This window comes from Pan troglodytes, chromosome 6 (genome assembly GCF_028858775.2).
Source record: "Pan troglodytes isolate AG18354 chromosome 6, NHGRI_mPanTro3-v2.0_pri, whole genome shotgun sequence".
NCBI classification, from domain to species: Eukaryota; Metazoa; Chordata; class Mammalia; order Primates; family Hominidae; genus Pan; species Pan troglodytes.
The window spans coordinates 54,639,110-54,711,198 of NC_072404.2; the positions used below are offsets into that span (position 1 = coordinate 54,639,110).

At 38.3% G+C, this 72,089-nt stretch overlaps 1 protein-coding gene and 1 long non-coding RNA gene across 3 annotated transcripts; both read right to left on the reverse strand.

The window, feature by feature from the left end:
- Window positions 1-26,703: 26,703 nt before the first annotated feature.
- LOC743528 (dual specificity protein phosphatase CDC14C-like) lies at window positions 26,704-32,307 on the reverse strand. The gene is given in 2 exon segments (XM_063815353.1): window positions 26,704-31,550; window positions 31,779-32,307. Coding segments are annotated over 2 exon segments (1,365 nt in total). The 5' UTR covers window positions 32,227-32,307; the 3' UTR covers window positions 26,704-30,633.
- Window positions 32,308-36,957: 4,650 nt separating this feature from the next.
- Window positions 36,958-55,214, reverse strand: LOC129144556 (uncharacterized). 2 transcript variants are annotated; one of them, XR_008548980.2, is made up of 4 exons: window positions 54,856-55,214; window positions 41,551-41,626; window positions 38,578-39,192; window positions 36,958-37,365 (listed from the first exon to the last, which is right to left on the reverse strand). It is a non-coding gene; the product is annotated as an uncharacterized LOC129144556 (long non-coding RNA). The 2 variants fall into 2 exon arrangements; XR_010158850.1 differs by having other exon boundaries at window positions 36,958-39,192.
- Window positions 55,215-72,089: the final 16,875 nt, after the last annotated feature.

A 72,089-nucleotide genomic window follows, 5' to 3' on the forward strand; every position in this document is an offset into this window, starting at 1 on the left:
CACAGGATTTCACTGCTTTCTCTGACCACAAACAAACAGTGGAACTGAATGGCCTGTGTCTACTGCCACCCTGCTTGTACTTCCCAGCTTTCTTTCATGGTTGTCTCTATACAGAAGACATGTAAGCATGGAAAATAATAAGATCATAAACATGTCACAGTAAGATCATATGGAGTAACCTTTTTCTCACTCTTAATTGCAAATTCAGTTTGTATAATTAAATGTTTGGAATTACAAATTAAAACCACCAGACATCATTTCACACTCTGTTTGTTTGGGAGAAAGTACTAGTCAATGTTAAAAAGATGTATGAACTCTTATTTAGAGTTTGTATAGGAGACACATTTGTTACAATCACTTTAGAAGTATTTTTGGCATTATCTTTTCAATTTTAAAATGTACGTAGCCAGAGATGCAACATCTCCAGTCATAGCACATTATATTACCTGAATGCTTACATATTTATGAGGCTAATAGTAGCAGCATTTACAATGGCAAGAAATAAGTAAATAAAGCAGATGAAAGGTACATAAACACACATATGGATAAATAAATTGTGGGGTATTTTCTCAATGGATTGCCCCACAGCAGCAGAAATGAATTCTGCCAAAAACAGGAAAGAAGATGAGTATCACACACCTTTGTTGAGTGGAAAAAGCCACACATGTATACGGATTCCTGGAAGGTTCATATAACTTGCCCCACATGAGTGGAACAAACAGGACTTGAATCCAAGGCCTCTAACAGAAGTGTGCAGCTGCTCAACGGTATACTAACCCAGCTTGCGCAGATGTGCATATTAACATACAAGGATCAGTGGGAAAACGCATCTTGAGAATGACAAAGGGAAAGGAGGGGATCCGTGGAGTGCAGTCCTGAGGGGGCAGGTGCATGATCAGAAAAAACAGCTGTGCCACTCAGGCAGCAGGAAGTCACGTGGGCATGGGTGCAGACCAAAGAAAGAGGTCGGAGTGGGGACAGAGGGATGAAGGTACTTTGTTAACTTAATTTGGTTGCAAGTTTTGTATTCAAATGCTAAAACAGAGTACCACCACGTTGTGATAAAATATTAACTGTAATTCATGCTCCATATTATCCCACTCTGGAGTTTCCTTCCCCAAACTAACTTTTGTAGCTCTCTCTTCTGATATTTATTTGCATAATTACTAAACATTCTGTATCACTATTTCTTATGAAAAATTTTATCTACGTACTTTCATAGAAGATAATGATCATACACTCATAAACCAACCTCACACCATCCCCTCCCATTACCTATCATAATTTTTAAAACATTATTTACCATTTAATTTATAGAAATGTAATTCTTACCACTGATGATCCTTAAAGTTAGTTTATAATTGAATTTCCTTTTCTGTATTTTCTCTTCTGTAAAATGGCGATGATAAAATAAAACCTTCTTCATAGGGCTGTTAAAAGTAAAAGTGTGTACGTATAAAGGGTATTAAACAGTGTTTGGCATATGATTCAATAAATCTTAGCTTCATTTACTATCGAAAACCCAGAGGAAGATATAGAAATTGACAGACTCAGGTTAAATTCAAAGTTTCTTGACCTCTCATTCAAACGCTATTCACAGTATGCCACATTCTTGCTTTTGTCACATATAAATTTAAATTTTTAAAAAAGTAATTGCTTTGAAATGTTAGAAACAACGTGGCCTTGCACATAAAGGTCAACAAGACATCCCAAGTGCGACTTGATGAGTACTTCCATATTCTCCTCAAATTTATTTTATTGCCTTGACCTTTTCTCCCAGCCTCAGCTGAGTGATTTTCCTGGTTTGTTGAATACATTTTGCAGTGATGTTATGCTTTTGTGAAGAATGAACCCTTTGGTATGTCAGTATAAATACCAATTTAACGTCAGAGTGATTCTGGAGGGAGTTGTGATTATGAGTTTATTTATGAAATAATGAATATTACTCATTAGTCTGGCACTGATTTATTTGAAGGGATAGGCTGGATTAGAACCATGGTGGTAATAGTGCTGTCATAGCATATTCTAACTGCAGGAACATTGAGAGAATAATTGCTGGATTAGAACTTTGGTGTTAATAGTGCTATCACAGCATATTCCAACTGCAGGAGCATTGAGAGAATAATTACAGCTACAGAATGGAACCTGCAGCTCTCTTAACTAAAGAAACCCAAACACTTTCTTAAATACTCAATGAATATTATGTCATTGAAACCATTCTCCCAGCAATAGCCCACAAATACTAAACAGGATAGAAAATTATGCCTACCCAGGCTGAGGAAGGTGGCTGACATCTGTAATCCCAGCACTTTGAAAGGTTGAGGTGGGTGGATCACTTGAGCCCAGGAGTTTGAGACCAGCCTGGGCAACATGACAAAACCCTGTCTCCACAAAAAATAGAAAAATTAGCCCGAATGGTGGTGTGCACCTGTAGTCCTAGCTACTAGGGAGGCTGAGGTTGAGGGATCAAATGAGCCCAGGAGGTAGAAGCTATAGTGAGCCATGAACAGGCCACGGCACCCCAATTTGGGTGACAGATAGAGTGAGACTCTGTCTCAAAAATAAGAGAAAAGAAAGAAAAAATGGCTACCAAATATGAATGCCCTGGATCTGCTAAGAGAAGTGATTCACAACCATTTGAAACTTTTGTTTCTGAGTCAACAAAGGATGCACTAAAATACCACTACTACTGCCACAAGGAACTCTCTGTTTTTGCAGTCATGAGCATATAATATCCCCAAACAATATAGACAATGTCACCTTCTCACAGGGTGTATCTCTGACCTTTCAGACTCAGAGGAAACTCTCAAACACTCTTGAACGTGTAGAGGATGGTTATTCTCTTCAAAGCCCATCTATCTAAAAGTACGTCATTTTGTTTGTTTGCCTATACATTATTTTCTTCTCACACTAGATTTTAATCTCCATAATATCAATAATTTTGTTTTTATCATGACTATTCCCAGTGCCTAAAAAATTTTTTAGCATAAAGCTGTGCCAATAAGTAGCTACTGAATTACACAGTTGCTAAATGATACGACACAGCTAGTTTGGTTTATAGACTCATGGGAGCCCTACATAAATTGCACACCTAGCTCAAAAGAATCCATTATTTTGAGAATCCACACACCAAAATGTGGAGCTGGGGGATTATTAGAGGACTGAAATAAGCAAGCTTAAAAATAAGTTCTTAGGTTTCAATTTTAAAAGTTTGTCTTCAGGAACCTCATCTTAATTAATTTATTTTTTGATGGGGTTTTGGAATTTTAAAATCTATATCATTAACAATTAGGTAGCAAAAATTTTACAAATAGCTGAGTTATTAGTATTTGAAACAACACATTTTTCATTGCAAAAATTCCTTTTCACTTATTCAGCATCTACCTGTAAAAAGCAATATTACACACATACGCTGTAATTTCAAGGGACACTCTAATATTTTCACCTACATACCAATCTAGCAAAAATGTCTTCAAGGCAAGGACTTACGAGGCTTTCCTTTAAGACCAAAAAATGTATGCAGATATAAGAAAAGGAATTACCCAGTGTAAACACTTTTGGCCAGGAGATTTATGAGGGGAACGATGTCTTTCTCTGAGGGCATATATCTCAATTTTGACCGAGCTGTGATTCCTCCATTAGTTTACATTGCTCTGTAAGCAAGCAAACTCTTCTGTTTCAAGAGGACACACAAGTGTCTGAAAGCACTAAGCTGCTATACAGTGACACCAATAATTTGCAGTAAATTTTAAAATCATACAGTATTACAGAAACCACAAAATCGTAAAGGATTGCAGAAGAGTCATTGCTGTTGGGTGTGGAGTGTAGTAGAACCAACAAAGAAATACTTGGGCCATCTTAGCATTCTATAATAGTGCCCCAAATCCTGGGAGGGACCCACAGCTCTAGGAAATGTAGTGGAAAAAATTAGAGTTGTGAAAGCATATGTGCTTGATATTGGGGAAGCAGTGATGCTAATTTTAACTCTACTCTATTTACCTGGGATATATTGGGCAACTTGAACAAACTCTCTGGTCCCTAGGGTCTTCATCATTAAAAAGCAGAAAATACAGTAGTAACTTCCTTAGAGATTACTGAAAGAATTTAACACCTCACAGATTCCTTAAACTGTGGCAGTGCACCTGCTACAAAACAGTTCTATGGTGTTGTCTCTATGTTAAAAATGCCATAGAGACACATGAAAAAAGAGGTTAAAATTAATAATGCTTTCTTACTAATTCTCATTTAATAAATTTTATATTAATTCCCATATGATATGAGGTAAAATATTTTATTCTTTTTCCATTAGATAAATTATGACTACGTGATTCCAATAAAGTCTAGAGAAACACTTTTATCCTGTTCTCTTGGCTTTGAAAGGTGTCAAGATATAAAATTTACCCTAGAGGGAAGAAATGTCAAATATGTAGATGCTTTCATTGTGATTTTTTTGTACCTCCTGTATTATTTACATATCTTGTCATTTATATTTTATACATAATATATTTTTAAATGAAATTTAAACTTGAAAAAATTTTGATTGCTACTGCTGTCTGTATTTAATCAACAACAAAGACACAAAATAAAATGAGAAGCTCGTTTAACATACATATGTTCTAGGTAGTTTTGAAGAGCTAACATCTGATCTGATGGCAGATTTCTGACTCAGAGATTAAAATATGATTGTGAGAAGTTCTACTAGTGTCAGTTTTGAGTTAGGGTATTCAGACAAATACTAACACTGAGATCAAATTGAAAGTTGGACAAAATAATAATAAAGTTAAAGGCATTGAGGAGTTTCGAGGCATTGAAAATTTGTGACCTAAAATCTGGGAGAATAGGGATACCAAAAGTTAAATAAGCCATTTGGAACTCTTTTAGCTTAGAGGTATTTGCTGTTTTCAAAAAGTTTGATAGAAATGCTGAGGAGCCAAAAAGAGCTATCAACAACATCATGGAAACAGGCCAAAAAAACTGGAGTTCAAGGACCACAAGGGAGGAAGGGCACGGATCAACCCCCAGCTTTTCTCTTGGGCTCTACAAAGCTACAAGCCAAGAGTAAGAGTGAACATTAAACAGACCATGCCTCACAAGACTGAAGCTCAGCTTAGAATCATTTTGATCTCCAATTGGATTAAGGTGATCAGGGATCCTAAGTACCCCTGCAGGAAGATAGCATCATGTAATGCTTCAAACCACTTGGATAGTATTTCATATACAATATCTAGCACTAAAAAATGATCAGTGATTTGAAAAGACAAGACCATGTTGCAGAAAATAAAAGAAAGTACAGACAATATAAATAATAGAGAGATGGATAGATAAAGGAAATAGAAGGTGCAGATTATAAGTAGCTGACCAAAAAAAAAAAATAGTGAACTAGAAGATGAGTCAGAACAAATTATCCAGACTGATGTATGAAAAGACAAAAGGATGAGACACCCAGAAAAAAATGACGTATGTCAGATACAGTGCAAATGATTACATATATTTGGGATCCCAGGAGGACAATGATAGTGACAAAGAAATAGTAATCGAAGGGATAATGGTTGATAATTTTCTAAGATTGTTTAAAGTTATCAAGCCACAGATTTAAAAAGCACTAGAGGTTTAGGAAGAATACATTCCAAAAAATACGCCTAATAACACCATGTTAAAAATTTGAAAAGTTCAGACTAAGAGAAGATCCTTAAGAGAGAGAGAAAATAAAATAAAATAAAATAAAACCGAAACCTTCCAAAAAGCAACAATAAGAAATGAAGCTAACTTCTCTGCAAGATTAATGAAGACAGAAGATAATGAAATATCTTATTTTTTTTCTGAGACAGTCTCATTCTGTTGCCCAGGCTGGCACAATCTCGGCTCACTGCAACCTCTGCCTCCCGGGTTCACGCGATTCTCCTGCCTCAGCCTCCCGAATAGTTGATGAGATTACAGGTGCACACCACCATGCCCGGCTAATTTTTTTTTTGTATTTTTAGTATAGACAGGGTCTCACTATGTTGGCCAGACTGGTCTCGAACTCCTGACCTCGTGATCCTCCTGCCTTGGCCTCCCAAAGTGCTGGGATTACAGGCATGAGCCACCGTGCCCAGCCAGATGATGAAATATCTAAAAATTCTGGAAAGCTGGGGAATAAGAAACCATCAAACTAAAAATATCAATATTCAAGAAAAAGATATATGTTAATAATAAATTGAAATAAATACATTTTCAGCCAAATGAAACCTGAAAGTTTGTCATCAACAAACCTTCAGTTGAAGAAATAAAAACATTCTTCCTTCAGAAGGAAATAATCTCAGATTAAAATGGAAGGTTTATTAAACAATTAATATATATATGTGAGTAAATTAATATTAATTTAATGTATTTATATATGTATTATTTCAGGACTTAAATATATATAATATCTATTTTTATAATATATAGTGCAATTGTAATAAAGATAATTAATATATAAAACAACAAGAATATAGAGTTAAGAAAAGCTAAAATAGCCAGCATAGTTAATGTCTTTGTCTCATCCCTGTGGTATGTATATGTGTTTGTGTGTGTGTGTCTGTCTGTATGTGTGTTTAAGAGTGTACACAGTAAAAGTTAAGGATACATGCTGTATAATTTGAAAAATCACAAAAGAATTGTAAAGGAATATATACTGATATGGTTTAGCTGTGTCTCCACCCAAATCTCATCTTGAACTGTAGTTCCCGTAATTCCCACATGTCCTGGGAGGGCCTGGTGGGAAGTAATTGAATCATGGGGGCTGTTACTGCCATGCTGTTCCCCATAATAGTGAGTGAGTTCTCATGAGATCTGCACTTCTCTTTGCTGCTGAAGGAAGGATGTATTTGTTTTCTGTTTTGCCAAGATTGTAAGTTTCCTGAGGCCTTCCCAGCCATGAGGAACTGTGAGTCAATTAAACCTCTTTCCTTTATAAATTACCCAGTCTTGGGTATGTCTTTATTAGCAGCGTGACAGTGAACTAATCCATATACCTATCAAACAGAGGGGAAAGAAAATAATTTTTTTTTTATTTTTTTATTATTATACTTTAAGTTTTAGGGTACATGTGCACATTGTGCAGGTTAGTTACATATGTATACATGTGCCATGCTGGTGCGCTGCACCCACTAACTCGTCATCTAGCATTAGATATATCTCCCAATGCTATCCCTCCCCCCTCCCCCCTCCCCACCACAGTCCCCAGAGTATGGAAAATAATTTAAAAATATGTATTAAATTAATAAAAAATCAAACACAATAAAACAACAAAAAGAACATTAAAAAGGCAGGACAAATTTAAGCAAATATTAAGGTAATAGACTAAAATCCAAATATTTCAGAAATTACATTAAATATGAATGGATTTCATACTCAATGACACATCTTTCCAGATCAGATAAAATTACCAAAAAATGCAATATGTTTGTGAAAAAACACACATGTAAATATAGGAATATCAAATAAATGAAAAGAGAAAGGGTGTAAAAAATATAGCATGTTAATTCTAACCAAAAGGCAGCTAATGTAGTTATTTTAATAACTCACAAAATAAACTTCAAATAAACGTGGATACCAGAGATGAAGAGTATTTGACAGTGTTTCATATTATACTATATATTATATAGATTTTATCACATATTTGTCTTAGTCTTGGCTGTTATAACAAAATACCATAGGCTTGGTGGCTTATGAACTACAGAAATTAATATTTTAAGCTCTGGAGAATGAGACATTGAAGATCACTGTAGGGTGCCAGCAGATTCAGGTGCTGGTGAGGGCCTGCTTCCTAGAATGCCTCTCTCTGGGGTCTCTTAGAGTTCTGATGATCTAGTTACCTCCCGAAGGCCCCACATCCTAATACCATCACCTTAAGGGTTAGAATTCCAGCATATGAATTTGGGAAATATAAATGTTCAAGGCATAGCAATGTTATATATTTTATATATTGCATATTTAGTATATATTTATATAATTTTATTTTATAATCAAAAGTTTAAAATCATCAAGATGATGTGACATTTTTAGATTTGTGTTGACTTGTTAACATAACTCTAAAATGCATGAAGAAAAAATGATTAAAATAAAAGTGCAGAAAAATTCCTAATTATAGTGAAAATTTTAAATATATATTTTCCAGTTACTATTGGATCAAGGACATCAGAGATTCTTTAAACATTTTCAACACATTTGATACCATTTAACTGCATTTAGTACAGTGAAATCATCCAATAAACTATACCAGGATACTTTCTCTTTCCAAAACACAAAATTATTATATGGGCACAGTGCTATTAAGCTTGAAATTAATGTCTAAATTAACATTGGAAATTTCCTACAAATAAGACATTAAGAAATTCACTTGAAATAATTCATTAAAAAGAAATCAGTAAAATTAGAGAATATTTTAATTGTATTACAAATGCTAAAAATGAAATAAGTGATGCATAATTAAGCCACAGTTACAGAGGCAATAATGGTCAGAAACATATATTTTAGAAAAGACAGAGGCTGAAGATCTATTTTTAAGTATTCATCCTAAGAAACAAGTAAAAGAATAGTTAATACATGCAAAGGAGGCAGAAAGAAGGAAATAATACCATAGAAAGGAAATCAGAGAAAAGTAACCTACGCAGAGATGTTGAGGAAAATAAGAAAGAGAAAAGCAATAATCAATACCGTGAATGGTAAAAGGGCAACATGAGGATCTAGTAGATATTAAAAATATAAAAAGATTTTGAACAAATTTATGCAAGCAAATTTAAACGTTTGAATGGCATGGACAGGTTCGTAGAAAAATACAGCTTATTAAAATCAACACAGAGAAATGGAAAAATTTGAAGTGTTTATTATATATTAATGACACTGAACTCATAAGCAATGATCTACCAAAGATAAAAATTAATTCCAAAAACTACAGTTTATCAAAATCACTTATGAGGTTAGCATAACCTTGGAAATCATAAGACATCTCACCCATGAATATAGACGAAAATTCCTACAGAAATTACTAAACTGTATCTAGCTATCTATGAATATAAATTTAGTTTTAAATTTAGATGTAAATATAAATTAAAAATATAAGTTATAGGATAAATAAATCACAACCAAGTTGCTCCTCAACCTAGAAATTTAATTTCAGCTTAACTGTAAAAAATTAATCACGGTAATTCACTGTATTAACAACAGAATTGAGGAGAAAAAAATGATCATATTAATAGATCAAGCTAACGCATTTTATAAAATAGCATCTATATAAAATTAAAAAACTGTTTGCATACTTAGAAGATAATAGCTTTAATCTGATTATGTTTATCTCCAATTTATCTATTTCAAACATTACATGAAATGGTAAAGTATTGAAAGCTAATGTGTCTGGGATTGAGAGGGGGCTACCACCTCTTCTATTCAAATTTGTACTGGAGGATCTCTGTAGTATGAAATTTATGTGATACAAGTAATGTGCATAATAATCAAAGAGAAAAATAAAGCTCATTAACACAGGGTGGATTGAAAAAATAATTTATGTCCACAGATAATGAGAGTTAAAAATAAGCCTCTGGATTCAAGATGAACAAGCAACATCAAATGTATTCCCTTATGTGAACAACAAGCAGCTATTGAAATGAAGTTCAAAAAGATAAAGTTTACATTAGCAACAAAGTCACATTTATGTAAAAATAAATGTAACAAAAGATGTTAAAGAACATTTGCATTATACTGCATTGTAAAAATATTATAATTAATAAACAGGAGGTTTACATTAGATAGAAGGAAAACCATATTTATACATGGGAAGAGCAAATATTTCAAATATGTAAATTTTCTTCAAATCAATAAATTAACATAACCATAATAATTGTTCAACCATTTATGTCTTTGAGCATATGTGTGTGTGTGTGCAAGAGAGAGTGAGACAGAGAGAGAAAGAAAGCACATGTGCAAAATAACTGATTCTACAATTTACATGAAATTTCAAAAGGACAAGAATAGACAAAACATTTTTAAGGAGAACAAAGTGAGAAGACATACTCTACCAAATATCAAGAACTATTATGAATCCACATAAATAATTCAGTGTGGTAATAATATAATAAGAGGGAATTGGACCAATGAAACAAAGAAGAGAGACTCCAAAGTCAGATTCATACTGGTATGAACACTTTATTTATGACAAAACTGGAACTATATAATATCAAGGGAATATGTATGTGTGTGTATGTATGCATACATATATACAAACACACAAACACACAAACACACACACATAGTTACGGTGCTAAGTCAACTAGCTATCAAAATCGAACAAATAAAGAGAAAAAAAGAAAACCCCTACCTCATACCAAATACAAATATTAAATCCCAGTAAATTCTAGATATAAAAGTAAAAAGCAAACCAATAAGGCATAGATATTATAGGAGAATATCTTTGTGACGTTGAGAAAGGGGAATATTTGTTAAACAATACACACAAAAGGCCCTATTAATTATAAAGGGAATAATGATTGGTCTACACCAACATTTGAAATTTCTTTACATTAAAAGACACGACTGGGATAGTGAAAATGTGACCAAGAGAGTGGGAGTAAATACCTGCAACATATACAACAGTCAAATAATTTGTATTTAAAAATATATAAATAAATCTTACTAACACAACAATGCAATTAAAAATGTGCATTTGACATGAATGTATGCATGCATACGCCCTGATGGATAAGAATGTTGTTAATGGCACAAATTATATTAGCCCAAATCTAGAAAAATTCTAACGTCCATCAACTATAGAATGTATACAAGCATTCACAAAATCGAGTATAATATATGCAATGAAATAAATTGTAACTCTATGCAACAATAAAGATGTGTATCACAAACGTAAGGTTGGGTAGAAGTAGCTGTACACAAATAATTGCATGTATTTAATTCCATTTATATACAGGTCAGAATAGGTAGGGAATCAAGATAGAGGGTATCTTTGGGAAGGCAACTGGTGATGGAGCCAAGGAAGAGGCATGAATGGAGTTTCTGGATTGTGGACAGTCTTCATTATTTTTGACTTGTGGTCATCTTTGTGAAGCTACATGTATAAATAGACCTATTTGGGGTGTGTTCCCTGGAAGCAGAGCCTGGTTGTGTGTGATTCATTGAGACAGAGCTCTTCAAGGAAAGCAGTGAAGGAGGAGAGGGAAAGAGAGGACACTAAGAAGGATGCAGTCTTAGTCAAAGGTGAGACTTAAATAGAAGTTGACTTAACTCATCCAAGGTAAGGCTCTGGACCATAACTCACATCCCCACCTGCCTTCAGAAAAGGGGCAGACACTTTTAGCCAATGTATATCAGTTAGTAGCTGAGCACACATCCTCTTCAGTGGGTTGCTACTGAGGATTATAGCCTCTCCTCCCAGCTAACCCCTGGTCAATTCTCCAGAGAGGGACCAGTAGCTAGGACTACTGTTAGCACTCAGATGTTAAAGCAGCGGAGGATGGGTATCCCCGATGGTGAAGCATAGAGCACCAAAGCATCTATCAATGACATGAACCCTGCTGTTGTGGAAATTACATATTCAAATGTTCTCAGTATTAATGCCATGGGCTAAAGTCATGAATCTCATAAAAGAGCACTATCCAAAGAGCAGGAACTTGCTAATCAGGTTTACTTAGGGATATTCCTCATCCACAGCCTCTCCACAGTAAACCAAACCTCCAAGCATTTTTCTGAATGCTTTTTTTTCTGTCCAATGGTTGATTTTCAAGAATGCTCCATCCCGTCTTTATCATGTGGATGCCTCCTTATGAGTTTTATAAATTTCATCATCTCTGGCATCCATTGACTAATGAGTCTTTCCTTCATGATTTTCTTTTCTGCTGGGTCTGCAGAGGGGACAAGTGTGCATGGATCTGTTGGTATGGAAAGAAGAAAGAAGGATAGCGGGGGCATCTCACTATGAATGTATTCTTTCTTAAATCTTTAAAATGCAAAATGCTTAATGTCTCGAAGAAAACCTCTCATCTAGGCTTGATGAGAGTCATATTCTGCCATTAATGAAACACAAACATCCCTCCTTCCCTCACCTTGTTACATTTAAAGAGACTGACTTTGACCAAATTACTTTTCCTGAACCATAAATCGCTTCTCTGGCCACAAACAGGAAAGGCCATCTCATTTATCCACAGAAACATTTCTTTGAACTTTGAATATTCTCATCTCCGATATAATGTAATGTGATAAATCTCACATTGAGGGAGGTTAAAATTATAGAAGGTATGGGGGAATTAACTTTCCCTTTAGCATGGTGGGAGATGAGACTAAAGAGGTGTAATAGGATGATATTATTGAGTGTCATATTTCCAAAAACATTTATTAAGCACCTAACACTTACTGGACATTGGAACTACAGAAGTAAATATTTTCTTTGAGAAAGATATTGGAATGGTATGTTTTACTCTTAATCAATGGCCATATTAAGCAAGATAGTCATGTTGTTCTGTGTGTGGTTAAGATGTACAACTCCCTGGATAAAGTGAAGGATAGATCGGCCGGGCGCGGTGGCTCACGCCTGTAATCCCAGCACTTTGGGAGGCCGAGGCGGGCGGATCACGAGGTCAGGAGATCGAGACCATCCCGGATAAAACGGTGAAACCCCGTCTCTACTAAAAATACAAAAAATTAGCCGGGCGTAGTGGCAGGCACCTGTAGTCCCAGCTACTTGGGAGGCTGAGGCAGGAGAATGGCGTGAACCCGGGAGGCGGAGCTTGCAGTGAGCCAAGATCGTGCCGCTGTACTCCAGCCTGGGCGACAGAGCGAGACTCCGTCTCAAAAAAAAAAAAAAAAAAAAAGTGAAGGACAGATTCAGTGGTGGGTGGGATGGAGAACAGAAAATAGAGAATCATTGAGCATTACACTGCATAATGCAAGTAGACAGTGATGAGAATTGAAAGGATGGTGAAATTGCAGCTGAGAGAGTGATAGAATACAGACAAGCCTGGGCAGGGAAATTCAATGGATTTTGTGATGAACTTAAGGGAGGAAGTGAGAAGGAATTCAATGATGACTGGATTGCTCTTAGATTTCTCTCCAGTGTAACTTTTGGTAATGTTGAAGGGCATGTCCGTGAAGGTAGGCAGAAGAAGAGATTTAAGGAAGAAGATGCAGGATTTGATCTGTGGTAACCAGAATTTGTGATACTTGAAGAAAAAGATGTTTGGCATATTTAAGAATTCTAAAGCTCTGCTGAGGGAAATCCATCAATCACTTTTTAAAATGTATTCTGGAAATTACCTGGTTTTTAAAAATTCGATTTAATAGCAAAAATATAGTTCATATAAAATGTTTTATAGTTGATAACTATACTGACATCTACTAAACTTGTTATTTTCCAGTGCTGGCAAGTAATTTTACTAGTTTTTAATCACGTGAATTTGTTTTAATTATCACTGTAGAAAAAGAAAAACGACATCCAAAGAGGGTATGCGACTGTGTCGAGTTCAACAGAAGAATGGGGACTGCACAATTCCATCTAGTTCCTGTTTGAAAGCTCTTTTGTCCACATGACCATTTCCCTTATGGACTCTCCTTCTACTTTTGTGGGATTGTTTTTCTAATTAGAAAATTCATTTTAGCAGTATTCTTATCATTCCGAAAGTTAATTACCCGTGCACTGTGGCATGAGCTTCATATCTGTTGAATTTCTTCACCTTTAATAAAGATCATTAAAAGGGAATTAGTGGCTTACTTGTAATTTCTAAAATTTTTATATACATGAGCTCAAAACAATCATAGATATTACCTCATATTACAGGTGAAGAAATAGAGCCACAAAGAGGAATCAAATCTAAAACCCATATTCTCACTACACTATGGTATTAAATTATTCTGTCATGTTAAGGCCAAGACACCTATTATGTATCTCCTAACTCTGGCTGTCAAATAAAAATCAGCTAATACACGCCACTGTAGTGGCAAACAACTACCCTTCTATAATTCATTCTTAATATAGTGACATTAAGCTCTAATCACAAAAATCACTAAAATCAAGTCAGCTTCCAGTTTATCACAAGGGAACATAATTTCATCATATTATTCAGTAGGCCTTTTTTGATACTCTCACACACACGTGACACATATGTGAGTGTGCACACACACAGACACTAAAAAACTATAGTTCTTAATATCTCTTCTAAGTAGCCCTCAATGATACAGTACACACATTTAAAGTAAAAGAAATAAAGTTAGAAAATGCAAACAATACAGAAAAATGCAAAATTGCAAGGGAAATTATTTAATCTACCTCATACCTAAGACCTCTTTCCAAATCTAAACACTGACAATAGATTTTTCCATTACTTCTTTCATAAGCACATATCCATATTTATATAAATAAGCATTTGTTTATATACTTATATATGTTCACACACATTTATTGTCTGTTTAGTAAACATTATTATACTATGCACACTTGTTTTCCTCACTTAATGTCAGATCTTAAAAGATATGTTTCTAACATATATATTATGTTTGTCTTTGGGTCAGCATAATTACAGACATAGATTTAGAGCTGCCCAATCCAGTCATATTCAGGATCACATTGTCTTTAAAACAGAATAGATTTTCTAGTTAAGTGATTTTTAACATTCACACATTTTCAGGAAAACCTGGTTAGTTGTTTTTAAATATATCTTCTCCCTTTCTAAGATTAAAACCTGCTGGCCCGAGTAATTTGAACACATCACCAAGAAATAATTCAATATAATTTTTCCAAAAACTAAAAAGTATCGTCACTGAAAATATAGTATTTATTTATTTATATTATATTTTATTTTTTTAGAAGGAGTCTCAGGCTGGAATGCAGTGGCGCGATCTCGGCTCACTGCAAACTCCGCCTTCCGGGTTCTAGCAATTCTCCTGCCTCAGCCTCCCAAGTAGCTGGGACTACAGGCATGTGGCACGATGCCCAGCCATTTTGTATTTTTAGTAGAGATGGCGTTTCACCATGTTGGCCAGGATGGTCTCGTTCTCTTGACCTTCTGATCCGCCCACCTCTACCTCCCAAAGTACTGGGATTACAGGTGAGAGCCACCGTGCCCTGCCAAAATTACTGTTTTTTAAACATCTATAATTAGTATTTCTACTCTTTAATCATTTTTAATTTTACATTCTGTATTTGTACTTTATTGTGTATTCCAGGAAATTTTGCTATTGTCCTATAGATTTCACTGTTATCCATGCAAGGACTACATTAAGTGGAAGGATTCTAAACATTACCTTTGAGCACAATATGTTGATAAATTTTAATAGGTTTAAATAATCCATGTTGAGTAGCTGTATATATCTTTGGTTGCATCACTGATTATTTAAGACAAATTCTTTGAAGTGGGATTATTGAATCAGGAAAATGAATCCCAATGTTAAGACACATCAGAGACTTTGATGTAGGGGTATAGACAGTACTGATGTTTTTCTTGTTGAACAAGTTTCTCTCTATGAATAATGCACAAACTACTGCTTGCCAAGTAGAAAAAGTGAAGTGCCACTGGGAAATGAAATACATGGGTAGACTGAAAAGAGGAAGCTTTTGAGATGTGTTAGTGGAGGATAATAACTTAAAATTAAACATCTATTTAAAACAGAAACTTTGATGGTATCGTGTGGAATTCTGCCCAAGGGAAAGGAAGAGTAAAGGAGAAGCTGGACATGCACAATATTGCTATGAGCAGAAACCCTAAAAATGGTTTGGGGTGTGAGGCAGATGGAGTAGACAATCCCAGTACATGCTATGGGTTAAATGTTTGTGCCCCTGCCCCGCCTAAAAATGTTCTTATGTTGAAGCCCTCATCCCCAAGGTGATAGTATTTGAAGGTGTGGCCTTTGGGAGGCGATTCGGTTTTCATGAGGTCATGGGTGTGGGGCATCCATGATAGGGTTGGTGCCCTTTAAGAAGATTTCTGTATCCCTCAGCCCATCTCCCCACCGGCCACCATGTGAGGACATAAGAAGAAAGAGGCCATTGGTAAGCCAGGAAGAGGGCCTTCACCAAGAATGGGACCAGGCTAGCACCTGGATCTTGGACTTCCAGCCTCCAGAATTGTAAACAATTGTTGTTTTAGCCACCCAACCTGTAGTATTCTGTTATGGCAGCCTGACAGTATGTAAGCTGGGAGCAGGATACACTGGACAATATGGTGGAAGAGAAGATACTCATCTCAATCTCATGAGTTGTGCTGGGCTTCGGCAATGCAACAGGGAGAAGCTCCAGGAGACAGGCTGCCCTGAAAAGACAGATGAGTGCGCATGACTCCATCAGCGGAGGGCACCCAGAACTCGCTAATGCCCTCTTAGAAAATGCCGTGGAGGGAGTTCAAATGAAGCTGCAGGATTTGGCTGTAGGATCCTGAGATTCTGTGAAATATATTATGACAGTTTACACTGCAGGGCTTGCTAGAAGTGGATATTTCCACTGAATTTGAACAGTTTGCTGAACAGAACATAAAGAAGATTTGGCCCCAGAGGGCTGAAGCCTGCCAAGGAGGGAAGAAAAAAGAAAAGAGAGACATAGCAGCGAAGGCTGAGCTGAAAGCAGCATCCCTGTCTTCCTCCTTTTCTTACACTCCAAGGACAGCACCAACTGACCAGCTGTGTCATCCCAGCAGCTTCTAAAGTGTTCTCCTCTCTCTATTTTTATAAGAATCACACAATGCACAGCACTACCCAGGCCATGATTGCTCCCAGCTCTCCCCACAATGATTCCTCCATCCAATGGGCACCACGTAGGTGTAGCTTGTCTTAGTCACTTTGGGCAGCTTGAACAACAGACATTTATTTCTCACAGTTCATCAAGGCACCAGCTGATCTAGTGTTGGATAACGGCCCACTTCATGATTTTCAGATAATGCTTCTTGCTGTTTCCTCACATGGCAGAGACAGACGCAGAGAGAAAGTGAGCTGTTGTGTCTCTTCTTATAAGGGCACTTGTCCCAGGCATGAGGGCTCTGCCCTCTTGTCCTAATCATCTCTTGAAGGACCCACATTTCTTCACATTGGGGATTAGGATTTCAACATATAAAACAAACATTCACTCCATAACACAGCCTCTGCTCAATTTGACCAATGTTCTTTTTTTCTGTTTGCAAATGGAAGGGTTGCATTTTTTCATGAAGATTTATCATAAGGACATGCACAATAAGAGAAATAATTTGGAGGGTGGTTTCTTGTACTGCTGTATGTGAATAAGTAAGTATTGAAGGATACTCTTGTAGGTCTCTCCTTTTGTGCTGGTAAGACTCTGGCATACTGTCTTCCTAGGCTCTACACAGATGATGTGGACATTAAATATGCTTAGTTTCCTCTTTGCCCCCTTGGGCTCAATCTGTCCATTTAAGAAAAAATGAATGGGTAACATATCATGAGCGCTACAATTTCTTGAATTTAGAAAGGTATGCAAAGACAAGTAAGAAAAACGCAACACTCTACTGTTTTAAAACTATTTTGTGAATTTTGGAGGACTAATACAGCCAGAAATTAAGGTGTAAAAATAAGAGATGTGAAAACCTTTGACAAAATAAGAAGTAGAAATTAGAAATGCAAAAAAAAAATACTTTCATATCACTGGTTTTTTCCATTAAAATACAATTTTTCCATTGTAGGATATTTTAATCAAAATTACACCAGGGACCTGAAATGAAACCATTAGACTGTAGTGAGTTTATTTATCTAACCAGGGGATCACACCAGTTTCAAAGCAATTTTGTTGCATTTTCATATCTTGCTGTGTCATGTCGCATATCAGAGATGCAATTGAAAATGAAATTATCTGTAACCATGTCACCTTAATAGTATTTATTTAAAATGCAAGTGTTCTTCTCTGGCACTTTATTAATTCTAAGAATACAGTATGGTAATTTTAACTAAGGACTATGCATAAAATTAAATTTTAAGATGGGCTGAAAATCCAGTTGGCAAGTAATGGGATTTGTGAGTATGCATGTGTAACGAGTAGCACACATAGACACACTGCACCCAGGAGAGGGAGAATTCTGAAATAAAGGATGCTTAGTTCATTTTGCTCTCTCAAAACAGCACACTCTGACTGAATGGGCCATAGTGGGTCTATTTGCCTCATTTACCTATATGGAAAAAAAATCTGAAGGGTTCCTTTAACATGTAAGAAACTAACAGCTGGGGTTCTCAGGAGTGGATAATCTTACACTGGGATGTTAACAATATTCATTTTATTAAACCATTACCTTGAGCAAAATATTTTCATCAAACTACAAAGAACACGGAGTCAGAATTTTTTTTAGAAAAAATCAGGTACAGTTCCTCATCACTGCTTCTCAGCTGGACAGAATCTCTCTCCAGGATGGCTGTGGGCAGAGGCTCATCCACACTGCGGATTCTCTTTACTTGAGCATGTTTTACTTTCTGCAGCTTCTTATCTCAATGTCCCATATTGTTGTCATGTACACAAGTCTGCTCAAGGTTCCTGTGTATGTGTTGGGGAGTAGGTGTGTGCCTGTGTTTGTGTGTGCATGTCTGCATGTGTCTCTTTGTGAATGGGTGTGTCTGTATGTATATGTATGCCTGGACGTGTCTAGGTGTGTGTCTGTGTGGGTGCATGTATATATGTATGTCTGGGTATTTGTGTGTATGTATATATGTGTGTTTGTGTGTAAGGGTGTGTTTCTCTGTGTTTATGTGTGTGTGCATGTGTGTCTGGGTGTCGGGGGTGTGGGAAGGTTTATGTGGATGTGCGTTTGTCTCTGCTGAAAATTTTAATCCACTTATTACATAAGGACGTGTCCAATGCTCATTTTAGTTATCATCTTTCTAAGTTCATACCCGGAGATTTTTGTTTACAGTAAATTACCCCAGCAAAATGCTTCCAATTTATATTAATTCTCACTTCTGTTTATTTGCACCAGTAAATTTTCTAATGAAATAATTTGGAGCTCTAGTTTTATGTGCGTGTTTCTGTGTCTGTGTGCTGATAGGAAAGATATTTTATTTCGGATTGGAATATGAGCAAAAAAGGGATTCCCAGAGGCCTGGAGCCCCAGTGCTGAGGCACCTGCTTTGTACAATCCCATTACACAGCTATCTGGCCTCAGGGAGGCTGGGACTGGTCCAACCTAATCATCCTGCCCTCAGTCTTACATGCACTACAATATGCTTCTCCTGCTTCTTTGTCATTTGAAAACTGCAGTGAGGGTTTTGGCTTAAGTGACCCTGCCTGACACACAAGTAATGGCATTAAATATACTTTGGACTGTGTTATGTAGGAAACCCTTATCCACCACATCTAAAAACTTTGAAGTCCTAAAAAGCTCATATAGCAAAGCCAAAAAGTGCTATATTTACTCATTTTAAATTTTTAAATGGCCAATTACTTTATATAATAATAACATTATGGAAGCTGGAGAAGAAAATGGTATTAAAAGAGTGAGAGAGGCTGGGCGCAGTGGCTCACACCTGTAATCCCAGCACTTTGGAAGGCCGAGGAGGGTGGATCACAAGGTCAGGAGATCGAGACCATCCTGGCTAACACGGTGAAACCCCGCCTCTACTAAAATTACAAAAAGAAAAAAAAAATAGCCAGGTGTGGTAGCGGGCGCCTGTAGTCCCAGCTACTCTGGAGGCTGAGGCAGGAGAATGGCGTGAACCTGGGAGGTGGAGCTTGCAGTGAGCCAAGATCGTGCCACTGCACTCTGGCCTGGTGACAGAGCAAGACTCCGTCTCAAAAAAAAAAAAAAAAAAAAAAAAGAATGAGAGAGAATGGGGGGAAAGGAAAAGAGTGAGAGACCTCAATTTTATAACAAGAACAAAAATTCTTAGTAGCAAAAACTAGAAAAGATAGCTCAAAAATACAAGATTATTCCTACCTAAAATCTCCATGTGAAAATACCATATGAGAAAAAGGAAAACAGAAGAATACCTGTGGCGAGCAGCCTTGAAGAAGGTTCTTAATGACTCCACCTCCTTAATGACCCCACCTCCTGGCAAATGGTCAATTATTCCATATCATAGTAACATTATGGAAGCTAAAAAAGAAACTGATATTAAAAGAGAGTGTGAACTGAATTCAGTGACTCACTTATGAATAGAACACGCTGGAAGTGATGAGATGTCGCTTTCATGATGAGGTTACAAAATACCCAGGCTTCTGTCTCAGGAGGCCTCTGTCTTGCACGCATGAGTGGATGGCGGTGGCTGCCATGTGGGGAGGCCCATGTGGCAGGCCTTGGGAGGCCCATGTTGGGGGAACTGGAACAGCCATCTAGGAACCGAATCCTGCTGAAAATTACTTGAGAGAGGTCAGAAGCAGATGTTCCCCCATTCCAGTTTTCAGATGGTCCTGCAGCCCCTGTTGAAACCTTGACTGTAGGTTTGCAAGAGACCTTGAGCAGAGGCACCCAGCTCATAGAACTCCCGGGTTCCTGACTGACCTACAGAAACTGTGGATTAAATGCTTTTTGTTATAAAGAACAAAGTTTTTGGGTAATTTGTTATGCAGCAAGAGAATATTAATACAGTACATTATCCTTCATGCTCTAATTTATCTAATAAATTCAAGGACTTGGAAAATTCATCAATTTATTCACTGAACAAGGCAAATTGTGTAGCGTGTACCATATGCTATGTGAAAGTGAGATAAGACGGTCCCTCCCTCAGAGGCCTTATGTTGTAATGGGAAAGACGACCCACAAGGACTTTTGGGGAAACTTCTTCCTGACTTGACCTCACCCAATCTGGCTTGATTCCACTTCCCAAAGTGCAAACTGGGTCCCTTCCCACTTTATCTCTCAAACATGGGTGCTCTCTGTGTGATGTATCTAACTTCCCAATGTGGGATTGGGTTTTAGGTTTTGAAATCCAGGGTCAAGACTTCAGAGACAAAGGGTCTATTCCTGGTCCTGAGATGCTGTGAAGCCACATGACCAAGCAGGATTTTCAGCTACAAAGTGTCAGGTTTGCTTGGTATCCATTGAGAACTCTGAAAGGATTAATGAGAATAATGTGAAGACTCACAACATGATTCAGAAGAAAAATGCAGCATGACAAGTATTCTTATGTTCAAAGGTAACCTATTTTTTCTTAAAATATACCACAGGGACATAAACTTTTGAAAAAAGTATATTTTTGATCTTTTTTTTTTTTTTTTTTTTTACTGTAATGAGACTGGTGAACAGCTAGCAAAAATCCAGGATACATAACTTTTTCATCATGATGCCATGGTGTCTCAAGCCCTATTCAAAGCTCATCTCCATCACACATTGAGCTAATGATTTGGGGCCAGTCTTTTGACCTAAACGTTTGAGCCTTAGTTTCCGCATCTGTGAAGTAGACATAGTAATCCCTGCCATGTCACACCACAGGGTTTTTCAGTGGCCCCCAGCACTTGGCACCAGAGCACCTCCTCCACAAACAGATGAGGGATGCTGTGGACCAGGAAGGTGTGGGAACCGAGCTTGACAAGCAGTTTAAAGTCTGTTGGGAGTCTCTTGCTTTAGAGCACACATTACTGCAGAATTTGCTTTCTAGCCTGTGTACAATATAGTTAGTACAGCTATTTCCCTACTTTGGGGAAAAAATTGGTATCTTAAGAAGATATGTGATAACCCCAAGTCACCCTAAATCTCAGTGCGGCAGCACATGGGCACCTGCTCATTTTGCTCTGTCAAAGTCCAGTGAACACTGCCAAGTGTACTGGGCAGCTCTTTGTAGTTGCCAGCCGTGCTGTCCAGCCTCCTTCCACTTCACATGCCTCTGTGTCAACATATTTCTCTAGCAGGGATAAATCAAGTTAATAAGGTGAGTACCAGGAATTAAATGCTTCTATATAGAAGGGAGACACATCACTTCTGCTCCTGTTTCATTGGCCAAAGCAGGTCTCATGTCTACTCAACATCAAGTAAATGAGCAGAAGGTCCAAGAATTAGTGACGGACTGAATTTGGTCAGTGAAAGAAATGCCCACCACATGCATCTGGATCCTGCCCCCTTCCTCTGAAATCTCTGTATGAAGGTTCAAGCAGAGTTCATTACCAAAACGAATGCAATCAGATTTATGGCCAAACAGGATATCCAGACCTGGTTTCTCCTTAACACATAAAGCATTTGCTGCTGGTATGAAAGTGCCTGTCCTACTCACCTCCCTTTGTTTAGACCCCACTGCCTTTGCATCCATTTCTAGTCCCTCCTAGAATGCTCTTTATGCTCCCCAGGAGTCACAATGGACCGTTAAGCCAAAGCGGAGAAGATGTGCTGTCCTTGCCTCTCACCGTTGAAGCCTGGGATGGGGAGTCTTCACATCCTTAGACTGGGGTACCTTCTGAACAAACACTCACTGGAATGCCAGAACCACTCTGTACTATGATGCAGACATCTCCTTGTTGGGGAGTAAGGATGGAAAGAAAAGCACAAAGGAAAGAGCAAAAGGAACCATCTATGTGCCCTGGCATTCACTTTAAGGGAAAATAAGTTATAAGTGAATGCATTTCCTCAAATTTCATTTATCATTTTATATGTTAATATGATTGTTAGTTGAACAAGGTCACTCTGTCTGTGAGCAAAGTACCATAATGAATCCTGGTAAAACAGTGAGGTTGACACTATCCCATGCCCTCTGGCTCTTGCTGGGGGCTCTCCAACTGCATTTTAAAACTTCTATAAAATCCTACTTGTAGATGCCTTCCTGTAGCTTTTCCATGCACTGGACCTTGTACTGGTTAGACTCATCAGGGTTCAGTGAGGGACCCATGCAGAAATACCTCGGCAATGGGCAGATATATAGATGTGAAGAAATGTCTTTCAGCTGTAGTAACTCCAAGACTGAAATTTACAGCAAGTCTTACACAAAACAAGGTCAGTAACTCTGCATCTTCGGTATATAGTGTGGTTACTAGACCTCTCCTGTCTTTGGTTACTCACCATTTAAACTCCCTCAGACATTAGATTAATAAATAGATCAAAATTGATATCAGTAAGGAAACTATAGAGCTCCAGCAAAGTTCTATATGACAAAAGGAAACATATAGGATAAAAAGGAAAAGTGATTAATAAACGTATTAAAATTTAAACCTGCTAATATTCAAATAATTAAAACTATAACCACAGCATACATGTTTATCAAAATGGCATTTTCTTTTTTTTTTTTTTTCCTTTCTTTCTTTCTTTCTTTTTTTTTTTTTTTGAGACAGAGTCTTGCTTAATCTGTCACCCAGCCTGGAGTGTAGTGACACGATCTCAGCTCACTGCAACCTCTGCCTTATGGGTTCAAGCAATTCTCCACCTCAGCCTCCCAAGTCGCTGAGATTACAGGCATGTGCCATCATGCCTGGCTAATTTTTGTATTTTTAGTGGAGACAGGGTTTTGCATGTTGGCCAGGCTGGTTTTGAATTCCTGACCTCAAGCAATTCACCCACCTTGGCCTCCCAAGCTGCTAGGATTACAGGCATGAGCCACCATGCCCAGCCGCAAAATAGTCATTAGTAGCTCAGATGGGAGAGGGTAAGGGTTAAATTAGAGTAGTAACCGTTGTGTAAGAGAGAGAAGAGTAAAGCCCCTCATGTATGTGTATGAGACGAGGTCACAGAGGCCCTGTGAATAACATCTTCCGAAGTCTCTCCCTCATGGAGTGTCCTGGTCGTGTAGTGGGAGGGGCACCATGATTGAGTCCCTTGTTGGCTAACTCCTAGAGCCATTGGTCTCTAACCATATTTCACTAGACTGTAAATTCTACTCCAGGACATACATTGATCTTTTAAATTTTTCATTCCCTGTGCATAATTCAGAGTCTGCCACATAGTAGGGATGTCTGTGAATACCAATGGAGAAGTTTATTATCTTCACAAGCAGTGTGATTCTTCATGAGGCCCAAAATCTGCCTACATGGAGGTGAAATGTAAATTTCTGTAATTAGTGTTAACCAGTCTGGGACACATGTTGTTGCCACAGTGTCTACCACAGGCTACCCTCACCCTCTTTCTCCCTTGGCTGTCCGCCTCTGTGAAGGTGAGCAAAGCCAGACAGCAATCTCCTTGCAACTGATGAGGAGAGATGAGGCAAATGATTGGCAAGGGAGTCTTCTGGGGTGGAGCGGAGTTTGGAGTTCCTCCAAAGATTCTTTCTTGCAAAAAAAAAAAAAAAAAAAAAAAAAAAAAAGAAGCAGCAGCCCAGGGAAGAACACTTCTGTCCTGCACTCTTCCTAGTCTCCTGTCTTTGAATGTGATTGTGGACATGAAGCCCAAATTTATGGAAAGACTTGGTAATCATAAATGCTCATATCACCTAAATGCCAACCCAGAGCACAGGCCATCAAACAGCAGCAGCTACCTTCTCATAGATGTCTTGCTATAGGAGAGCAGTAATGCCATTTTTGATCATGCATTCTGATACTTGTAAATAAAGCATTCCTTATTGGTGTCATATCCCACATATTTATACCATTTACTCCTCTGCTGGGCTTGGGAAATGGAAAACCATTCATCTGTTTCTTCTTCTTTTTTTTTTTTTTTTTTTTTTTTTGAGAAGGAGTCTCACTCTGTCGCCCAGGCTGGACTGCAGTGCTACGATCTCAGCTCACTGCAACCTCTACCTCCCAGATTCAAGCGATTCTCCTGCATCAGCCTCCCGAGTAACTGGGATTACAGGTGCCCACCACCACGCCTGGCTAATTTCTTTTTTTTTTTTTTTTAAGATGGAGTCTCACTCTGTCACCAGGCTGGAGTGCAGTGGCATGATCTCAGCTCACTGCAACCTCCGCTTCCCAGATTCATGCCATTCTCCTGCCTCAGCCTCCAAGTAGCTGGGACTACAGGCATGCACCACCACGCCCAGCTCATTTTTGTATTTTAGTAGAGACATGGTTTCACCATGTTGAGCAGGATGGTCTTGATCTCTTGACCTCGTGATCCACCCTTCTCAGCCTCCCAAAGTGCTGGGATTACAGGTATGAGCCACTGTGCCTGGCCCCTCTGTTTCTTTTAACACTTTATTTAAATGCTGTGAACTCTCAGTTCAAAATGCTTTAGTACAGGGGTCCCCAGTTCCTGGGACACAGACCAGTACTGCTTAAGAACCAGGCCACACAGGTGAGTGGCTGGTGAGTGAGCATTATCGCTTGAGCTCTACCTCCTGTCAGATCAGTGGTAGCATTAGATTCCCATAGGAGCAGGAACCCTATTGTGAACTGTGCATGCGAGGGATCTAGGTTGCCTGAGCCTTATGAGAATCTAATGCCTGATGATATGAAGTGGAACAGTTTCATCCCAAACTACTCCCCTACCCTGTCCATGGAAAAATCATCTTCCATGAAACTGGTCCTTGGTGCCAGAAAGTTTGGCAACTGCTACTTTAGTAGAACCAGAATAAGACATATCAGTTCATTTTTGCTTCTACTCACCTGACATTTGTTTATTGAATACATGCTTCTTACCCAGCTCTATGCTAAGAGCTACTTTACTTAGCCTTCCTAACAAGCTTTACTTAGCCTTCCTAACAGGCTAATAAAGTAGCTCTTAGCACAGAGCTTGGTAAATAGCATGTGCTCAATAAACTTGTCCATTCTTCTAACACATTTATGTCCTCTGTACATCAATGGATCTGAATGCACACAGTATTTCTCTTGTTAGTGTCATACAAGTAGTAGCCTGAATTCAAGAAGTCTCATGAGAGACATCATTTGCCGTAGACAGGCTTAGCATACTTAGCCTTCCTTTTTTTTTTTTTTTTTTAAAGACGGAGTCTTGCTCTGTTGCCAGGTGGAGTGCAGTGGTGCAATCTCAGCTCATTGCAACCTCTGCCTCCCGGGTTCAAGCGATTCTCCTGCCTCAGCCTCCTGAGTAGCTGAGACTATAGGTGCCCACACCCAGCTAATTTTTGTGTTTTTAGTAAAGATGGGGTTTCACTATGTTGGCCAGGATGGTCTCAATCTCTTGACCTCATGATCCACCCACCTTGGCCTCCCAAAGTGCTGGGATTACAGGGATGAGCCACCGCGTACCCTTCTTAACAGGCTAAGTAAAGTAGCTCTTAGCATAGAGCCTGGTAAATAGCATGTACTCAATAAACTTTTCCATTCTTCTAATACGTTTTGTCCTCTGTCACATCAATGGATCTGAATAAACACAGTATTTCTCTTGTTAGTGTCACATAGGTAGCAGCCTGAATTCAAGAAGCCTCATGAGAGACATCATTTGTCACAGAGAGGCTGACTGTGGAGGCAGGTGTCCCCTGTGAGGCTTTCAAAAGCACTAGGAATGACGGATGAATTTTCCAACTTTGCTGTGATTTTACTGACAAGTGAATTTTCAAAGGCTTGTCTGGTATCTGCTTTGCAGATTTTCCCTTTGCTTTTTTATTTTTTATTTATTTATTATTTATTTTTTTGGGGGTTAATACTTTTAATTACATGATTGTAATTATACAATTTCCACTATTCGATGTTTTGTATAAAACTAGTTACAACCCACAAGATTTTCAAATGTGACAATATGTATCAAACTACACACATACGCAAAGTTTACAGGCCATTAGGAAGCTTTATCTTAAAAATACCTTCAGGAAAATAAACATTCATTCAACCAGTTCTCTTGGCTTTAAAAAATACGATTAGAAATATACACTGTAAAAAAAAAATCAAGACAATGATTGATCAATACTGATCAGTTACATTTTAAAACTTTTAATCTGTACATGAGTGCAGGTTAGATAAAAGTCTGCAAATTGTTAATAGAAAACTGCAGTACTATCACCGGATGAACATGTCTGTTGACAATTTTACCAGGTAATTAAGGAGGTAATTTCCTGCACAGTATAGGTGAATTGTCCAGTCTTTAAACACATCCGGAGTCATCTCTACTCAGTGACGAGGAGAATACCCTGATATGGGGAAATGGAAGAACAGCAGCTATCCTCTCCAGGGCAGTGTCAGCAGGAGAGAACATTTAAAGGAACAATAAAATGGGTCTTAAAAGTTGCTTGTGATGAGCACTGCTTTCCAAAATGCAATAATGATTTTTTTTTTAATGTAGAAAGAGAAGCTATGTTAACAACAGACATCCAATGAGTGCACTGCTTCTGTGGCTCAGACGGTGACTGGGAAAAGGGAGGGCTCCAGGAGAGCCCTCAGGCCATGCACAAGCCCAGGACATCCAGCCCAGCCCCAGCGAGCACACTGGCCTCCAGCACACTGGCCTCATGACAATGCTTGGGAACTCCTCTAAAACTTGCCTAGGCCCAAGAAAAGAGAGAGGTAGCAATCACCCCTGTGAGAGGGCTAGAGGGGAGGGGAGGAAGTAGGTAGGGGACAGGCTAGGGGCATCAAGCTCAGAACGGGGAAATTCTGGAGGCCGGCAGACCCGCGTGCTGCCAGGAAGCACTGGCCACGCCAGGCCATTCTGCTGTCATGAGGCGCTGCTCTCCACCAAGTTCTACAAAAAGCCACGTCCATCCGTACTTCTAGGAACCCAGTTTTGCAGATGCTCTTCCTCCAGACTGTCCTTGACTCTTGATAATTTTGAGTCCCCAGAAAGCTTTAAGGGCACTTAAAAATATTCACTTCTAATTTTAATTCCATTGCAAACTGTCCGTGTACTTTCAGGGCTATTTAAGGCTCTTAAGGGAATCTATCTGACAGACACAGTTTCATGTTCCATAGCAACAAGGTCTTCTATAACAAGGACTCTAATCCCAGAAGATTCTGGGTGTTTGTGGTTTTAGTTGGGGGTGAGGGGAAAAGTCCACTCTCATTCATAGCAGGAAGAACTTTCCATCCCTCAGACCCAGAGACTTCCTGGATTCTAGAGACGGTCCCCATAAGTCTAGAGACAGTCCCCATAAGTGTGACACTGTTGCTATGCACACCATCCCAAGTCATTTGGTTATTACAAGGAATGTTTCTTCACCAAATCACCAATTTTCTATGACTAATTTCAGTGAACCAGTTAAACAGAAGGATTTTTAGAAAGAGTCACAGTGATAGCAATTCTAGGTGGAAACTTGAGCAGGCAACATGAAGAGGCAGTTTATAAAATGAAAAAGGACTGTGGTTCCGCCAACACCCTTCCTTTTCTTGGACGAAACACCAGGAGGCTTGTTCACCGTGAGGGAGACAGTACTCACAAAAGCTGTGGCACCCACATTTACTTGTTCTGATGGGATGAAAAGCCAAACTAAGAAGGAATCAGATGGAAGCACAATTTTCACAACTACCTGGATTACTATTTATGAAGGGGATGGCCTCAAAAAGGGTAAGGGGAAGAAGAAGTGCCCTGAGAATTCAATGCTTTATGCATGGCACAGTTTAAATATTTATATTGTCTCAGCTTAAAATAGCAAAAGGAATGTTCTTCCTCCCACCAAAATCTTATTGAAGAGTGGTCTTCCCACAGCCAAGTGGGTCTTTGTGCCTATTCATTTCCAGGGACAGAAAACCACTGTTTTTCTGTGATCCAGTCCCCAGTGTTTAAAAGCTAGCCTGACCCCACCCCGTAGTGCTTGGCAGGGAAAGAGTCACTTGTTTGGCTGAGAATACAGCATCTTCCGTCTCTCCTGATGCCGGTCAATTTCATACTTTCTTCCAAGAAAGTACACCAAAATGGAGGCACTGCCTTTCAATTACTTTTTGCATTAAAGACTTTAACTTGTTTATTCCAACTGCTTTGATTTCTTACAGTTTTCTGAAAAAGGCAGCTTCTTAAAATGGAGTTGCCTCCTGATCTGGCGCACACCTTGTGACTTGGGAGGGCATTTGTTTCCCACTACCTGTCAACATCTCAGCCCTCCATGCTCCCAGCACAGGCAAAAATGGGTTAACAATCATTAAACCACCCACTTCTTATGGAAGGAACTGAGATGATTACTAAATATTCTTTTATTTTGGGCCCCACTTTTTTTTTTTTTTTTTTTTTAGCAGCGAAACAATTCTGTTTCTCTAATTTCTTCATGGCACAGACTCTGCTGTGTTCCAGTAGGGTTGCGGGAGAAGGCACTCTGCAGTTACTAGTTGTGTTCCCTAGCCAAAGGCAACAGTGAGATTCAGAAGCAGATCGTTGTTACTGAGATCACAGGCCTTATCAATGACCTTAGGCTGATCTCATAAGGAAAAAAAAAAATCCAATGTTACAGAGAAGGATTCTAAAAAAGCGGTAACTTTTTTTTTTAAAGCCGACATTATTTGAGATTGCTGTTTCCAAGGCAAAAAACCAATTGTGTGTTTTTTCCATGCATGGAAGGAAATATGATTTTAATTTGTATGACCGGCAACCAAACAATGGGCAACCTCCCAGTTCTTCAGTCCCTAAAGGACAGAAAAAGGAATGACTTGGAACATCTTCCAACTCTGAAGTCAGTTTCTCCTCCTGAGTCTTCTAAAGCTACCATTAATATTCTCTTGCAAGTTTTAGGTTACCAAGGTATCACCTGGTATTACAACATGCAACAGTGTTTAAATGTGGTTTTCACAGATTCTTGTTAATATAGCACTCTTTGGTGGAAGACAAGCAGCTTGGGTACTTATCAGAGTTAATATTACAACAGTATTACAAACAGTCAAGTGAAGATGATAAAGCCAAATAGTATCAAATTACACAAAGTACCATTTCAGTAATGCCTTTTGTATCTTTACAAATTTTGACACAGGGTCGCAAGCTGAACAGAAAATAAATACATAAAAAACCTCCATCAGATCCTCAATTCTTCTGAAGGCCAGCAACTACAATGCTTGCCATCACAAGGACACACATGCACCACAGACCAGCCAGCTCCCTGGGTACCAGAGGGCTTGGGTATTTACACCTGAGACTAAATTTACAACAGCATTTTTGTCATTCAGCTTGAGAGCTGGGCCTTTCTTTGAGTCATTCTTTTTGGGAGCAAGCCCCCCAAAATCCAGCCATAAACTGACCCCAAAACTGGCCATAAACAAAATCTCTGCAGCACAGTATCATGTTCATAATGGCCCTAATGCCCACGCTGGAAGGGTGTGGGTTTACCGGAATGAGGGCAAGGAACACCTGGCCCACCCAGCCCAGAGTGGAAAACTGCTTAAAGGCATTCTTAAGCCACAAACAATAGCATGAGCGATCTGTGCCTTAAGGACGTGCTCCTGCCGCAGTTAACTAGCCCAACCTATGCCTTTAATTCGGCCCATCCCTTCGTTTCCCATAAGGGATACTTTTAGTTAATTTAATATCTATAGAAATAATGCTAATGACTGGTTTGCTGTTAATCAATATGTGGGTAAATCTCTGTTCAGGGCTCTCAGCTCTGAAGGCTGTGAGACCCCTGATTTCCCACTTTACACCTCTGTATTTCTGTGTGTGTGTCTTTAATTCCTCTAGCGCCACTGGGTAAGGGTCTCCCTGACTGAGCTGGTCTCGGTACATTTGCTTGCACCCAAACTCAAAAGTTCATTACTGAAACCCCAGTGGACATTTTCTCCATTGATTAGCTTCTTAGGTGGAAAGCAACTAAGTCTTTTGCAATTTTGTTTTGTTTTCAAATTGTGCTAATTTCTGTTGCAGTTTTCAGTTCCTAGAGTCTTCCTTCAGTTCTGGTCACAGGTTTTTACTTAATGCAAAACCCTTTTAGTCCTTGAAATGGAGAGAAGCAGCTGTCAGGGGGTCCTGATGGCTACTATGTTCTGAAATCTTCGAGTCAGAATAGCAGGATGGGAAGAATGTAGTCACAAACAATCCACCAGATGACAACACTACACAGTGTAAAGGTCAGCACAGCCAGGGGAGATGGGAGAAGAATATCGTTTGTTTTTGATTGTCTTCACCTTTTCAGGGCCCGACTTCTATCACCTTGTGTCACTCCATTGATTTCGTCGTCATCACTGTAAGGGTTGGGTTCTTGCTGGTCTTGATTCTCGACCCCATTTATGGAAATGTCATCAACACCGGAGAGAAGTTTGGAGAAGGCTGCTCTGTGTTGTCCATTCTCCTGCCCCTTTAACGTCTGATGAAAATAGTCCCCTTCCAGCCAGAGGCTTGTTTGCTTCATCACCAAAAACTGCTGCTGAGGCCCGATCACCAAGCCAGGTCTGCAGATCCTTACCCATGCAATGGTCTCGGCTGCTGTCATCCTGTAATGCTTCATGATGTAGCAGGCTATCAGAGTGCCCGTGAGACCAAGGCCAGCTTTACAATGTACTGCGATGGCACCCTCAGCATTTTCACAGATATCCAGAAGTCTTTTGACAATGGCATGAGTAGGGGTGCTGCCATCTGCAAAGAAAAGATCATGGTGATCGAAGCCAGCATCTGTAAAGCGTTTGGCATCATATATCCTTTTATTCAGACGAATAATGGTAGTAACATTGTGATTCTTAAAATATTGAATATAAGTCTCCGGAGAATGTTGGTGGTAACCACTTTCAAGTCTGGCTCTTGAATGAGGTCCACAGAAGGCAATAAATCGGTCGGGTATTATCCAATTTAAATCTCCGTTTTCTGCTTTTTCATAGTGTTCATATTCATCAAGGTTAAATGAGTTGAAATTAAGGAAGCCATACTGCATTGCCTTCTTTACTGCATGAAAACAGGACACAGGAAGGGGAACATCACACTCTGGGGACTGTTGAGGGGTGGGGGGAGGCGGGAGAGATAGCATTGGGAGATATACCTAATGCTAGATGACGAGTTAGTGGGTGCAGCGCACCAGCATGGCACATGTATACATATGTAACTAACCTGCACAATGTGCACATGTACCCTAAAACTTAAAGTATAATAATAAAAGAAAAAATATTAAAAAAAAGGAAAAGGAAAAAAAAAGAAGTGTAATGTAGAAATTGCAGCTTCCATAGGCAGCATCTCTGAAAGGAATATAGGATTTATCTCCAAAGATTAAAATTCTATATGCTGCTTCTGGGGTTCTCCCCAAATATATAACCATGTAGCATCCAACAAGGAAGGCAGCATTTGCTTGTTTTCTCTGATCAGAGCCAGTAAAATGAACAATTTTCTTCCTTAACATTGTAATGGACTTTAATTTCTTATTTATCTTGCAACAATATCTGTAAACCATTGCCATATTGAGTGGTCCAAAGTCTTCGGAGAAGTTCTCATATTCGAGTTCATTATCTATGCTGAAATAATGTACATTTGATGCACTCTTTGGTCTGCTGTAGAGAATGGCAAAACGAAGGCGATCGGTGATGTCCAGGTACACGTCGTCCTGGGGGTACCGGCGGCGCGGGTCCTGCTGCGTGGAGCTGCGCATCTTCTTCACACCCTGCGAGGTCAAAGAGCAGCGCTGCGAGCAGAGGGGCGCGGCGGCCCAGCTCGACCGCCCCTTGCTTTTCCGCTTCCTGGAGGCGGCCGCAGCCGGTCAGGGAGCAACCACCACCGCCCCGCGCGCGCCCGCCGAGGCTCGCGCCAGCGCCGCGCGGGCTCTCAGGAGGGCGGGCACAGAGCGGCGTTGCGGGGACGGCGGGAGCCGGCGGAGCCAGGAAGGAGGCGGTGGTGCAGGAGCCAGAGGAGGGGCCCGGCCCACAGCGCCTGCCCCGCTCCCTCCCGCAACCGCCCTCCCTTTGCTTTTTTAAACCATGAGCTGAAGGGCTATATCATACTGACATCAACAAAGTGTTAGATGAATAAGTCATCATGCTCTTGTCATAGCAACCACCTGGAACTTAACCTTCTCTCCAGTCTCTGGAAATTCAGCCAAATAAGTGTTACTTCGAGTATATGACTTTATTACCAAATGACAGTATTTTTGAAGCACTCATTTAGGATCCATTAAAAGTTGGAGGTTGTGACCATTTGATATTGAAAGTCATGCCTGCTTGGAGACAAGTTAATGTTGACATATTGCTCTTTCACCAACTCTCCCAATACCCCAAACTTGGAAACATGGGAGCACAGCATAGTTAAATAGATAGTTTAAAAGATGGCATTTCTTTTTTCTGTTCTATGTGGGCTTTCCAAAGAAAAGTCTTGGAGAAGCTAAACAATGTGTGTAGAAGATCACACAGGGATATCACAAGTGATAAATTTTATACCCAGTGTCATCCCAAAGCCTATGTGCAGCTTTGCACTCCTCGGCAACGGAACAGGCCTCTCTCCTTCACCAAAGAGAGCTTCATGAAGCTTCATTCCTAAGTTTTGGGTTGGGGGTAAAATAAAGAAGAGGACTGATGGGTTGTTCTTGAGCTTACTACTCATTCATACATCTTCTTGCCCTTTCTGTTTGGTGGGATTTCCCCTAATCATTTATCTCCTTCTGGTGTCCACAAGGAGACCTAAATTCCCAATTAGACAGGCTTTATGAAATTTTAAAAGTAAATGTATATATTAGAATTAGTTTAGGAGAAAGGAGAGAAGAGTAAAAGAAGATAGGTAAAGATTCATATTTGTCCTTAAAGATTCAAGCTTCTGGATGCCACAAATATTTTGATTAATGGGGACCTCAAGAATAATTTTGTTCACCACTGTCCCAATGCTTGCCCCCCATCCACAATATTTCTGTCCAGTGAATGCATTGTATTTTCTTTTTTCCAGTTTCTGTTGGAATACCCATATCTGATAGGAAACACATGTCTGAAGGCATGCAGTGAGGATGTTGATTTCCCTTGCCTTTTCTTATCATTTATTAATAGATTCAGAAACAATTTACTGAATGTTTGCTCTTTGCTAGAGACCTGGTTCTTGCTAAGAAATGCAACCTTTCATACGAGACAGTCTTGCTCTTGGAATTTGCTTGTATAGTCACCACACTATCCATGAACACTTAGACCCCTGTTTATAATAATTTTAAAAATCCTAAAGACAACTGATTAGAAAAGTCACTTCATCCAGGTTGGGCCACTCAGATCCCTTCTTCTATGAGGTAAACTTGAGTCCCAGAGCCCCTCCTTATTCTCTTTGGGGTCCCTGAGTGAAATGCTCATGTAAAATTTAATCTGGGTAGCCATATCTGAAATAAGTGAAAGGTAGGCTGAGAAGGCCATGCTTCTAAGAAAAAATAATAAAGCAGACTCCTAGAGAGAAACAACAATGATTGACCAGAGACGATGGAGACTGTTATCTATCCTTTCAGCCTGAGGTGGTTTCCCTCTAGTTATTGGCATCTGCTTCTCAAGAGATCTTCTCCTTAAGTTCCGGAGATACTATCTTATTCTTCCTTCCCCAGTCCTCCTGCAATTGTCTGGCTAGTCTGAGAGTGTTTGTATCTACAACTCAATGATTTCTGCCTAGATCTTTGTTATTCAGGTAACCACAGGAACAGACTCTTTTGACACACCTGAAAAGATATGTCCATGGCCGCTTCTCTGTGGGAGGAAAGTAAAGGGCTCTACTTTTCTCAGAGAGGTTATTTATTTTTCATTGCTGAATCCCTTTTGCTCCTTCTACCTTTACTGTTGAACTCCAATGTGTGTGGAGGGTGTTGGGCATGGAGAAAGTTTTATTTTCTCACCCAAATTAGCTACCATTTTGACCACCATTTCTGCATAAGTTGGGATATACAGACAACTAGAGGAAGGTTTAAAGAGCAGTCTACTAATTGTCTCCAAGATCGTCTAAACTTTACAGAGTCAAGGCTGTATGAAAAAGTAAGCTATTCTGTAAGGTTGGATCAAACAAAAGGGGAGGTTCTCACTGGTCATGCTTATTGAAAACAAAACCCAACAAATGAGGATAACTAAATTACAATGACCAAATAGGGTGGTCATGATGCCACAGTTACTCCCCTGAAATTCCTGTACCTTTTTACTTATAAGAATTCCAGGAGCTGGGTTCATCACAAACTGATAATGACTATTCCAAGAAGTGCTGTAGCCTTTAGCCAATCATCTGTTAGCTCCTTTCTGTTGACCAATGGTATTTCTGGATGAACAGGCTGAGACCACCTTGGTATACCTCTTCGTTTTGTCCTTAAAAATCTGCTTGTAACCTCCCCAACTGAAAGCACTTCTATGACGTAGTTTGGATATGTGTTTCCCGGGTTACACTCCTCAAATTTGGCCAAAGCAAATTCTTTACTTATGCTAATTTTGCCTTAGACTTTTATTTCAGATCAACATTATGGATGCCTTAGATGGATGTGTTTTAGGTGACCCAGTTGTTCAATGGGTCACCTCCATTCTTTATCTCTTTCTAAAACCTCTTATTCTTCCCTTAGTCTTATTCTTTTAAGTCTTTCCCCCATCCTAAATTCTAGTCCTCATTTTTTGTCTATTTTAGTTACTCTTCCCTAAATACATATCCAATCCCGAATCTCCTCTGAATTTTATGGTGAGATTATTATCCCCAGCTCCTCACAGCTGCTTGTTTATGCTCCTGGGGAAAGAGAAACTATGGCATCAGTCATGGAGTCACCTCTGCAGCCTGGCTTTCTCCGTTCCCTTTCATTTGAGCTCCAGCTATAAGCTCGTTCCCAGAAGCTATACTTGCATTGGCGCTTATACTCATTCTGTTCCCTCTATGTAAAGTAAATATTTTCCTACGTTTCCTAATTTTGTAGCTTACAATCCTCTGTCCAAACTTGGTGGTTCCCAGAGTTCTTGAATCTTATTTGATTGTTTGGTCACTGCACCTGAGAATTTGCCGTGTGTAATTCTGCATAAAGAAATACTGTATGGTAATATATTCAACATACCATCTCACATGCTTACCTGATACATCTGCTTGTATGGCTGTGAAGTTTAAATAACTTAAAATACAAAAAAAAAGGGATATTGGATTTGGGAAATACAAGAGTTGTAAAATGACTAATTAAATAATACAACAGTAAATGATTTTATGGCTTCTAGTTATTTTTCAAGCTGGAAATTATTTGGCATATAAGAAAATGCAGGAATTCAAGCAAGATATTTGTCATAAAAGAAATGATTAAAGTGGGGATTTCATGTGGTTCTTTTATTTGCTCCTCTTGCATTAGAACAATTCAGGAGGTTTGTGCTTATGAGCCGTTTATGACACTTAATTCGTCTTTAAATTAAGGCATATTTTCACTCCAGGATTGTTTTTCCCCTCCATATAAAAATAAAAGACAAGCTTTGTAAGGCCTATGAACAGTTTAACTAAGTTGCTTGCCCTTCATGCCAGTTACAAGTAATGAGTAAGAACTAGTAGGTGTCATTGAGAAAACAGACATTGTCACTCCAGTGTCAATCAAAATTATCTGGTAGTGAAAACTGGACTTTAAATTTTAAAAATCATGTGAGAGCTGCTAGAAAAATTATGAAGAATTGAGTAGGGTCACAGCACTCGACAAATCTTCCAATTTCTCTGCCACTGGCTTAGTGTCACCTGTACATTTTCTAGTCTAAAAGAATGTAATAGCCCAACAGGGTCAGCAGCGATATGCACCTCTCCCAAATACATTTCTGTTTACATTCCTGAGGTCCAATTATGATAACGATGACATAATATGAATTCTAAACACATTTGTATTGTTGATATAGTAAGAAATTTTTCAACTAATTAGAAAACTCTACCTTTTAAAACTGCACAGTTAATAAATATAACACATACGCATGTGCTGCTGTTTCTGCTTTTGTTTTTTGTTTTAGCCAAGAGCTAAGCCTATGACTACTACTTCAGGAATGTTTGTCAATTTAATATGAGCTGAGGACCATCGCACTTCTAGCCTTCAAGCTTGTATTCTATCAGGAAGAAGGGATAGAGAAGAATTGGTAGAAAACATTGTATATCTTTGCCGGGCACATGTTTGTACTCCCAGCTATCTGAGAGACTGAGGTAGAAGAATCACTTCAGCCCAGGAATTCAAGACCATCCTGGGCAACATAGTGAGACCTTGCCTTTAAAAATAAATAAACACAAGTAAGTTTTAAAATAAAATAAAACAAAATAAGTGTTTTCTAAAAAATTGTATGAACTCAACATATGGGTAATTTTCTTCATTTGTTTCATTATTAATGAAATTAAGGAAATACAAATATTCATTTTAATACAGATTTATTACTTAGAAGTGTTTGAACATCTTTACACTATTTACTCTTTTATCACAAACCCTTCATTGCTTTTTATTCTTGGCACCATTCTTAGGAAAATGGAGACCACAGCTCCAGCTTCTCCCTGCAAATCCCCATTTGTGCTTGAGCAGCCAAGTGGTTCACACTTCTTGCCACATTCAGAAGAAACTTCATTCATTATGCCAAAAATAACTGAGAAATAATGAGAATGTTTCCTATAAAGTCTAAAAATCATACTAAAGAGGGGATTCATTTATACTGCTGTTAGGAATTGAATTGTGTTCCTCCTTCCAGATTTCTGTGTTGCAGTCTTGATCCTCAGAACTTCACAATGTGACTGTATGAGAATACTGGAGTAGGTTGGGCCCATCATCTTATATGACTTGGGTCCCCATACAAAAAGGAAATTTGGATATCTCAACCTGAATGAAAAAAAGATAATCAATATATACCAACTTTAAGGTGAACCAAATGTTAAAATTATCTAACAAAGATTTTAAGGCAGGTGAATTGAAAATGCTCCAACAAGCAACCAACCACAGATGAAAAATATTAAAAAATAATAAACAGCAATACGATAAAAATAATACAAATAAGAAACCAGTATAGTATAACAAGTATTTACGTTGTATTAGGTATTCTAAGTAACCTAGAGATGATTTAAAGTATACAGGAAGATGTGCATAAGTTATATGCAAATACTACACCATTTTTTTGTCAGAATCTTGAGCATCCTCATATGTTGATATTCAAGAGGGGTCCTGGAACCAATCAATCACCCATGGATACAGAGGAATGACTGTACACAGCAAAAAAACAAAACAAAACAAAACAAAAACTAGAGAGTGTCAGCAAAGAATTAAACAATTCAGCAAAGACACAAAAACATAAAGACTTTGAGAGAAAAGAGGAGACCAGTTGGGCACAGCTGCTGTAATGTGATAAACAGCTTTGAAAAAGTACGTAATTTTACTTTTTTATTTGTGGTTACATTAGTTTGCTAGGGACGATCACTTTAATCATTTTTCTCCTGAGTATGATGTCCACCTGTATTTCTAAAACAATTGGGTTATGTCATAATTTCTTGTTTTTCAGATTTTTGTTTTGTTTTGATTTTTGAGATGCAGTCTCTCTCTGTCGCTCAGGCTGGAGTGCAATGGAATGATCTCGGCTCACTGCAACCTCCGCCTCCTGGGTTCAAGCAATTCTCCTGCCTCAGCCTCCCGAGTAGCTGAGATTACCGGCACCTGCCACCATGCCCAATTAATGTTTGTATGTTTAGTAGAGACAGGGTTTTGCCATGTTGGTCAGGCTGGTCTCGAACTCCTCACCTCAGGTGATCCACCCACCTCAGCTTCCCAAAGTGCTTGGATTACAGGCATGAACCACTGTGCCTGGCCCTGTTTTTCAGTTTTAAGAATTGTCTATTGACTTGCTGCTATGCAAAATGAGGATACCATTGTTGAACACACACATACTCACCACCTCCTTTCATTTTCCCAGGGTAGTTTTGGATTAGAGCAATATCCTATGTTACATTTCTAGGATAAAATGTATATTATCTGCTTCTGAGTAGTGGAATATATTTTGAGTTAAATTACTTCCTATATACATTTCTTATATTACCACCTTACCTTATATTTTTTCTTTTCTCTTTCTTTTAAGCTTCTTCATTGTTTGCTATCCAAGTTACAGTCTAATTTGAGATTTTCTGAAGATTGATCACAGTCTATCATTGGCATTGGGAAAAGTGGAATGGAAAAAGTCTTTTTGCTTTTTTAGTTTTGTTTCCATTTTGAATTCCATACATGTGTTATTTTGATAAAAATTAAAATGTTGTAAGAGAAATAAAAGCAATTACTAGGAGCTTAGAAGAAGTTAAAACTTTTTTAAGTACTTGAGATTATTATATGCTCCCACTGTCCACCGATTTTATAAAGAGAAGTTGAGGACCAGAGAGACTGAGAAAACAGCACCATTCCACAGTTAGGGGAGCCAGGGCTTCAGCCCACATCTGTCTGACTTCCAGTCCAATCTCTGTGCAATACCATAATGAGAGGTGGGGGAAGAAGGCAAGGGTGACATGGGTTGGCATGCTGTCTGTTCAGAGGATACCTTCCAGGCTTGCAGAACAACACTGTGATAAGCCATCATGATTCAATTTGTAGCCAGAAAGGTAATCCACGTCACAAGGATGACAGGGCTGAATTACAGAGGGTTGGGAGCTTCTGTCAGGATTAACTGGTCACCTGAGTAGAAGAAAAGACACTCAGCTGTGAAGCAAAATGAAACAATTACGATAAGAAGGCCCCGCTCAGGTTTACTTGCAACTATGAAGTACTGTTTTCTAGACTTGAGGTTAGTTTGGGCAAATTAGCAAACTTATATATAAATGAACAAAGGAAGACCGTTTCTTGATCAAATTGGTCAAAATCCAGTGCCATGTGTCTTCCTTGCTAATGTTAGTTTACTTCAAAAAGGGGTTATTTATGCTAATCTTTCATCCATCACCCCAAGTCAATTAGCAAAGTGCGCAATTGCTTCACAAGTAATGCCTATATTATAAAATACTCTCTAATACCTTAAGATGATGTATGAATGTTGGGGTTTTATTTGTACCTCTCACTATCCCTTTATGTTACAGGCAATAATACAACAGGCCATTAATGTCTATTTAGTAATTGCTTGTTTATTAAGCACTTAACTGAAGTGCTTCTCATTAACACGGGGGTATTTAAATAAGAAAATAATAGGAAAATAAATTGTTGACAAATGGATGTCATGGCATATGGCTACTGTTGTCAAGGCTTGCAGTGATCAGCATCTCACCTTTTTTCTTCTTTCACATACTTATCACATTTCTTTTGTGTTCTAGTATCTGAGCTAGGTGTTGGGGGTGCAGAAATACTGTACAAGCAGTCCTAATCCTGAGGACACGGAGGAAAGAGCCACCAACTGTCTGTCTTCAGGGGAAAGGTAATGCTTTAGTTAAGCTTGAGTGGAAGTTAAGCTTTAGTTAAGCCTAGATGTTAAGCTTGAGTGGAAGTTTTTCCAGAGAAGAGGGTGGAAAGGCTCACTCTGAAAGGGCACAAGGCTACACCAAGGCTTGTTTCCTTTGCCTCTGAAGTGTCCAGTCATCATGAGCAGGTCTTGCTATGGCACTAAGTGTTTTATCTATGAAAATATGATTCTTCAGAAATATTTTTCCTGGTGGTTATGACAAACTCCTTTAAGATTTTAATGGAATATAATTTACTTCACATATGTAGGCTCTAAGGCAAGCTTGTCCAACCTACAACCCGCGGGCCGCATGTGGGCCAGGATAGCTTTGAATGCGGCCCAACACAGATTCATAAATTTCTTAAAACATTATGAAATTTTTTGCAATTTTTTTAAAGGTCATTAGCTATGATTAGTGTATTATATATGTGGCCCAAGACAATTCTTCTTCTTAGAATGTGGCCCAGGGAGGCAAAATCTGAATACCCTGCTCTAAGGCTAACAGATCTTCATATAAATCCCAAATCCTCTGCTCTTTACCATGTGACTTCAATGTACTAAATCTACTTGAAATTGTCTCCTCATTTGGAAATTATAAATAGCATAGCCTATGTGCTAGAGTTATGCTGAGTATTAAATGATAGAATGATAGTAACTAGCACACTGTTTTTCATCTCATTTTGCTTTATTTCATGTGACTGTGTTATAATATCTAATGTGAATGAAAAATAAACAAGATTTGGTTCTTTGCAAAGAAGAAAGTTCTAAAGCCTTAGAAGTTAGTTTCAAGTTTCTATGACCTTTCAGAAATGTATTCATGGATCAATAGATACATTGAAAATGGATATTTATGAACATCATTGCGTAAGTTCAAGAAAAAGAGAAAAAAGTGATATTGACAATGGCTGAATATTGCATGATGTCTTTCCTCATAGAATCAGAGTCATGAAAGTATTTCTGAGATGAAGAAATATTTCTGAGACCGGGCCTTGATATAAGCTGTAACAAGGCTAAAGTAGCTCTTTCTCTGGGCTAGGGACACATTAAGAATCTGGAAATAATATGCATATAGTAGCTGTTTAGGTCACGCCTGGCAAGTATTCTGGGTATATATTTCCTTTAAGAACATTACCAGTGAGATTGGCTTGGGTGCTATTGATTTGGCTGGCATTCATCAAAAAAAAAAAAAATGAAGAAAAGTAGACAAAGAATTTAAATTAGGGGTTAGATCTGCTGAAAATTATAAGGCTGAGATTTCCTTTTTCAGTGAAAATAACTTAAGAAGCTTAATTACTAAGTTAGGAATTTCTAATGTTCACTCAATTCCAATACACACACACACACACACACACACACACACAAAAAAAAAACTTGAAGTTTTCTCCTCCAAATACTTACAATGTTTTATAATTTGAATGCTACTCCAATAAATACGTTCCTGAAACTGTTCTGAATCTTCATTCCAGACCCCTCTTTAGGTAGCTGAACATTCCCAACGAGTGAGTAAGTCCAATATGGTATTGATTGCTGTTTTGGTGTTAGGTATTAAAAAAGATTATCATTATTGACAAGAAACTAGTCTCTCACTTTGCCCTGTTGGACATTACCTGAATTGTAGCCAAGAGTAGCCTTCAGAATCTGTGTATGAGGGTAACCATGACCTTGAGTAGCCATCTCTGAACACTGCAGGAAACAGGAAAGGAGGCATGTGAGGTAGAAGCTCACATTTTTCCACAGCACTGATTTTTGGCTGCTGTTCACCTTGCAGTCTCTTCTGGGAGGCTTCACCGATCCGGATAAATGATGGTCTCTGCTAATGTTACATGTTAGAAAAGCAGACTGGGGGTTGGCCAGGATAGCTGACCAGAAACACCAATGTTATAGGTCACCTACTAAATTCCAGCTCTAATGATATACTTTTGGAATAATACAAAGAAATTTTCCGTTACTTAATGGCAATTGATAGATTGCTTATTTTACTTTTATTTGAAACGTTTCAGAAAAATTCCACCCATGTAGGCTCCAGGACAGAGTGGGCTCTTCTCATGATTCCTCTAAAATAACCTGGCCTGGACTGGACACTTTTACCTATCATAATCCCATTATTTCAGTGTCTGGCCTGTAAGCTGATATGTTCCATAATGGGCCTGCACTTAGCTCTTCTATGAATCTCTTAGTTCTTGATATTCTTTCATATTTATGCATCATTCTCCCCTAAAGTTCATAAGCCACCAGGATGGTACAGTGTATTCTCAAAAGCATCTAACCATGCTCAGCATTTAATTGTCATATAAAATGCTCTCTAAATTACAGAGATGATAATTCATATTTTAGCTTCAAATTATCTATTTTGAGAGGGCTAAAGTAAACAATTTTATATGCAGATGATTATTTAAACAGTAATTGATTTGTGGAAAATATAACAACTTGAAAGTGGAATATGAGTTGTAGTCTTTGTTTGGCCTAAAAGTGTCCAAGCTGTAAGTTATAGGAATAGTCCATGTAAATCCAGCTCATCTGAAGCTCTTTTACTAATTCACTGTGCAGCATAAGCCCACCCACTTTGTCCCCATGTGATTTAATCACCTACGTAGAGTGAAATTACTAGATAAAACTCTTTCCAATGGGAACACGGTCAGGCTCCTTGTATAAGAATTTAATTTTCTTGATTGCGTTGAATGTAAAATGGAATAACATTAAGTAGAGTACTTATTTTTACCACTGATATAAGGACTCCAGTTTCAGCTCAGACATGTAAAGACCTGGGAAGTCGTTATATCTGCCCCACAGCAACAAGAAATCTGAGCAAAATGAAAATCAATGACTTTTCTTGGACCCATCAGAAAACTGAGTTTGTAGCGTTTGTTAGTCTGCATTGCTATGAAGGAATACTTGAGACTGGGTAATTTATAAAGTTAGTTGGTATATTTTGGCTCATACTTCTGCAGGCTGCATGGGAAGTGTGGTGATCTGCTTCTGATGAGGGCCTCAGGAAGCTTACAATCATGGCAGAAGGTGAAGGGGAGCCATTGTCATGTGTCAAGAGAGGGAGCAAGAGAAAAGGGGCTAATTTTGTGTTTTTAGTAGAGGCAGGGTTTCACCATGTTTGTCAGGCTGGTCTCAAACTCCTGACCTAAGGGATCCGCCCCCCTCAGCCTCCCAAAGTGCTGGGATTACAGGCGTGAGCCACCCTGCCTAGCATGGTGGTGCATGACTGTAATCTCAGCTACTTGGGAGACTGAGGCAGGAGAATCACTTGAACCAGGGAGATAGAAGTTGCAGTGAGCTGAGATCATACCATTGTACTCCAGCCTGGGCAACAAGAGCAAAACTCTGTCTCAACAACAACAACACCACCAAAAAAAAAAAAAAAAAAAAAAAAAAGAGAGAGAATACGGGAGGTTCCAGTCCTTTTTAAACAAACAGATCTCGCATGAACTACTACAGTGAGAACTCACTCATTATTGTGATGACAGCACCAAGCCATCCATTAAGGATCTGCTCCCATGACCCAAACTGTCCTCACTAAACCCCACTTCAAAACTGGAGATCACATTTCAACATGAAAATTTAAGGGGTCAAACATCCAAACTATATCATAGGGAAAAGTGACATCCTGACATCTGGAGAGAAGGCACCAGCATTTTCTTATCTGAAACAGGAGCCACTGTATATTATATAAGCCAATCAAAAATTAAAAATTGTATAGAATTTTTGGAGGCTGCGGGTGGGCTAGTGTGAGAATGTGAAGCTTCCAAGGGCTGTATTCCTAGGAGAGAGTTCCACTCTCTTGTGAGCTTTTTGTCCAGGAACTCACCCAACATTTACAAAGGGGAACAAGGAAGAACCTAGAAAAAGTTCATCCCTCACTCCTTTCCCCACATACGCAGTAGTGCTGGCTGGGGGTGGTGGAAGAAGCTCCACTGCCAAATCTACCCAGACTATTTCCAACTATGTACTTCATGGATAAAAGGCTTAATCTGGAGGGGAAATTATCAAAGTTTACCCTGAGACACTGGTTTAATTTATTAAACTGAAAGATGGAAATAGAGATCACCACCAAATCTCTAACCAGAAGCATAATCCCAGTTTCCCCTAAGCAACCAAAGTCTCAATCTGCAGGAGAAAAGGCTTCAAAACCACTGCAATTTGGGAAAAAGAAGAGGAGCAATAAGATGAGGAAGAATTTTTACCCCAGGAAAAGGGACAGGAATAGCTGTGAAGGCTACATGTCCAGGACTTAGGTTTTGATACCTGCCAAAATCTTCAGCTAAATGTGAACATCAAATAACCTTCTTCTTAGCCAGGACCACCACCACTGTAAAGAACAACAGTAAAAGTAGCAGTGGAATACAACTGTGAAGAGGCACATGGGGAGACTCAGTCAAGTGGGAGCCAAAAAAGGGCACCAATGGAGTGGCCCGAAAGCGCTGGTGCCCATGGCACAAACAGTTTCAAATGCAGCTTGTCTTCTGACCAGATTAACATCCGTCTCTACATTTAAGGCCTCACACAAGGAAACTTGTGCTTTTCTCCCAACATATAAAATCCATCTAATATCTGCTGTTCTTTTCATGTCTAGCTATAACCAAAAAATTATAAGGAATATTAAAAAGCAAGAAAAAAGTCATTCAAAGTGACAAAGCAATTGGTAGAACTAGACAGAGCCATGACACAGAGGTTGGAATTATCAGACAACGAATTTGAAAAAGAAAACTCTGCTTAACATGTTAATGGCTTCAATGGAAATGCTAGACAAAATGACAACACTCAGTGCCAGGTGGATAATTTGAATAGAGAGATGGAAATTATAAGAAAAAATCAAATTGAAATACTGGAAATAAAAATATAGCAATGGAAATGACAAATTCCTTTGATGGACTCATTAGTAGACTGGACATGGCTGAAGAAAGAATCAGTAAACTTAAACATAGGTCTATAGAAACTTACTAAACTGGAAGCAAAGAGAAAAAAAATGAAAAACAAAACCGGAACACTAATAGAACATCCCAACACTGTGGGACACAATCAAATAGTGTAACATATGCATAGTTGCATTCTGAGAATAAGAAAAGGAGAAGGGAGTATAAAAAAAATTGATGAAAGAATGGCTGAGAATTTTCTAAAACCAATAAACCAAACTACAGGCCTAAGGAGTTTAGAGGAAAAAAAACAGAATTAATACTGAAAACACACACATACACACACACACACACCCCATATCCTATTCAAACTCCCCTGAAGCCAGGACAAAAAGCAAATCTCCAAAGAAAGTGGGGAAAAAAAAATCATGCTAGTCACAGAGGAACAAGGATAAGAATTACAGCAGACTTCTCATCATAAATTATGCAAGCAAAGAGACAACGGCATGGCATACTTAAAGTGTAGAAAGATAAAACAGAAAGATAAACACAAAAATCTGTCATATATAGAGCAAAAATATTCTGCAAAAGTGAAAAAGAAATAATGAAGGCTTTCTCAGTCAAAGAAAACTAAGTGAATTCATGGCTAGCAGATATGTCCTAAAAGAAATGGGAATAAAATGGAATCACAAACATACAGACACAAAATTTAAAAATAAATGTGATCTCTGTCAGCATAGGGCAAGATCCCTTCTTGTTCTAGTCTCCAATATGTAACAGAAGGCCCACTCTCTGATCCCAGCAGGAACTTGGGTGCCTCTTCTAATTCCAGATAAGAGATGAGAGCTTTTGCATGAGCTGCAGTCATGAATCCAGGGGATCAGCAGCAGAGATGAGAGATCAAATCAGGAAATAGTATTCATGATGGAAATTAAATTGGGAAACAATAGGATGTCACAGAGACAGGAATACTAGAGTCAAAAAAGGAAAATAAATGTGGATGCAGAGAAGTACTGAGATCTTGGAGGCTTCCAGAGATGAGGGGGTCTCTTCTTAATGACACATTTGCATAAAGGAGTTGAATCCCCTTCAATGAAGTTATAGAAGTGTCATATCCTAAATGCATATCAAAGAATCATCTTTAATTCCTCAGATTGCTCCTCAGCTTCTTTCAGTCATTTACAATTGGTATTAACATCTGTTGCTCTGTAACTTCTCAGTCTAATTCATTTTAATTACTTTATCATGCTCAGTGAACAGATTATAAAATATTGAGTACCTAAATAAAAGCTAATTAATGATTCTATTGTCACAATTCAAAAACAGTGGTCAAACTGGGAAACATTTTCTGATATATTTAATAACAGTGTTAGCAATTTTTATGGTAGAATAAATACTAAATATCCTTTAGGGAAATGGCCCATTATTCTTTGATACCTTAGAAATAACATACAGAAGAATCCTCAAAGATAGATAAAATCTATAACTGTTAGTGCTGTATTTTTAATAAAATATTCCCACTGATATCTAAGATAGATTCTTGACTTAAAAGAGTGACAAAGACTTTATTCTGATTGGCTGTGTTGAGTAGAATGGTACGGCAAATAAGTAGATTAAGAAGAGAGGCAGAGAACGAACATGGTTTATGGTACTTGCAAGACTCAAAGCTTCTGTGTGCCACAATTTCCTTATCTCCAAAAGAGAGAACAAAAACAACTGCTGGTCTTCACACTGGGACTGACCTTAGAGTGGAAAATGACCTTTTTAGTTTCAGATAAGAAGTTTCCAATTTTGTTCCAAGATAAACTTAGCTTTTCTATTCTATGAGATGTCTGTGAAGTAAGGACAATTATGCCTTCCTTATAATTTATAAATGAAAAAGGCTGTATCAGTTAATAATGCTTTCAGCTGTGTGGAGCCCAGAGCGACTCTGACTTTTTCCTTAACAAATATGGCTTTACTTCCCTCATTTCCCAGGGAGCCCAGAGGCAGCTGAGCCAGGGTCGATGTAGCACATCCACATTAAGCTTCCCATAACTCTGAGTGAAGTGGGTGGGTTCATGGCCCCAGAGTCACAATTTCTCTGATCCAATTCTAACATCACATCTGCATTCCAAGCAGGAAGAAGAAATAGAAAGAGAGGCAGCAGCAGAGTTCTGTGAATGCTGGACTGAGCACATTTATGTTACGTGACCGTCAGAAGCTACACTGAAGCCTGGGAACATGAACACTTAGCTTTTTCTATCTTTATAATAAAATCACAGTAGGAAAAGTGGAAATTGGTGAGCCAATTCTCCTGACAGAAAGGAAGCCAAGGGCAGGGGAAAGCAGTAGCCTAAACCAAGAACTAATGGGAAAATAGGGCATACCCTAGAATATTGGAAGGGGGGCAGTGATTGATGGACTAGATATTTCTTTCCTCTGAAGGAAGAGAGCACCTGGGTGCATCTGGGATGGACTGGACAAAACTGGAAATCTTATTTAGAACCCAGCTGCAGGTTGCTGCTTTTCCTGAGAATGATGAACGATGCAAGTAAACATTTCAAAGTATCAGTACCAAGCCCCCACCTCATCCATTTTCATAAAGACTTTCCAAAGACCTCTGACCTGACTTTACCTGTGGCTTTAATCCTCATTCCTACATTGCTCCTGGCACAGTTTCCAACCTAGTGCACCTGCCTAGGTTTGCCTAGGCTGGCACTTCCACCATTAACATCTGGGCACGATGGCAAAGGTTTTCAGGCCATAAAATGTGGACTTTACCCTGTGGGAAATGTAGGTTTTAAAGCAAGGGAGTAGAGTGAACACATTTGAAATTTAGAAAGCTTCCTGTGTGTTCTCCACGTGTGGAAATGTATTTGGATGGGTGAAACTGGGGGATGTTACAATTCAGGTAAGAGATGAGAGCTGAGCCAAGGTAATGTTAGTGGAGTGGAGGGGAAGGGTATGAGAGACAGGAGGTCACTGTGCATTTGCTGTGGAGGACTAGGGTGTAAAGCTGGTCAAAGGTGCTGACAAGACTTCAAGTTGAGTGGAAGGTCCAACTTTCACGGTAGGAGAAACAAGCTTTGGAAGAAAGATATAGAGTTAAATGACAGACCAGATAAGTTGAAATTGCCTCTGGAAATGCAGGTAGATGTGTTCCCCAGAAAGCAAGACATATGGTGACTGAAACTGGCAATAAATGATGTTTCTTTCTGGATGGAATTCCAGAATTTGAAGAAACTAAGGCCGAGGAAATAAACTGTGGAACATTGATATTCAACAGGCAGGCAGATGAAAGTGAATCAGGAGAGGAAAGTAAAAAGTAGAGAAGAGAAGGGGAAAGGTTAAAAAAAAAAAAAAGAAAAGAAACAGATGCCACAGAAGTCAAACCAGGAGAGAACTTCTTTGTTTATCTCATAGGATGGTTAAATGTTAATAGCATGTAGTGGGTGAGAGAATAGTCTCCAGAAATACACTGTCTGCTTCAAATATTGCCTTTACCATTTATTAATTCTTTGATTTGAGGCAAGATATTTAACTCCAATGTTGGTTGTGAGTGTTAAAATAGTTAATACAAAAAAGTAGGTAGAACCTTGTAAGTGTATAGTTGAGTGTAAATAGATAGCAGTCAGCAAATGGAACTTAATATTATAAAAGATGCTATAACTCCCTTTTAGATGGTGAGGTTCTTAACATGAAAGTCCATTTTTTCTTGTCATTGCTGTAGCCTCAATACTCAATGAAGGAAACATTGTTGACACTGTGTAGTTATTTTAATATCAAAACAATTGTTTTTCACTTCCAGCATTTGAACAAAAGAGAGAAAGAGAAGGAGAGGGAGAGGAACTAGGACGTATAAAACCTATGCTAATGTTTTGTGTTGTTTTGTTTTTAAGCACATTTTAGCTATGTTTTTCAACTTCTCTTGGCCGTATGTGTTAAAAATCCTGCATTTTTTTCCTAATGCCAGGAAAATCTCTAGAATTCAGACCACTGAGAGACATCCACTACTACCACAGGGGTCACCATCTTCTTTCCTTTGCCTTTAAAAATTGAAGTGTAATGTAAATACAGTGCAATGTGGAAATCTGAAGTGTGCATCCAGGTCAATTTTTAGCTGTCTGACTTTCAATGAGATAAAGATACAAACTGTTTCTGTCACTCAGAAAGTCTTTCCATCCTTTTCCCCAGTCAGTCTTCACAGCAGAAGTATTCATTATGCTGACTTCCGTCATACCATGCTCTACATGTTCTTGAATTTCATAAATTGACTCCTACACCACGTACTTTTCAACTCCACAGAATGTTTTTGAACTTTACTCATGTGGTTTTACGGCCCGTTGTTCATTCCTTGTCATTGCTGTGTAATATTCCATCGTGTGATTTATGACGATGGGTTTATCGAGATGAAGCAGCTGTCCTTTTCATGAGGGTTGATCAGACTGTACTGTGCAATCACTAAGAATGTGGGAGTTCTTGCAGAATCATCCCACTCCTTTGAAGATTCCTGACTTCCAACCACAGAGTTGATCATCATGTGACCTGGTTCACAGAAAGAAAAAAATAAAAGGGATTTGGGGGTGGGGGTGGGAAGGAGAGACAGCAGCACTGTCCATTTGTTTTCTCTGAGGAGCTTAAATACCCTTCCCATCATCCCCTTGTTTTAAGGAACAATAAAGAATAACTTTCTGGGTCCCTTGAGTGTTTTCATTAAGTAGCCACAGAAAGTGCTAGCTAGAAAAGTCTATAGCGACTTATATACAGAAGTGATAACATTCTAAAATGGGCAGTTTTGGCTTAGGGGTGGAAAATGGTTCTCATATCTCCTAATCCAATACCTGTTTTTGGTGAAACTTTGATTTGGAGAACAGCTAGGGTCTAGCTGTACCCTCTTTTAAGTTATTTTATGCCCAAAGTCCAGCCTAGCCCTTGTGGAGTAGACATCTGTCAGGACAGCTGCCTGGGGGCTGCATGCTGGAGACGGAAGGAGGCAGAGGTGCAGAGAGGGACTACACATTTACCTCTGAAATGCTCCCATGAAAGATTATCTGGATTTCTGCTTAAAAGTAGTTTATTTATAAGATGAACTAGCTGAACTTGATATAACTGCATATATTCATTACCAAAATTTAATGTCATCTTTCCAAGCTCACCTTTTAATTTGCAATCAAAACACAAAGAAATAGGTTTACAAATGTAATATAAACACAAATGTTGCATGTAGTTGCAAAATATCAGCACATTGTAAAATTGGACATACTATATGGCTTCATTTGGATGAAATTACTTTAATTAAAATGAGAAAGCATTGAATAATCTTAGAAGTCTGAATGTGCAGCAAACAGCAGAATGGGTGAGAGTGAGCCTTCTGTAATGAACTCTCCTGACCAAAGTGGGACTTAGTGGCATATACAGTGATCCATCAGGGGTGCCATCTGTCTATGGGAATTCATTGCTAAAGTAAGGTCCTCTTAAGTTAATCTTTCAGGGTTCCTTGCACAAAGGATAGGTCTTACCAATGATGTATTTGGAACACAAAGCTCAAATACTTCATATATGAAACAATAAAATGACTTAAATTCCCTTCTCCAATTTTATGAAACAAACATCACTTGAGATGCATTATCTTAGGGGAAAGAAAACTGTGCACTAAGCACTTACCATATGCAAGATACAGTGTTGAACATCATCGAATTATATGCAAGTGATATCATTTTGTTTTTATGACTACTATATAAATATTAATATTCTCAGTTCACAAATGAAACTAAACCATGTTCTTGGGTTATATAGATACCAAAGATCTGTTTTTCACAGTCAGGAATGATGTGATTCTGGGCTTGATCTTATTCCCTGAACTTCTGGTTATTTTTACTATAGAAGCTTAAAGAGAAAAATCAGTTAAATCGTTGGGAGCAGAAAATTTTCCTTATGAATATGCACGGCCTTATCTCTCAATGCCTTAGGTAGGGACACCTATTTGTCTTGGAAATGAATGGTACTAGTTTTCTTAATAGCAGGACTAATGATGTGTGGCTAGAACACAATCAGAAACCATACTAGTAATAAAATCATTGTGTACTTTATCATATAGTTCTTTGATATGCGTAGTCAACAATGTACTGAGAATGACAAATGGTGCTTCACAGGTAGGACTAGTCTCCTTACAGGAAAGCAGAAGTACAGGATAAAGGTAGAGCCAAGATAAACATTCCTAGGATGTCTTAGGCAGAGGGTAAGAAGAAAAGGGAACCGAGGCAGCAATTGAGTTTTGAAGAGTTTATCTGGACTCTGGAGAAAGGAAAAGAAGTCAGAAGGATGCTATTGGTCTAGGAAATGATAATATTTTATCATGATTATGCTTATAATGGTAAGGAAGGCAGAAACTGGAGATTATGGCAATGATTAAGAACAAACGTATTCGGGCCAGGCGCGGTGGCTTACTCCTGTAATCCCAGCACTTTGGGAGGCCAAGGCGGGCGGATCATGAGGTCAGGAGATCGAGACCAACCTGGCTAACACGGTGAAACCCTGTGTCTACTAAAAAAATACAAAAAATTAGCCAGGCGTGGTGGTGGGCACCTGTAGTCTCAACTACTTCGGAGGCTGAGGCAGGAGAATGGCGTGAACCTGGGAGGCGGAGCTTGCAGTGAGCTGAGATCATGCCACTGCACTCCAGCCTGGGTGAAAGAGTGAGACTCCATCTCAAAAAAAAAAAAAAAAAAAAGAACAAACATATTTATATTTATAGGGAATGAGGACATGGGAGAAGAAAAAACTTGAGATTATGTCAGAAGGAATTAGGTTCTAAAATAAGTTTAAAACTTCAACTGGTAAGCATTTTGGGGAACAGAGCTTCAAAGCATCACCCTCCAAACAGGTTACTAAAGTAAGAGGTAGAGACCATGAGAGCATAGAGAGATAAGGCCCAGTGCTTAGGGAACTCATTTGCAGGAGATCAAGTTGAGTGGAAAAGTGCAAACCAGACCATCATAGTCAGTGCATGTCTGGCAGTAGCCCTCAGTTGTAGATTGCAGGTGTGGAGGTAAGCATGGTTTTAGTTTGATATACACCAGGATACAGATTGCTATTAAATAGAGAGAGTGAATAAGAATCAATGGCTTTATTGTGTCATCACAGCATCTCAATTTTTAAAAACTACCATGAATAAAGCATTAATAGGAAAGCCAGCTACATTGCTCACATGCTGCATTTTATTATTCATGTAACATTTCTGATTGGCTAAAACATTTCAGTATATCAGGCAATATACCCAGTTCTAGAAAGACAGAAAAACTAGTCACAATTACTGGCTTACCATCCAATGTGTGTGTTTACATGAGGGGGGAGAAGAGGGAGACCATACAAATACCGTGCATGTGTCAAAGGAGCTGTGATGTACAGAGTGTGGAAACACCAAGGAGAGAAGAGCTAGTTTAGCAGCTGCGGTAAAGAACGGAAGTAGTCACTGAGCTTCCCATCCTCCACCAGGCTCCAAGTGCCCTATGATTGATCATATATAACCAACACCTTAGTCCCTCACTTAGCTGATCAATTTGTAGTGTCTCCACATAATAAAATATCAAAGAAGAAAGCCACGATAGTCTGATGAAACACCATCTTTTAAGGACAACTATTTGTTAGCATCTAAAGGCAGAGTTTAAAACATGGTTCTTCAATCTGTGCTCTAATATAGACAAATGAGAAGACATTAATCTAATAGGGCAGTGTGAGTCCATTCCTCGAACAGCAATGTGAACAATGAACACTTGGTCCACACCAGTACACCTGCACACGGCTGAACTTCAGAATTATTTGGAGAGTTTGATCTTCAAAGTGTAGCTCCTTAGGCTTTATCATAGACTTTCTGAATCAGGAGTTTCAGGAGAAAGTCCAAGGGTCTGCAGTTATAGAAGCCTCAGAAGGAGACACTGATGCTCAGCCTAATGGAGTGACCAATGTTCTAGGAGGGTCTTAAAACTCAGACTGAAGCACCATGGCTATCTCTGTGGATTCTATCCATCCTGGAGCTGTCTCAGCCTCTGGTTTCCCTGCTCCTGCAATCCTGATGCAAACCTGTTAGGGCATTCTTTCTAACTGGATCCTCTGATTATGCTATGTGCCTTCTCAGAGTTACTCAGTTTCCTCTGATCTATAGATCTGTTCAACACACTCTACACATTCACCCTGCCTTGCCTTTGGCTGTGGCATTATGCCTATCTGTCCATAATGACAGCCTAGTTCTGACAGCTGACTCACATGAGCTAACTCTTACTACCCTGTATTCCATGTTGTGACAACATTTGACTACTAACCTACTTCATAGTTCCTATATGGAATCATAATTTTCGTTTTTGAATATTATAAGTATTTGCTGTATGAAAGAATGAATTTTTTTTCTCTGTGGCCTTTTCTGCAAAACATAGGTTTCCATGACAAGTGTTTGAAAATACCCAAATTGCTGAGACCCAGTGACTGGATATTTGAAAGCACTAAAAGGGAGAGTGATGGGTTTGACTGCCTTAGAACACTTCAGAGGACTTGGTCCCGATCAATCACTCTCTCTAATACCAGCACTTTCCCTGGCTATACCCTCTCCCAAACCACTGGCTTTCAAGTTGTCTTTTATCCTAAGCAATTTGCATAATATTACCTAGATTTCTCAGTAAGATTTGGAATAAAGGAAAAGAAATCCATCTTCTATCTTGAGTTCAGCTCTATAATTGCACGATTTGCACAGAGGCTGAAAACTTCCACAAAGCATTTATTTGCCCTTGGGTGAGTTGCCGATTCTCTGGAGCAATCTTCTCCTCTTTTGCATGCACAGAGTAAGGTAGCAGAGATGAAAGACAGCTTTGAGCTTCAGCTACAAATCAGAGCAGAAGGGTGATGCTGGACAGCCTCAGAATTATAACTGATCCAGCTTGGCTCAGCAGTGATTGGAAGTAGGTCAGAAAATGGCAGCGCTGGAGTCCAGACTGTGCGGGAGAATACTACATCTTCTTTAGTATTCTAACAGTTTCTTGTCTTGTTCTCCAACTTTTTACTCCTTTTTGCTCTTTCTGTAGTTTTTAATCTTTGTATGCATAAAGAGACAAAAATAGCTAAGAAATTTTGATGTAGAAAAGTGGAGAGAACTTAAATTATAAGATAATAAATGTATTTTAATCTTAACAATATTTATAACACTGAGGTCATTTTTCAAGAAGAGACAAACAGATCAATTGCTCAGAATGTGAAGCCCAGGAAAACAAACTAATGTAAATTAAAATTAATAACTGATAAATGAACATTTAAATCGATAGTGAATGTATGAAACTATTTAATGAATTTTCTTGAGGAAATAATCTATCAGGAGAATTTGGTTAATTTGCCACCAGAATAAATACTGGCTGGGAGAGAAAAGTCAAAATGTATTTTTTAAAAAGTAGTCACAAAACAATTGAGATAAAACTGAGAATAATATTTATTTGCTTTGGCAGATGGGATAACATTCAAATGATGAAAATTATAAAAGAAATTAAAGAAATGGATGATTAAAAACATTAAAAAGCACTGTACATGAAAAGCAACATAAAGATAATTAAAATTCATGAAGAGGACAAATACAAGCATTGGGAGAGTATTCTAAAAATACATAGAATTTATATACATGAATAGGAAAGCACTAATGTACTAATGTCCAGAAGTGAAAAGGGCAAAGGAGACACAAAAATAATCCACAAATGACTAAATTCAAATGGCTAATAAACATATGAAAGGCTTTGTTTTGTTTTGATTTGATTTTGCTTTTTGAGTTAAAGAGAGCGAATGAAAATAACATTCATGGTAGTTTTTCAGTGCTAGCAATGGTATGTAAAGATTAGCATACTCAGACACTAATGTGAGAGAGTGTATAAATTAGTAGAGGCATTCTAGGTGCAGTTTGGTATTAGGAGTCTCAATAACATACAACTCCTTTAACCCTATAATCCTGATAATGAGAATTGTAAGTTTCCATCAAATATTTATAAAACTTTTCATTGTGCCTTCATTTTAAATGATAAACAATGAGAAACAACCTACCTACTCATGAAGATTTCCAGTATGTTTCTGAAGTGTTTTTACATCCTTCTGACAAGCAGGAGAGTTGACAAAGACTACCCAATGTCATTATGGTGGAATTGAATCATGGCATCTGCTGGTGAAATACCAGCTGTGACTACGTCTGCAGAGAGTGGCTCTCACCCAGCAAGAGATGGTGCAGGTGGTCTTCTGTACCTAGAAAGAAGTTGAGAAGCATTTCAGAAATAAAACTTGCAAAGCTTGGCTGCCAACTGTGGATGGTCTGGGAAAGAGATGGAAAACATTCAAGAGAAGCTGGCATTTGTAGGTCAATGAACCGAGTTGGTGGAGACAATAACCAAGGCTGTGAGAATGAGGAAGGAAACTAGGCAGAAACCTCCAGTTTTCAATTCCTTTTGGAACTGACAAATGAGAAAACAGCTACAGAGAGACTTGACAGTTCATCTGCATAAAAGATGGATGGAATTAACATTTGGGGAGGTCCCTACTCTGTGTGTATCAAACCTATTTCTTATTCTGTTTTATTTAATTCTCATGGCAGGTAAATAAAATTTTTAGATTTAAGCATTCAACAAACATTTCTTGCTTGCCTGCTATATACCTGACTTTATGTTAGGTGCTAGGGAGCTGGGGACATAGACGTGAGTGCGATATACTTACTCCCTCTTGTAGAGTTAAATAATACCTATGATATCAGTTATCTAGCAGCAGAGGATGAAAAAGGTAAGCCTATTTATTTTTAATTTTCTTTAATTTTTTTCCTCACTTCAAAGCCTCCCTGCTATACCAGTCCTTTTTCTTTTCTTCTGTTCTTTGAGATTATTTTTTAGGTATATATGTCATATTTGCATATATTGTCTTTTTTTAAAAAAACACAGGAAAATATAAAATACCTTTCAGCTTCACTTGTTCCCTTTTCTTTTGCCTCAGATAACCACCATCATCAATTTTCTATATATTCTTCCAGTCATTTTTCAGAGCATTTAATACAAATATAACTATAGAGAATAATATTTATTTTCCATATAAACATGGATATTTTGTCTATAATAGTCTGAAACTTTTTATAATCAGCAATATATTTTGAGCTCTTACTACATGAGTGTATTTCAATTTAGTTTATTTTTTTCAACTACTCTATAGCAATTGTGTAAAGTAATTTATTTGCCCAATACAGTCCTTAAGAAATAAAACATTATCAATTCAGTTGAAAGCAACTATGTATACCACCCAGATCAAATATTCTGCTGCCTTATCAGAGGGATGGTGATGAATTAACAAGCCTGTGAATTGCATTTTGTTTGGACTATGCTTGAGTGACAATTGGGTACAGGATTACAGGCTTCTGGTTTTCTCACACCATTCTGATGATATTATTTTACTAAGTTCCGGTTTTCCATTGCTGCTACTAAAAGCATCTACGGTCCATGTAATTTTTGTTCTTGAGTAGTTTTTGCTTTGGAGTTCTACAGTTTCACTATGACTGTGCTTCTGTGGATTTCTGGTTATTATGTTATTGTTACAATTATTGACCACTGAAGTCTCAGAATTAACATTGTTAATTTATCCTGTTTAGAATTTCAAGAAGTGTCCTCATCAAATTCTAGAAAATTGAGAATTGCCTCTTTCACTTATATTCTATTAATTCTTCTGAAATTCAATGAGATATGTATTAGAACTGCTCACTTGTTCATAGATATTAATTCCTCCTTTATATTTAAAAAATTCATTTTTCTGTGTTGTAATTTTGTTGATTTTTTTTCTAATACATATTGTAATTCAATAATTATTTTTTCAGTTATGGCTAATGTACTTTTCAACCCAGCTATATTTTTATTTTAATGTTTATATTTTATTTCAAAAAAATTTTTAAACAGTCATAGTATTTATAATAATCTCTTATTCATTCCTGTAGTATTCAATTACTTTTCTTATGTTTTAAGCATTTTGGACATATTCCTTTTCTAGTTTGTTTTTGTTCATCCTAATATCTGAATTACTTGAGCTCTAAATCTGGTTTTCATTGTGTGTGCTTATTCTTTCTAACAGTTGCTTGTTTTGTTTTATTAACTTTTTAGTTTTTGTTTAATTCTGACTCATCTGAATCTTTGGGAATATCAAGAGCCTGGGTTGAGGGTATGTTTTTCTAAAGAGAATCTGTATTTTATTTTTCCAGGTGCAATCAACCTAGAAAGTAGTGGGAGTGACTTCTGATGAGAGTGGGGTTTTTTTTGGTGGGGTTGTGTTTGGGGGAGAAAAATTATTTAAAGTTAGATAGTAGCGGTGTTTGCATAACTCTTGAGTATACTAAAAACTGCTAATTTTCATACTATAAAGAGGTGAATTTTATGGTGTGTGAATTATATTTCAATAAAGCTGTAATACAAAAATTAGCCAAGAGGAGGTTGAATCAACTCTACACTCTCAGTCAAACTTTCCTTCAAATAGTACCAAGATGTGGAGCTGTCCAGTGGAAAAAATGTGTCAGGGCAAAGAGTATGTCCTCTACGAACAATTCAAGAAAAGAGGGGATGAAGGCAAGGTCAAAGCTCAGCATCCTTGTCAGAAAGCAAAGTTTTAATTTTTCTTCAGCTGTTTATCAATATCTGCTTCATTAATAACAAGTCTCTACATTTTTGCCAATACTGGTTTATTTTATTTAATATTTGCTAATATAATAGATTTTAAAAAATCTATTCTCAGTGCTTTTTAATATGTTTCTTAGATTACTGTTGTGCCTGAAGTGTTTTTTATATTAGCTATTCTAATTTTTTATTTTTAAAACTAGGTTGCCTTTTAAAATCCTTTACCCATGTCCTACCATAAGACTTTTTCTCCTAATGAGTTTTGAGAGAGATTCATAAATCAAAGATTCTAGTCATTTGTCATATATTGCAAATATTACATTCTAAATTGCTTCTTGCTTTCAATTTTATTTATAATAACTTATAACTTCTATTTCAGGGTTTTATATGTAGTTCTTTATCACAGGACATCAACAGTGTTAAATTAAGTAGGTACTTTTTAAAATAAGAAATATGTATATATTTACATTTCTTTAAGCATTTCTTTAAGTAAGAAATTCAGCAAAGCCATATGGGACATAAGGAAAATGTCAAAAAAAAAAAAAAAGAAAGAATGAAAGAAAGAAAGAACAACAACAACAAAATAAAAAACCTGACAATTTACATTTAGTACACATAAATAAAAATTTACATAGCAATAAAAGGGCCACAAACTATTCAATAAAATTACAGACTTTTTAGAGCTAAACTTACTATAGAACTTAGTAGCTGTCTCTGATGTGGAGATGGCAGTAAGATTTTCCTGCTAAAATAACAACTGCAAAGACGGTTTTGGGATGCAAAGAAATATGTGTTTTTATTTAGTTGCAGGAAATAGAAATAGAAACATTTTTATTCTTAGTGACTTTTTTTTTCCTGTCGCCAGCCATTGGAAGGACTACAATGTGAAGGCTGAGATCAATGATCTTATTAGTGACTACTGATAGGAGTAGGGGTCCTGGAATATTTTGTGTCTATACTGGCCCGCCTGGCATCTGACTTCATCTACACTGGCTGGGCAGCATGAGAGCCGAAGACAGAAAGAAACACATTAAGCAACTTTTAATTATGGATATTTAAAAAGCATTTGGTTATCAGATCCTTTCCTACTCAAAGATGGCAGGAAACAGGTTCTAGTAGGGAGAAGAAAAAAGAAAGTGGCCTAATGGACAACGATGCAGGCTTTAGTCACTACAAGTGTAGGGAGGGGAAGACAGGGAAAGAGGAGAATAGTAAAAACATGACCACAAGATTAGCAAAACCCTAAAAGTTGATGAGATTGCTGAGCAACAGAAGTTCTTGTACATGGATGGTGGAAGAGCAAACTGATGAAAAACCTTTAGAAAACTTTGGCAGCATCCATAGAAGCTGAACATCCTTATTCAGCAAGACCCCTCCCAGTCATAATCTTCAGTCAGCAGAAGCATATGCCTGTATGAACTAGTGTCCATGTCCACAAAGAATTAGCCACTCTAATCCTTTAACTTGATTTCACAGAGCATGATACTTTCAATAAGATTCTTAGTGACAGAGAAAGATAGATTAACGTTGCTATTAGAAGGCTCTGTTTATTTTATTTGTTTATTTTTTTCTTGCTCACATTAAGAATGGACTCACAGAAATAAACTGCTGGGATTTCAAATCCAATACTCTATCATGAAGTACTTGAACACAGCAACCGTGCCTCACTCCCTTATTGTTCATCCCCAAATCTAGGAAAGTGCAGGCATTTTTCAGGGACTCAATATATAAGTAAGTACTGAATATAAGCTTCTTAGATGACAGGCTTACACACTTCATAAACAACCAAAAAGCAAAACAAAACAAAACAAAAACAAAACCCAAAGCAAAAACCTTCAAATTTTCCTAAACTAAAATATAAAATTAAGGAGATTTTGTGTATTACAATCATTGTGGTATTTATTAAATGTGCCATAAATATTTTATACCATTTCTACTAGTAATTGATGACTTTTACTATGTTTTTGATGCCTTACAATGAAACAAAGTATTTGGTGGTAACAATGTATTTTAAATTACCATATTGAATATCTTTTACACTGTAACAGAAATTTTTGGGAATGAGGTGAAAATTTGCTCTAGGTTTCTTTATGATGTAAATTTATCATGGGATTCTCTTAAATGATGAGCTTGTCAGGGTAGTTGAATGGCAGGTCTCTGTTTTAGTGGTGCTTTCCCTAACCTCCCTCCCAAAATAGCACCCCTGGTTCATTTATTCTTCTGCAACCTTACACTGTATTACATATTTTTATTTGCCCATGTTATCTCTCCACTAGTAGAATATAAACTCCTTGAAGACACTTTGTCAATTGTGTTCATTGATGTATCTCAAGCTCCTATAAATGCTAGTGACCTAAGAACTTACCCATCTACCCTCAGAATATGTCTCTATCAAGTTTCTTTTAGAGGCCTCGAGATAGGGCTGCTTCCTGCAGCGCTCTAAATTCTCAGCTATGCTGTTTATTCTCAGTCCTCGGCTGTAGCAACAGCGCTCTTTCCCTTAATTTTATTGTACTTTCAGTTCTGGGATACATGTGCAGAACGTGCAGGTTTATTGCATAAGTATACACATACCATGGTGGCTTGCTGCACCCATCAGCACTCTTTCTTAGTAGTTGACAGTACAGATGGTCACAATGCTGGGCTGACCTCTGCTGGCCACCAGGTTGCAAACGCGAATGCTAGTGTGTTTCTTCCTCAGGGCCCAGCAGGAGAATTCCTTTGAGCTTTGAGCAATTCTTTCAGAGAAAGGAGTCTTCTCCCCACCTTTTGTTTAACTATAGTCCTAGAGAGGTAGGGATACAGCCAGGCATAGTCTTCCATTATTCCTGATTCCGTTTCTCAAACCACATGCCTGTGGCCCCATCTGACACTCTGGGCTTGATTTCTTGAGGTATGATGATTTGCTCTAAAAGATGCCTCTGTCTTCCCATGAATCTGGTGTTTTTAGGAGTTGCCCAGGCCACTCGATGTCCTGTATGTGTTTATACTCCAGTCATTAACAAATTCCATCAAGTTCCTTGCCACTGGGTTTCTCGACCCAGGAGATGTGAATGGACAACTAATTCAAACTCCTGGAGCATTCTATTAGGGTTAAGAATTTCTCACGTATACCCTGGCACTTAGGAGCCTCCTCTGCCCTAAATATGCTGGGGACATCTTTGGTGTGTTGTGGTATCTCCTCATCAGTAAATGAGGTCTTAGGTCTCTATCAGCCCGAACAGTAAAAACAGTGGATCACAATCACAAAGATAGAACAGAAGAATAGGCAAGACTTCTATTCTAGTGCTCCTTTCCAGGATAATTGGTTTTTGGGGAGGAAACGTAGAGTTCATATGAACGGATAAAAATGGAGTTATTCTATGCCAAACAGAGCCTATCATGAAAGCTCTGTAAGAAATCTCTTCCCTCCTGTCCCCATATTTACATTCACCACCAGGGGTGTCTCTTTCGGTGTTTGAGTTTCAGTTCCTCTGTTCATATGAACTCTAAATTTCCTCCCCCAAGGACCAATTATCTTGGAAAAGAGCGTTAGAGTAGAAGTGTTGCCTATTCTTCTGTTCTACCTTTGTGATTGTGATCCACTGTCTTTACTGTTTGGGCTGATACAGATCTAAGACCTCATTTGCTGATGGGAAGACATCGTAACACACCAAAGATGTTCCCAGCATATTTAGGGCAGAAGAGGCTCCTAACTTTTAGGACCGTCTTTCCTGCTGCCTCAGGTGAGCAACACACATACAAAAAAACTTTTCTAAAGTAAACAGACACACATTTTTAGGATTGTGATACGTAATTTTTAAATAAAAATATATTCATTTTAAGTGTGAATATGCTAATTGTAGAAATTTAAAAATGAAATATAAGAGGGAAATGGTTTTCCAGATCGCTTATAGCCTTAGAAACCATCGTTAGCATTTTATTATTTTTCCTTTCAGCTCTCTCTAAGAGCAGTTTTAGATCATAGTTGCTCTCATGCTTTAATTAAATTGTGTATTTGGTTTTCCATTTAGCATGAAATCAGTATTTCATTTGATAAACATCATTTTAATAGGTTGCACATTACTTCTTTGAGCAATTCTACCACAACATAATAGCCTCTCACTTGGGGAATTTTGGGTCTCTAGTTTTAATTGCTGATACTGATGTTGTTATTTTATACATAATACTATAATAATACTCACCAGTGAAAATGAAATAGTAGGCAATCTTTGAATTGCTTTGAAGTTAATAGTAATAATACTAATAACCCTTGCTAGTTTGGGACCTACAATGTGCCACTCAGCTGTTTTCATGTTACCTCCTTCAGTCCTTAAAACAGTGCTGCTGATAGACATTGATTCCATGTTTCCCAGATGCTCACTGATTAAGTCACACTACCCAAGTCATACAATCATCACAGGTAGGAGCCAGCTATTAGAACCTAGTTCATCTGAATCTGAAGTCAATGATGTTTCCATTGCTCAATGCTGCCATAGATAAGCATGTGTATATAAAGTTTTCCCTGTCTTGTTTCCTAATGTGAAGATAAATGTGATTTTTTTAATTGAAATACATATCAGCTAGGTAGAAAAAAATGACCAAGAAGTACACTAGGTATGAGGAAATTTCAACATGTACATAATCTCTATAAGTATAAATGTCCCCTACCATTCTGTACTGTGGGTAACTGAGAGGCAAGTGACTCAGATTGGGCCATTTGCATTGTTAAATAATTATTTCTTGCTGTGGCCAGGCTCAATCAGGACTATGCACAGTTAAGGTATTACCCAAATGAATGGTGAGGACTTGTCATGTGTTGAGAGCCTCTTTTGTGCCAGGGAAAATAGGTAGTACTGACAAAAGATGTGAGGAACACATTTTAATAAAATGTGACAACTGTCATTGGATCCAAGAAGTGGATCATCAACTCATTCTCTGGAGTGAGAAGAAAGTTAGACATGGCTTCCCTGTAAACAGGTCAGAAGGATCCGGCTGCATGAGAAGTTGGGGGAAGCAGTAGGTGAACAGAGATGGTTTCCCCTTAACACTGTCAAATGAGACCCTGAGTGCCTCTTGAGGACAGGAGCTTTTTTCTTAGTACCTATTGTACTTCTCACAGTGCCTGGCTCACAAGAGTCTGTCAATGCATACAAAATAGATAGATAGATAAATAGATATAGAGATGTGGATGGATAGATTAATAGGAAGATATAGAAAATAGATGTATGTGTGAGAAAGAGAGAGATAGAGGTGAAGATAGAGATCAATAAACAGATATAGATAGATGATAGATTAGATAGATAGATAAAGAGATGAGGAAAAATGGGTAGATAGCTACAGATAATGTGTGTGAAAGAGATAAAGATACAAATAGATCAATCAATAGAGATAGATGACACATAGATAGACACACACACTTATGATTTATCTATTCTATCTCTCTACATGGATAGATGATGGCTAGATAGATGAATATAAAAATAGGTATATATACAGATTTTCTTCTTTCTATTGTTACTGCAAGCCTAGAGCATATTAGGTGCTAAACAAATAACTAAGGTTTAGGAAAATAATTGGTTAATGGCTGATATGTCTTCTCATAAACCTTGAGCTGTTAGCACTATGCAGTCTCTTCTCAGCACTTCATGCTTTGTTCTGTAGCCTGGTGTGGCACCGAGCCCCATGCTACTGTGAGGTGCACACCCAGGGCAAGGGTTTTGGGCAGCCTAGACAGCCCATGTCATCTACATTAAACTCTGCTTTCTCTTTACATTTTTTTTTCTCTTAAACACAGCCTGAACATGAGTGAGACAAACATCTGTAACCTTTTCTAACAATATCAGAGGATATCCTTTTTATATTTAGAAGGTGGATGAGATTGAAGTCAAGAAGAGATGCCGGGGCAGCTCATATTATTCACAAGCAACGTAATCACTGTGAAAATACAATCTTTTTTCCCCTTTGGAGACCCAGTTACTATATTTTTTAAAAGCATTTGTGCAAGAAAAAACAGCTTATTAAAATGCATGAGGTCTAGCTTGCCTATCACCAATAATCAGAATATTTTTATCTGCCATAAAATCTCATGTTGACAAGTAATGTTCTTCTCGGTTTTGCAAGTATGACGCTATTGTCCATTTGATTTCTCCATCACCTGCTGACCTACTTCCTGTTACTCACCCAGCAGGCCCTCCTGAGGCAACCTACTGATGCTCTTGTTGGTTCTTCTACCCCTTTATCTCATAACAGTCTGTCAGCTCACCCCTCTAGAGGGTTTAAATTGCCACCAACTGGTCAATAGATGCAACCTCCTATATATCAATACGCCTGCTTCCACCAGTAGCTCTTTGACATCATCTCTCAGATAAATTGCTCTCTCTCTTTTTTCATATTCTGTTGTCTCCATGATGTCACATGAAATGTGCATGTTTCTCTCCAGTTGGAGTACTACATTGCTTACATTTAATCTCCATTTATTTTCCTCCTACACTCCTACCCCAGAGATTTTCAGAAAGTGAGAAAAGTATTAGAGGTTTGGAAATGAATATACATGTCTCTAAGCTTTTGAAATCTTGTTTCCAAATATAGAGCTGACTTGATTTGAGAGAAAGAAAAGCATTAGCAATATTCTTAAAGGATGACTTTACAGTGATAATCTGAATTTTATTCTGTGGGCAGATTTCTTCAATAGTGATTCAGTTATTTATAATAACAACAACTACATGAAGACCAATAATCATGAAAAAACAGTGATCATTTTTCATCTGAACAAAGTGTAATTGGATTATCTTCAGAGATTCTAAAAATCACAACTTTCCAAAGATCCAGTGTACATGGTGGATGTAGACCAGCGCTGAGCTGTTTCACGAACTATCTTCCTGTTACCAGCAGGTCGAGGGCTGGAAGTCTGTGGAGAAGGACTTGAAGTCCTTAGGCTGGCAGCCCTCCTCATGCAGCGGCAGGCCAGGCAGCCCTCATTTCTTTCCCCAGCTCCAGGTCACACATGGTAGAATTTCCACCTAGCCCCCAGAAGTTGTTTGGATCTTGCTGCCCTTGTATTGTTTGGTCTTGAGGAGTGGCTGTTTTCTCATATGAAGGGAAGATCTGGGTGAATTGCCTTCCAGAACTTCTGTCTTCCCCTGCATCCATATTGGTGTGAGGAACCACGGCAGAGTCTGTGGGAACTGTGAACATGTAAAAGGACAGAATATCACTGTGTAAGATGATTGTGTTTTCTCCAAGAAACAGAAAGCTATCAGCTGTCTGAAACTAACTTTTAAAATACGAAACAAAAAACAGATTTTTTTCTCCAAAGTCAGGGAGGGAACCTGAAGCTCGGGGTTTTCTAAAACTTCTTTGAATTTAATGAAGTGAAACACTGAAGATCACTGGGAGAGGGTGAGTTAAAAGATCATAGTGATATGCTTTCTTACTTAGGCGTTTTTGCTAACTACAGCTTATTTTCAGAAGGTGTGCATATCCTGAGTGTTTCTATTTTTTTTTTGCTTTTCTGCAGCAATAACATAAAAAAAATCAAAATACCAGTCCACATCAACACACATACTTTGTTCTTTGGAAAGTAAATTTGGCAGAAATAGAAAGAATCATATATATGATATTTTAAAAAGGTGTTTTATTTAAATATTTAATAATGATGAAAGCCCCAAATAATCAAAATTGGCCCATTTCTATTTTAATTTCCAACCAACCAAGGAAAGCAGGAATTCATAGACTTTGGCAAGGATATTTTGAAGTGTGTTGATGAAGCTTGTGGTGAGTGTGCACTACTCTTCACCCCAGAGTGAAGAATGGACACCCATAGGAACAGCCATGTGGCCGTGACAAATGAAGGGCCATGCCCTACCTTATGAAATTGACATCTGGTCCTAGAATTGCACAGTCATTGAAACCAATGTACAAAACACTGCTAAATCAGAAAGACACCTCAGTGAGACCCTCCCTCTCTGCCCTATTTAATTTAACACCCTACTCCAACATGCCCTTTCCCCTTTCCTACATGTTTTTCCCTGGCACTTCTATAGCCATGTATTCTATGACCACGTGTAGCCACTGTGTATGACACTTACTTACTTATTATCTGCTCACACACTAGAATGTAAGTTCTTCCATGAAGGAAGGACTTTTGTTTGTTTTACACATCTGCAGTGACTGCAAAGTGCCTGAAATACAGAAAGCACTCAATGCATATCTGCTGCATCAATGAATGAATGTGCTTTTAATTACATTAGTAAATATTTATAATGAGATAAAAGAGTTCTACTGATACTGCAGTGTAAATATCTTTAATGGCAGGGCAAAATATGTAAATTGAATTATAGAAGTTCAGAGCTGAAACAGAAATGAGAAAATTAGAAATTTTCCATACGGGAAAACTGAGTTCAAGAAAAGCTATAACTTGGCAATGGCCATGTTTGTAGTGCACAACATAATCTAATTCTCCTGAGTCCAAATAAAGCCCCAAATATAACCCATTATTATTATGCATTTTGTTGCCTTACTACTATTAGCATATAGATTATTTGAATTTATATACTTTTAGGCTGTGCTATTTGCATGTGTCTGTATTCAACTGTTGTTTATCTCAAAAATATGTATTCCATTTGGCTCATCCTTAAATGTAATGGCTTAATAACTTTATTTTTATCGATGTTTTGAAAATATTTTTCATAAAAAATGAAGCCTTCAAATACTGGAGGTTTCTGTTGTATTTAATTTTTTGAAAATCATTGTCTCTCTTATTTAATGAACAGTATTGTCTTCATGTTTTTGTACTGACATAATAGAGTTCCACAGGGTAGGTAATTTATAATTAACAGAAATGTACTTGGCTCATAGTTCTGGAAGTGCAAGATTGAGGGGCTGGCATTAGGTAAGGGCCTTCTCGCTAAGTCATCCCATGGCGGATGATGAGAGGGCAAGAGAGGGCTGAAATTGTCCTTTTATAAAGAACCCACGTCTGAGAAACTGAACCTACTCCTGAGATAATGAGTTTAATCTACTCAGGAGGGCAAATGCCCTGTGACCCAAACACCTCCCACCAGGCCCCAACTCCCAACACTGCTGTGTTGAGAAACATATTTCCAACACATGAACTTTTGGGGACACATTCAAGTCATAGCAAGTATTATTCTTAAAATATATAAACTAAATATTTAATAAATAATTAAAAATTTGTGGGGAATAAATTATTGTCTTTGGGGCAGAAATTAAGTATATACTTTATTTTTTCCATTAATTAAAAGCTTCCAATTCAAGATAACAGATACCGTAAAACTCTATAACTTTCTAAGACAATGTTCAATACTTTTTATAAATAAACATCATTGTTTAAAAATTTTAGTTTCAAGAATATTTGATTTTTCAACCCATTGAGTGATGATTACTTATTTATGAAGTATGCTAATTAAGCCTAGAAGGAGAGGCAATCTACTACTTGTGTGTATGTTTATATTAGCCAAGGAAGTTATTGATTAAATTTTCTTCTTTTTTATTATACTTTAAGTTCTAGTGTACATGCGCACAACGTGCAGGTTTGTTACATGTGTATACATTTGCCATGTTGGTGTGCTTCACCCGTTAACTCGTCATTTACATTAGGTATATCTCCTAATGCTATCCCTCCGCCCTCCCCCAACCCCACAAGAGGCCCTGGTGTGTGATGTTCCCCACCCTGTGTCCAAGTGTTCTCATTGTTCAATTCCCACCTATGAGTGAGAACATGCAGTGTTTGGTTTTCTGTCCTTGTGATAGTTTGCTCAGAATGATGGTTTCCCTCTTCATCTATGTCCCTACAAAGGACATGAACTCATCATTTTTTATGGCTGCATAGTATTCCATGGTGTATATGTGCCACATTTTCTTAATCCAGTCTATCACTGATGGACATTTGGGTTGGTTCCAAGTCTTTGCTATTGTGAATAGTGCAGCAATAAACACACATATGCATGTATCTTTATAGCAGCATGATTTATAATCCTTTGGGTATATACCCAGTAATGGGATGGCTGGGTCAAATGGTATTTCTAGTTCTAGATCCCTGAGGAATCGCCACACTGTCTTCCACAATGGTTGAACTAGTTTACAGTCCCACCAACAGTGCAAAAGTGTTCCTATTTCTCCACATCCTCTCCAGCACCTGTTGTTTCCTGGCTTTTTAATGACCACCATTCTAACTGGTGTGAGATGGTATCTCATTGTGGTTTTGACTTGCATTTCTCTGATGGCCTGTGATGATGAGCATTTTTTCATGTGTCTGTTGGCTGCATAAATGTCTTCTTTTGAGAAGTGTCTGTTCATATCCTTCGCCCACTTTTTGATTGGGTTGTTTGATTTTTTCTCATAAATTTGTTTAAGTTCTTTGTAGATTCTGGATATTAGCCCTTTGTCAGATGGTAGATTGTAAAAATTTTCTCCCATTCTGTAGATTGCCTGCTCCCTCTGATGGTAGTTTCTTTTGCTGTGCAGAAGCTCTTTAGTTGAATAAGATCCCATTTGTCAAATTTGGCTTTTGTTGCCATTGCTTTTGTGTGTTAGTCATGAAGTCCTTGCCCACGCCTATGTCCTGAATGGTATTGCCTAGGTTTTCTTCTAGGGTTTTTTATGGTTTTAGGTCTAACATTTAAGTCTTTAATCCATCTTGAATTAATTTTTGTATAAGGTGTAAGGAAGGGATCCAATTTCAGCTTTCTACATATGGCTAGCCAGTTTTCCCAGCACCATTTATTAAGTAGGGAATCGTTTCCTCATTTCTTGTTTTTGTTAGGTTTGTCAAAGATTAGATGGTTTTAGATGTGTGATAGTATTTCTGAGGGCTCTGTTCTGTTCCATTGGTCTATATATCTGTTTTGGTACCATTACCATGCTGTTTTGGTTACTGTAGCCTTTTAGTATAGTTTGAAGTCAGGTCACATGATGCCTCCAGCTTTGTTCTTTTGGCCTAGGATTGTCTTGGCAATGCTGGCTCTTTTTTGGTTCCATATGAACTTTAAAGTAGCTTTATCCAATCCTGTGAAGAAAGTCATTGGTAGCTTGATGGGGGTGGCATTGAATCTATAAATTACCTTGGGCAGTATGGCCATTTGCACAATATTGATTCTTCCTATCCATGAGCATGGAATGTTCTTCCATTTGTTTGTGTCCTCTTTTATTTCCTCGTTATTTCTTTGAGCAGTGGTTTGTAGTTCTCCTTGAAGAGGTCCTTCACATCCCTTGTAAGTTGGATTCCTAGGTATTTTATTCTCTTTGAAGCAATTGTGAATGGGAGTTCACCCATGATTTGGCTCTCTGTTTGTCTGTTATTAGTGTATAGGAATGCTTATGATTTTTGCACATTGATTTTGTATCCTGAGACTTTGCTGAAGTCGCTTATCAGTTTAAGGTGTTTTTGGGCTGAGACGATGGGGTTTTCTAAATATACAATCATGTCATCTGCAAAAAGGGACAATTTGACTTCCTCTTTTCCTAATTGAATACGTTTATTTCTTTCTCCTGCCTGATTGCCCTGGCCAGAACCTGCAACACTATGTTGAATAGGAGTGGTGAGAGAGGGCGTCCTTGTCTTGTGCCAGTTTCCAAAGGGAATGCTTCCAGTTTTTGCCCATTCAGTATGATATTCGCTGTGGGTTTGCCATACATAGCTCTTATTATTTTGAGGTGCGTTCCATCAATACCTAGTTTATTGAGAGTTTTTAGCATGAAGGGCTGTGGAATTTTGTCAAAGGTCTTTTCTGCATCTATTAAGATAATCATGTGGTTTTTGTCTTTGGTTCCGTTTATATGATGGATTACGTTTATTGATTTGCGTATGTTGAACCAGCCTTGTATCCCAGGGATGAAGCCAACTTGATCATGATGTATAAGCTTTTTGATGTGCTGCTGGATTTGGTTTGCCAGTATTTTATTGAGGATTTTTGCATTGATGTTCACTCAAAATCGCTCAACTACAGGGAAACTGAACAACCTGCTCCTGAATGACTAGTGGGTACATAACAAAATGAAGGCAGAAATAAAAATGTTCTTTGAGATCAGTGAGACCAAAGACACAACATACCAGAATCTCTGGGACACATTTAAAGCAGTGTGTAGAGGGAAATTTATAGCACTAAATGCCCACAAGAGAAAGGAGGAAAGATCTAAAATTGACACCCTAACATCACAATTAAAAGAACTAGAGAAGCAAGAGCAAACACATTCAAAAGCTAGCAGAAGGCAAGAAATAACTAAGATCAGAGCAGAAGTGAAGGAGATAGAGACAAAACAACCCTTGAAAAAATCAATGAATCCAGGAGCTGGTTTTTTGGAAAAGATCAACAAAATTGACAGACTGCTATCAAGACTAATAAAGAAGAAAAGAGAGAAGAACCAAATAGACGCAATAAAAAATGATAAAGGGGATATCACCACCTGTCCCACAGAAATACAAACTACTATCAGAGAATACTATAAACACCTCTGTGCAAATAAACTAGAAAATCTAGAAGAAATGGATAAATTACTGGACACATACAACCTCCCAAGACTAAACCGGGAAGAAGTTGAATCCCTGAATAGAGCAATAACAGGCTCTGAAATTGTGGCAACAATTAATAGCCTACCAACCAAAAAAAGTCCAGGACCACACGGATTCACAGCTGAATTCTACCAGAGGTACAAAGAGGAGCTGGTACCATTCCTTCTGAAAGTATTCCAATCAATAGAAAAAGAGAGAATCCTCCCTAACTCATTTTATGAGGCCAGCATCATCCTGATACCAAAGCCTAGCAGAGACACAACAAAAAAAAGAGAATTTTAGACCAATATCCCTGATGAACATCGATGTAAATTTTCATAGTAACATTATTTACTTTATCCACTGATGATGATATTTAATATATTTGCTGAATTGCACAGTATTCCATTTAACAAAATCAAACTTTAAGGACTGCAGCTTGGATTTCTTGTGCCAAACGATCAAACAGTAAAAGCACAGACAATTTAGCCTAGGGATAGCCCCAGTGATAGATGAGGCAGACAAGTCAATCGAGAATAATGAGCCATAAGAGAAACAACTGATCATTTTATTTGACTGTTTGATTTAAAATATGCACATGGCTTGGGGGCTCCCTGTCACATTTATACACAGAAATTCCCTTATTTCTTTCACTTTTTCAGCACACATTCGTTGGCGGTTTATTAAGTGGCAGTCATTCTGCCTGTCACAAAGACATCTAGAAATTATAGTCAAAGATCTCACTAAGCAAGATTGTGACTATTTGTGGGTCCCCTTCAACCTACTGTGATACAGCCACCACTCAATATTGATTGTGTATTTTAGGGACTGCTCTAGGATAGCTACAACAAGAAACTGAGATAAGTGAGGAATTAGGAGCTATAAGAAGAGTAACACTTTTCAGGCACCGTGGCTCACACCCGTAATCCCAGCACTTTGGGAGGTTGAGGTGGGTGAATCACTTGAGGTCAGGAGTTTGAGACCAATCTGGCCAACATGTCAAAATCCCATCTCTACAAAAAATACAAAAATAAGCCTGGTGTGGTGGCGGGCACCTGTAGTCCCAGCTACTTGGGAGGCTGAGACACAAGAATCACTTGAACCCATGAGATGGAGGTTGCAGTGAGCTGAGATCGCGCCACTGCACTCCAGCTGGGTGACAGAGTGAGATCCTGTCTCAAAAAAAAAAAAAAAAAAAAAAAAAAGAACAATAACACTGATGGACAAGTCCATGGGCGATTAGAAAAGAATACTTAAGGGGAAGTCGGATTAATGAGGCTTGTGCAGAAAGGCTAAATGGATGAGGTGACTTGAGTGCGCCCTGAAGAAAGAGGATCATTTATTTCCCTGCAGAAAGAAGAAGGAACAGAGAGAAGGAATGGCATATGCACAACATAAACAAGTAAAAGGGCACGGTGGGAGGGTACCCTTCGGTGGGCTGGCCCTGGTCTGTGGTGAGGGAGAATGGTGAAAGACAGACTGAAGAGGAATTTGGAATTTGTCACTGGGACCAAATATTGAGTTGGGAACAGCCACAGCAGCACAGATGAGCTAGGAAGCATGGAGAGGCAGACTTCAGGGGATGCAGGCTTCATGGCAAAAACATCATAACTAAAGGTGAGCTCTGGACAGAGAGCAAACCTCTTGGACTCTCTGCTTCCCAGATAGATCTTTTTTCTTCTTTCACTTGAAGCCACTTAAAAGATGGAGCACCCTCAATGAAGTTAGGGGCATGGGAGAGATCCAAAATAGGTAAAGGATTTTTTATTTGAAAAATGTGCAAAAAACAAAGTGAATTATCATTCATACGTGCATTTGAAGGGGGACACTGCCCATTTTTAGGCAAACTATACTGTGTGATTCTTAAGTTCCCCCAGCAAAATTGTCCTTCTGAGAGGGCTTGTGATTTGAACCCTTTCTTCCTGGGAGTAATAAGAGTTTTTCCCATTTCCAGGGCAAGTGCCCTGTTGTGGCACCATCCTTTCCCCTGGTCCAGGTGTTCTCCCCTGGAACATGCAATTCTCATAGTCTGGGAGACTAGATCAGAGAAGTGTCTGAGCAGGGCCCTGTGAGCAAAGCGGATGATCTGATGTGTCATCCCTTCCCTAGGCACTCTCAGTGGGAAACTGAGAATCACAAACTCTGTGTCTGTATCTAAC